Source organism: Amia ocellicauda, chromosome 17 (assembly GCF_036373705.1).
Source record: "Amia ocellicauda isolate fAmiCal2 chromosome 17, fAmiCal2.hap1, whole genome shotgun sequence".
Taxonomy (NCBI): Eukaryota; Metazoa; Chordata; class Actinopteri; order Amiiformes; family Amiidae; genus Amia; species Amia ocellicauda.
The window spans coordinates 27,150,318-27,222,406 of NC_089866.1; the positions used below are offsets into that span (position 1 = coordinate 27,150,318).

Genomic DNA, 72,089 nt, shown 5'->3' on the forward strand with positions numbered 1-72,089 from the left:
TGTCTATGATTAGTCTCAACGACTTTTTTTTCTCGGTGAGTCTGATGGCTCACCGAGTTCTTTAACTACAGTTCGCTGAACGACAGCTGGTGACTTTAATTACAGTTCGGTGAGCCCAGAGCTTGTATAGGCGTGTCTAATGTAGTGATTCTAAACCTATGGAATACACCAACAAGCTACTAGCTCGGCATTGTTTGTAATATGTACATCTGACCAATGATAACACAATTTTTATTTTTATTTTTTTTGTTCCTGGGTAGTAAGTGTTATTTCCTAATTGCTTATGGCTCAGAAGTATAGAAAATGGCTATTATTCCCCACAGACGTTGCTTTAGTGACCAGGACAGTTATATTTTGAAATGTACCTATTTCCAATAAGAAAACGGGCGAATTTAGAAGGGAGTAGTTTTTCGAGATGTACGATTATATTGTATTTACAGTATAATCATAAATCTCGAAAAACTACTCACTTCTAAATTGAGTTACATAGTGTAATCATTTTAGGAATTGATCATTCAGTACGAATATGCACGTGTGTCCAGATATGGAAAAGTCCTGGCAGGAGAAACTCGTGGCGCCTTTGTCACTATAGCCACATTCGAACCTGGACGGGTTTAATGCGAAGTTGGTGCAGATTTTGTGTCTAGTCTTCATGTCGTGTTTTGACTTTGATGGTGTTGTCCTCGCTTGTGCGGGGACTTCTCGGGTATAGACAGTTACGGAGACGAGTTGTTCCCTATCTACAGAATGTATTAGCTGCTGATTGACTCATGACTTCATATTTCAACAAGATTCAATCTGATTCACAGAGTGCCATTGCTTCTGACACGATGATTGTTTTCTGATTCAGCAGAACTGGCTAACCAACCCATGAAAGAAGTGGAAAGCACTTCAAAAGCAGGCAGCTAGATGCAAGAGCGTAACTTTCTTTTGAACATTGAGGGGGACAATTCTTGAAAAGCTAGCCTTCATCGTGGGGGAAAGATTCACCTGGTAATACTTTTCCAGACGCATAATATTACAGGTAGAGTTATGTTATAAGAAACAAAGTATACAAACGAGAAGAGGCCATTAGACACAAATATGTTAGTTGTTTCAGACAAGATCAATATGCTTTTCAACGCACAGCTCATCTACATTTTTGTTAAAAAGTACAGTACTACCCAGCTAACACACAACGTTGCTACAACGTTGTTGCAAAATTGTGTGTTAGCAGGGTAAAAGTATATTTGTGTCAAAGCAGTTTATTCATAGTATACTATTTTGTGCACTAGTTTGACCCAGTATACTTTTAGTACACCACTTTTTCACAAAGGGGTGTTCAATGTTACATCAGCTTGTTTGTGCTATCAAACTAGCCTTGCCTATAGATAAGAACATAAGAAAGTTTACAAATGAGAGGCCATTCGACCTATCGTGCTCGTTTGGTGTCCATTAGTAACTGAGTGATCCAATGATCCTATCCAGTCTATTTTTAAATGTTTCCAAATTTTCAGCTTCAACCACATCGCTGGGGAGTTTGTTCCAGATTGTGACAACTCTGTGTGAAGAAGTGTCTCCTGTTTTCCGTTTTGATAAATTCTATTGTTTAAAAAAAATGTTAATATAGGAAGTGTAACATTCAAGATCATCGTAATTCTACGAACCCGTCTGATTGTAAAAATAATATGCTACTTTATAAGCAGTTTCTTATCTCCTGATTAACAATCTCAAAACTACTCGCTATCAATTTATTATTATTATTATTATTATTATTATTATTATTATTATGATATACATTTACGCCAAGTCTTCGATAGTGAACACACTCCCGAGACACCCTAGTTTCATTCTCTTCGTTTTTTCTCCCGCCTTACTTTCATAAATGAAGAAGGCGATTGGCCGCTTAAGAAAAGATTAACAAGTGTTTTCTGCAGGTGCTTGGTTTCATAAACAAATGATTGACATTTACTCCTCCCACATTCCCTGGTCTCGGGTCTGCAGCTATACATACTTGTGCTGTTGTCGAGAAAACAGTCATGTGATGAAAGAGCAAGGAGTCTGTTAGTGATACACTACAATCCAAAGTTGAAGCAAACTTTCTATACAATTCGCTATTTTATTCTTCCTGTTGCACTGTATTCAACAGAGCAGTAAATACGTCGGTAAGTGGCTTGGTACAACCAAACCTCCAATTACACTTTAAAACGTTTGTATTTGTGTATACTTTACGTTTGTTTTAAACGAAATTACTTTAAAAAAGGGAACACTCCAATGAGAGATCTGAGAGAATGGGACACATTATTTAGACCGGACAATCGATTTTACTCCAACATAATTTCCCCCCCTTCTCAACAGGTTACTGAAAAATGGATTTTTCCTTCTTTATTTTCTTTGTGATATTCACCTTCGTGTCCAGCAAGCCATGTGGTAAGACTGATTTTGTTTGTTTTATTTCAGTAAGGTATGTCCTCATTGTGATTACCTGTTATGTGACTGCCAATAAAACTGACAATGTTTATTTGTTATTCTGTATATTATTGTGATATCAAAATACCCAAGAAAATAAGTGTACGAAAGATCCATGGTAGGATTGCATTAAAATTATTTCGTATGAAGAACAATTAAGAAATCTAAGATCTAGAATAGGAAATGTGAACTGCTTCTATGCTGTTATACAAAACACCATTTTAATTTTGGTAAAACTTATTTAAAAATACTAATAAGTTCTGCTTATTACAACCTTTATTCTTATCTAGCAGATATGGTGTGCTCATCTCGTGTTATCAGTGATCAGCTGACAACTATAAAGTTGTTCTGATGCTCCACTGGGTCACTCTGACATTCAGTGTCCCTGTACTTTGTACAGGGTTGCAAAAAAAGAAACTCTGACTTAATGACAGGTCTGCCTCAGCAAGCATTTCTTAAAACTCACTGAACCCTGTTTTCCACATTGTAACTTCTAACATGATGGTTTTATTGCAAGTGAGGCATGCTAAAGTAGCATTAATGTAAACTAATTAACCTGCATTTCAGTCCTGTAGCACCAGGAGGGTGATGTAGCCTCCTCTTATTGTGCAATCTTTCACAACCATCCCATAATCATTTTAATTTTTAAATAAATTACTGATAATTATGTTCATTAGCACAAAGATTAACAAAGCATCACTGTGATAAAAAACTATAATCACAAGTACGTGCATTCATGAACAAATGTAATAAATGCAGGGATAATTTCTACAGCAGGTCAACTGAGAATGGAATATTTACCCCAAATGATGAAATTGTACAGCTGGTAAATGTCTAATAGTGTATCTGAGTCTTCACATGCAATACAATCTGTAGGTTTTGCAAATTGTGTGTTTGTTCTCCAAGGACTATTGAATACTTGTCAAGTTGTAAATTGCTTTTTCTCCCTTTTTTTTTCCTCTATTTCACTGGTGTTATCCACAGCCTTTCATTTTGTGTGTTTGTATGCTAGTAAGATAATTTAACCTGGAGTTGCTACAGTGACACCTGGAGGATAACAATTGAAATAGATGTTACACAGGAACCTACTTACAAACCACACCAACATTTAAATGTAGGATGAATAACACAAGGTCAGTGAGCTGATCAAGATTTCAAAGAGGGATGTCAAAATCCTCTCCTCAAATAATACAATTCCACTGGTTTCTATGTTACCATGTAATTACTAAAAATATACTTTTAATGAGAATCTGTAGTCCTTGATGACTGCATCAGGACATCCATTTTGAGAGAAAGTGGTTACCACTCTACTGTAACTTCAAAATAGTATTAAATCCATGTGTGAAAAATAATTTATTTTTGGATTTACCACCACTGTCACAAGAAGCCTATGAGGATGCTTTTGAATGCTGATGTTAATATTTCTGTCTGTAATATTTTTAGGCAGGATAGATCTTCTAAAGGTGGTGTAGTGGCAATCTTTGCCAAGGACCACCTTCAGTAGTCTGTACACCTCCATAAATTGGCAATCACTATATTGTCAACGCAAAATCCATGGGTTTAAGATTATTTACAAAGCCCTCTTGGGTCTTACTCCCCCCTATCTGCGATGTCTTTTGCACCCTTCTTCCTCCATTTATAACACCTGCTCTGCTAGTCATATCCAGTTAAAATTCCTTAAAGCAAACACATTTTTGGGTCGCTCTTCCGTTCAGTTCGTCACACCTACCGAGTTGAATCAACTACCAAAATTTATAAAATAATCTATTTTAGTTACCATTGTCATTTTTAAAGACACAATCACTAACATATTTACTGACACATCAATTGAAGAAATCGCAAGTGCTGGTTTACTGTAGTTTGACTGGGCTATTGTTGTCTCTATAATGTTTGTGTCCTGCTATATTGTTTTAATGTCTGCTGCTAGGTCTATTATTTAATCCCAATACCCATTCCCTACACGAGACACTTTTTGCCTCCTGCCAGGCTTATTGTAAGATTTTGTTCTTAGTTTACTTCCCTGGAAAAATAATTAAAAAAAAAAAAAGCTTTTAAGGACTTAAAAGTCAGCCTGCTTCTGAACACTGTCAGCCTTGAAACATCCAGCACAGTAATGTATGGGACAATTCCTGATTTAATTTCAACCTGAGACTTTGACTTTGTTTGCACAGAGATTTCCAGTGGAAATGAAGAGCAAATTCTGTCCCTGAACAAGAAGCTGCTACGCTCTGTAAAGGAGGCATCAGAGGGACCCAATCCCAGCCTGCATCTTGGTCTACGACTCTCTCAACATCATAGCCTAGCCTCGGAGAAAGACTACTTGCTCAAGCTAAAGAAAGAGCTTGATGGCATCATCGATAGGTAACAGCCTGTCCCCACTACACTTTTACAATATTGAAAGTGACTTGTTTATTCCCTTTTTCTTTTTGAACTGAGAAGGTATGCCAAAGTATATTTGTATTACATTGTAACCCCTATTTACATCTGAGATGAGATCTCTTTTCAAGTAGTTATTTTTGTTCTTCTACACCTCCTTTGATTTGCATTATAATAATTTGATAAAACTGACTAAAATAAGTAAAATAGATGGCAGCTTGTAAATTGATTAGCTTGTAAACTAAAAGACATTACATTACATTCCTCTACAATTACTTGGATCCTAGATTCTTTATACAGTGGCTCTCAAAAGTATCCACCCCCCTTGGACTTTTCCACATTTAATTGCGTTACAACATGAAATCAGAATGGATTTAATCATAATGTCTATAATGTCAAAGTGAAAAATATAATAGGCAAATTGTTTTACATTAATTACAATTACAAATACAAAACCAATAATAATTGGATACGTAAGTAATCATCCCCTTCAGTCAATATTTGGTAGAGGGACCTTTGGCAGCAATTACAGCCATGAGTCTATGTCTCTACCACCTTTGCACATCTGGACACAGACAGAATCTTCTCCATGTTCCAGGTCGCTTGCAGACTTCAGCTGGTTTTCTTCCAGTATTTTTCTACTTTGCTGCATCTATTTTGACGTCTATCTTTACAAGTTACATCCCTATAGGATGATGCTTGCACCACCATGTTTCATGGTAGGGATGATGTTCTCAGAATGATGTTCGGTGTTAGGCTGGCGCCAAAAGTATTGCTTAACTTTGAGACCCAAAAGCTCGATTTTGGTCTCGTCAGACCATAGAATCTTCCGCCACTTGGTCTCAAAGTCTCCCATATGCCTTTTGGAAAACTCTAGCTGAGATTTGATGTGTGTTCTTTTTAACAATTGCTTTTGTTTTCCACAGTTTAATATCTCTATGTACTCTGAAATTAAAGCATAGAACATATAAACAATTGAAGCTAAAAAATAAATCATGGAATTTGTTTTAACAAAATTTAACCCCGTAGGCTGATGAACCCCTCTGGTACCCTTATAACGGCACCAAATCCATGTGCTTCTCTTTAATCCCACGTGTACTCTTCACTGTTGTGTTGTTTGCCAAGTGTTTGATATACCATGAAAGCTGAGACTTTCAGCTTTCTAACGATGTGAAGCATTCTCTGATGTGAAAAATTTGTTTTTATACCCCCTCCCCCTCCGCATTCTGAAATGGTGGGGTGGGGTGGGGGGATACTTGGTCTGAGTAGGAATACAAAATCTCTGAAAATAATGACAATTATGACATATTCTCTAACCAGTCTACTGAACAGTCTCCACGTTTTGGTAGAAGCAACACACACCCATAGAGAGCTCCAAATGTCAAGATGGAAAACTCTGTTACAGTGTACTAATATACAACGATTTTACATAATTGGATCTGAACTTCTCTGTGTTGCATAGAACATCAAATAATTAATCGTTAGGTTGTCCTGAACAAAACAAGCCTAGTTTCAAAGAAATTGAAACTGATCTGTGACCGTCTGAATGAGATCCCCTGGAACAGACTGTGCATTTACCCCCCGGACTCTGAATGACGGCGGGCGACACCGAAACTGTAAATCCAATGTGTTTGAGAATGAAATGCACTTGGTAGCCAAGAGAGCAAGCTTTCAAATTATGTGCGCATTGTAGGAATACAGTGTAAGTTCTATGCATAGGAGCTCCACGTAACACTGCCAAATAATGCTTAACAGGGTGTAGTAACACAGTATATAACTGTGAAATGTATGTTATTTTTCAGTTTTTGGTAACCTAAACTTTTTTTTTTAAGCTCTGGCAGTTTACCACTTAGCTTTGTACCATTTCTGGTTATTCACTGGACTTGAACTGCACTTATGTAATTTTTAACTAATTTAAAAGTTTTGGTCTGTATTGCACTTTTATAATGCTGTTATGTTTTGTAAGTCACCCTGGGTAAGGGCGTCTGCTGGGAAATAACAGCAATAATAATAATAATAATAATAATAATAATAATAATAATAATAATAAATATAGCTGCAAGCAGCAATGCTGGGGGCCAAGTACACATCTACACAGTACCATTTATTCATTTAGACACCTTATGCAATTTAAACATTCCTCAAATTTGATTGGCTCATGGCAACCATCTCGTTTCATCAATCATATTGCCTTTAACAAATCTGATGAGGGATCTAGCCAAGGGCATGTATAAAAAATTCCACGTCAATCGTACCTGTGGTTTCAGAGAAGAAGACGTTTGAAAATTGTCCAAAATGAGTCACTTAAACCAAACTGGCCACCAGCCCATCTGACATATGGATTCCATATTGCATATGGCATCACTCTACACAGCTGTGTATCACTGTATCAAGTGTATTGTTTGTATAAGCTCTTGAAAATAAAAGTAGAGAAATTATAATAATGAGGCTTCCAGGTGATTCCAGTCAAGAAATGTATGGTTTCAGACTCCTAATCATATAAAGGAGATTAAGGCACATTTTGACAAAATCGTTTTTCACGGTCAAGTTCCTCCTCTTGTGGTCAAATATGTTAAAGTACAAGCCAGTATTAATCTCAAAAAATCAACTACCCTGATTTGATTTCAATGTATCATTTTTAATTAAATGAGTTATAATATAAATAGCTCTGGTATCATAATAAATTAGTAAACACTTTATTCTACAAGTCTCTTTTGTGTACATCAATATAAAAACGTATATAGCTTAGAACTGCTGCAGCTTTTCAATTCACAGTTACCATCTAAACCTCATTTAGTTGCTTACTTTCTGTTTCATTTGGTTGTCACATTGATTACCAATGTACACGTTATATATAATTCCAGCTTGTAAAAGCAATGTTTTTCATAAAAGGGGAAATATCTCCAATTATTAATATTAAGTGCCTCATTGAGTAGGTCAGTTTTTTTGGGTGTAGTTCACACAGTAAATGTTCACCCTTTCAATTCTACAGTGTAGAGCCAGAAATTGTGCACAGTTGAGTATATAACATGTCACCATTAGTTACAATTTCACTGAGAGAGAAGGCAAATTCGTGCCCCCCGTGTTGCATCGGTAACATTATATAAACAGGAAGTAATGCACTCGTTGTGATCTCAGTTTGAAATGACTTGAAATAATTTGAAAGCAATAACCCACTACTACAGATTCAGCAACGTCATTGCTGTTGTACCACTGTTCAATTTCATGTATTTACTTTAATACCTTGCATTACAGTGTGTTGAGAATCACATTTAAGAATATGTTTTACTTTCACTTTCGGTTTCTCACTCGCTTTCCTTCACGGTCTCACTACAAACAAATCTCAGTTTACACTATTTCTATTTGCATGCAGAAGTGTCTCTGTTTAAAACAATAGTTTCCACTCTAATACTGTTGCAAGTGACTGATACTGCTTTGTTGTTACGATGTACATGCCCAAGATGGCGCTTCGTTTCTTTTTCTCAGTGCTCTATGTGGTATATGCTGCTACCAGTGGTGACAGTGTGTCATTGCAGGCTTAAAATTGAACAAAATTTACAGTAAGTCAAAATCTTTTGTTCATGCCATGTTTTTTTTATGTAGGAACTTTTCTTTAAGATTATGTATAGAACACAGTCCAAAGATACTGTATGCCAAAGCACATGTTTTCAGCATAATCCAAGATGGTTGCCATACTTATAATTTTTTGGAAATAGCCAAATCAAGTATTAACATAATCGCAGTATGTACTATAAGTATCATATCTCAACTCTTTACCGTTCCTGAGTAAATGATGTTTGAAAACTGAATTTTTTGTTTGGACTACAATCAAGATGGCTGCCAAACCGTGTTACGTGATGGCGCCATTTTGTGGTCGAGTGACCATGCCATAGACTCCTACATCCATACCAAGTTTGGTGACTTTTTAGAGATCGGTTCAAAAATTATAGGCATTTGAACATATTCTGGTGGAAGAGAAGAAAATATAAGTATAATAATAATAATAATAATAATAATGACCAGTGACCACCACATTGCTTATGGGATGAACCCTGTCAAGTAACAATCTGTCCAATACATTCTAACATAGTTCCATACTGCACCATATGCATTTATTTGCAACTTGACCATCTCTGAAAATTGATTGGCTTGTGGCGGCCATCTTGTTTTCTCAATCAACTTGCCTTGAACAAATCTGATAGAGGAGCTAGCCAAGGTCACTTGTAGAAAATTTCGTATCAATTGGACCAACCGTTTCTGAGAAGAAGATCTTTGAAGATTCTTGGCCAATCCAATATGGCTGCCAAACCATGTGACTTATCGACTTGTCCTGAACAAATCTGAATATAGGCCATAAGATAACTTCACACACCAAGTTTCCCCAAGAAGATTTTTGTAGATGTTCCAAAATGTGTCACTTAAGCCACTATGGCCACCAGACCATGTGACATATGGCCTCCATATTGCATATGGCATAGCACTACATAGCCATCTATCACTGTATGAAGTTTCATGAGTTTTCGTCAAGCGGTTTGGTTTTTATAGGCTTTTTAAAAAAAACGGCGCAAAAATAATAACTAGAAGTTGCATGCAACTTTTAAGGCTTCCATGTTGTATCAGTAGGTTTCAGATTTGAGCAGGCATTTGTAGTTTAAATGCATGTGTTATTAAATGTGTAATTGTCAATTTCAATGAAATGTATTAAACATTGGAGGTTTTCAATCTTTTGTCATTTGTAGTGCACATTTCTGTGTCACTGGACTATAATATTAATTTCTTGCTTGCATGCATCAATTCTGTAAGGTTCCATTGCATTTCTACTTAATTCTAGCATATATGTGAAGTTTTCATTATTGTGTCATTTAAAATGCTGAATGCAATTCTCAAGTTTGGCCAGATGGAATGGAATGTCATGATGTGCCTGATATGTGAAGCAGTCATTTTGGTTTGTGTACAGCAGCCAGGTTTTGTTTCCTATCAACTTGGCTTCATCAACTTTGACAGATCATTATACTAGTTTAATAACTGTCAGTTTAAGTACATTAGGCTATAGTTCTGAAGATATTTGCTGTCATAAGTGACTAATGTAACAATTTGGTGAGTTTTTGAATTTTGCTGATAGGTTTTTCTGGGATCAATTTCATGCTATTATAAATATGCGTATTTTGCATATGTGCACAGTCATTTTCTTGTGGCTGCAATGTTGTTGCACACAGTCACTTGTCTCTTGCAGACATGATAAATAGCAGTGTCTATGTAATACATGCACAGTTTCAAGGCACTGGGCTTTACCGTTCCGGAGTAGTAGCCATTTTCATATTCGCACGCGGATTCATGTTAAATCCAACATTACGGCTAAACCGTGTACCCCACAAACTTCATTCTTTGGTTTTCTCTTCAAGGCAGAGGCATACACACATGTGCAGAGTTTCATGTGTGTACTGCATTCCAGTGTCCATGAAATGTGTAACTTGTATGAAGTGGCGCGTACGTTTTTTTTCATTGACCCACAGCACCCATGTTTTTTACTGGGGCTACTCACCTTTATCAACCTTGGTAGTACTCTGTAGTACTGTCATGGATACCAATTTGTAGCACAGTGGGTATAAGTCTCTTGGAGTAGAATGCACCAAAGCTTGAATCAGCCTGGCGGACATAGCGTGCGCCCGGGGAACTTCTGATGAACAAGCGTAATAGTGGGGCTTAAGGTATGCATGTGTGTGAAGTGGCATATGCATGTGCCATTAGGTTTTGGAGAAGAAGATTTTTGTTGCATTTCACAATTTAGATTCCTATCACAATATTTAGCAACACCTTGACACCAGCATGTGAAGTTTTCACTGCATTTGTAGGTATAAGTGGTTTCTACAACACTTGTGAGTTTTGTGAGTTTTCATGCATGTATAACCATTTTATGGACATTTGAAAGTTTCAAGTTTTCTGCATTGAATATACAGAATGCAATTTCCAAGTTTGTCCTCATGATGGAGGTAGAGGTCTACATAACGAATGTCAGTATATGGTTGAGGCTGTCATTTTCATTGGTGTATAGCAGTCATGTTTTTTGTCCAATCAACTTGGCTTTTTCAACTTTGACAGATGTTTGTACTAGTGTTAATCACTGAAAATTTAAGCACCGTAGGCTTAACTATGCTGTAGATATTCAATGCTGCATGTGACATGGCCTTCAGTATCGGTACCAGCGTGCCGTGTCACCTTTGGTGACAAAACTCACTACAATCAAGCATAACATTGTAATTGATTTGTGTACCAAGTTTGGTGAGTTTTTGAATATGGCTCATGAGTTTTTTCTGGGGTCAAAGTTCATGCTTTTATAAATATGCGTATTTTGCATACATGCTCAGTCATTTGCTTGTGGCTGCCATGTTTTTGCACACAGTTACTTGCCTTTTGCACATTTCATAGATTGCAGTATCTATGTAATACATGCACAGTTTCAGGGCACTGGGATTTATCATTCTGGAGTAGTAGCCATTTTCATATTCGCACGCAGATTCATGTTAAATCCAACATTACGGCTAAACCGTGTACCCCACAAACTTCATTCTCTGGTTTTCTCTTCAAGCCAGAGGCATACACACATGTGCAGAGTTTCATGTGTGTACTGCATTCCAGTGTCCAGGAAATGTGTTGCTTGTCTGAAGCGACGTGTACGTTTTTTTTCATTGGCCCACAGCACCCATGTTTTTCACTGGGGCAACTCACCTTTAACAACCTTGTTAGTACTCTGTACTAGTGTCATGCATACCAATTTGTGGCACAGTGGGTATAAGTGGCATGGAGTAGAAGGCTCCAAAGCTTGAATCAGGAAACACAGCCTTGCGGACAAATTGTGAGACCGAGCAACTTCTGATGAACAAGCGTAATAGTAGGGCATAAGGTATGCATGTGTATCAAGTGGCATATGCATGTGTCCGTTGGTTTTGGAGAAGATTTTTGTAGCATTTCACAATTTCGACACTCATCGCAACATGGCGGCAGCACCATGTGACCGACACGTGTAGTTTTCACTGCATTTGTAGGTATAAGATGTGTCTACAACACTTGTGAGTTTCGTGAGTTTTCATTCATGTATGAGCGTTTTAGGGGCATTAGAATTTTGGCGGAAGGAAAAAAATAAAATAAATAAATAACTTTGTGCATGGAAGCCTAATAATAATAAAAATCCTAACAGAAACAATAGGCTTCCAGCAACTTCGTTGCTTGGCCCCCTAATAATGATTATTATTTGGACAGTAATGTTGCACTGTACACCTGGCGAAAGCAACCCCGACACAGGCGAAGATACTGCAGGGTGACCGAGCACACACACATGCAATTCGCTCCCTCGTTCTCCACATGAGTGCATTCACTTATCATAGAGCCATACACCATACATGTATACATTCAAACACACACACATTTGTTCTAATTTCTTTTTATTTCAAAATGTATTTGTGCCTAATTTCAATAGTGCAGTCATATACAACTAATTAAGACATTTATGTGTAGCGGCTGTAGGCTACTTAAAACAGGTTTCTCGGTCTAATGGTAATCTCCGTTGGTACAATAGTTAAGCAACAGTGCTATGAACCAGGCGTAGCAGGTTCGAATACTGAAGTGGGCTGCAGTTCATTTGATTTTTTTTATTTGATTCTTTTTAAAATTGTGTATATATATATATGACAAATTAACAATTATAGGGCGATTAATAAGGCTTTTATACAGCTTCTCTTCATTAGAATTGCATTTCAATAACACGGTACAGGGAACGTTAACTCCTAGTAAGACAATGGAAGGAAAATGAACTCATTGATACAGTTAGAATGGATCATTAATCAATTTCAGCCAAAATAAATGTAAGAAATCTAATAATAGGACATTAAAATATGCACTGAATTTAATAACACTTAAGTAAAATAAATATCACCCCTTTGTACAGTGTAAGTAATATATTTTCAAAAGATAAAAAGAAGCTTACTGATGGAAATCAAAAGGATATGGTGGCTACACAGCACTAGGTGCTACACACCTGTTTTGCACAAACTAATAAACTATGGAGGGCCAAACAGGACATAATACATTGGATTGTGTGCATATTGGTTCACAACTTCGCATTCACATGTGTGCGTACTGTATTGGTTTGTGTACGTACTATATTGGTTTGTGTGTGTACTAGATCGGTTTGCGTGCACACTACACTCACCTAAAGGATTATTAGGAACACCTGTTCAATTTCTCATTAATGCAATTATCTAACCAACCAATCACATGGCAGTTGCTTCAATGCATTTAGGGGTGTGGTCCTGGTCAAGACAATCTCCTGAACTCCAAACTGAATGTCTGAATGGGAAAGAAAGGTGATTTAAGCAATTTTGAGCGTGGCATGGTTGTTGGTGCCAGACGGGCCGGTCTGAGTATTTCACAATCTGCTCAGTTACTGGGATTTTCACGCACAACCATTTCTAGGGTTTACAAAGAATGGTGTGAAAAGGGAAAAACATCCAGTATGCGGCAGTCCTGTGGGCGAAAATGCCTTGTTGATGCTAGAGGTCAGAGGAGAATGGGCCGACTGATTCAAGCTGATAGAAGAGCAACTTTGACTGAAATAACCACTCGTTACAACCGAGGTATGCAGCAAAGCATTTGTGAAGCCGCAACACGTACAACCTTGAGGCGGATGGGCTACAACAGCAGAAGACCCCACCGGGTACCACTCATCTCCACTACAAATAGGAACAAGAGGCTACAATTTGCACAAGCTCACCAAAATTGGACAGTTGAAGACTGGAAAAATGTTGCCTGGTCTGATGAGTCTCGATTTCTGTTGAGACATTCAGATGGTAGAGTCAGAATTTGGCGTAAACAGAATGAGAACATGGATCCATCATGCCTTGTTACCACTGTGCAGGCTGGTGGTGGTGGTGTAATGGTGTGGGGGATGTTTTCTTGGCACACTTTAGGCCCCTTAGTGCCAATTGGGCATCGTTTAAATGCCACGGCCTACCTGAGCATTGTTTCTGACCATGTCCATCCCTTTATGACCACCATGTACCCATCCTCTGATGGCTACTTCCAGCAGGATAATGCACCATGTCACAAAGGTCCAATCATTTCAAATTGGTTTCTTGAACATGACAATGAGTTCACTGTACTAAACTGCCCCCCACAGTCACCAGATCTCAACCCAATAGAGCATCTTTGGGATTTGGAGGAACGGGAGCTTCGTGCCCTGGATGTGCATCCCACAAATCTCCATCAACTGCAAGATGCTATCCTATCAATATGGGCCAACATTTCTAAAGAATGCTTTCAGCACCTTGTTGAATCAATGCCACGTAGAATTAAGGCAGTTCTGAAGGCGAAAGGGGGTCAAACACAGTATTAGTATGGTGTTCCTAATAATCCTTTAGGTGAGTGTATATTGGTTTGTGTGTGTACCATATCGGTTGTTCAAGTGGCCGGGGCAGGACTAGGGACAAAGGGAAATCAAGGCGGAAGCAGAAGTGCGAGCTTTGTCCTCAAGCAGTTCTGTAGTTAATCACCCATCTGTCTGCGCTCTCTTCAGCTGTTTGTTGTTCAAATTGCTAGGCAGCGAATGTGTGTATTTCAAAGCCATGTTGGTTTTGGTTGTAGTATACACTAAAACACAAAATGAAATGATTCCTCAGTTTGCTTTATAAAACACTGTATAAGTCAGGTATTTAACCATAACAAATTTTATTTGCTAACATCCACAAATAAACACAACTTTACTGTATCGCATACATTAGGTGGTATTGGCAGAATTTGTCTCTTAATTCACCAGTTATTTCTGCCACTGTAGTTATATTTTATAGTAACCACCTTACATTAAAAATGATATAATTATAAGGTGAATATGCATTAATAAAACAGTAATTACCCAAAAAAAATTTAGTCATTCTACTGGCAAAGGAGTGTATAGGCCTACACAAATCTTGACTCTTATCACAATATCAGCCTGCGGTGGAGTCGACGTGAATTCCTCTGTTCGCTAAAAACTCACCCAAATAATAATCACTATTTCCATAGCTTCATTCCAATAAATCCACAAGATATATGTGGGATTTAAATATGAGAGCTGTTGTGGGTTTTTTTTGTTTTTTTGTCACCCCTCACAACAGTTTTTCAAATATTTAAACAAGTGAACTTATATTCAAGGTTTGCTTTTCTTCAAATGTTTTACTGGTTTACATTTTTTTCAGCAAGTGGTGGCATTAAAAAACCAAAACAAAAAAATGCCTGTTGAATCAATCTTCTAATTTCAAAATAAAAAATAAAACAAGATAAATGCACACACTTAAAAATACAATACATGTGCAATCCACCATGACTTAACCTCCTTGTCAATTTAAATTCATACTTAAATGCACACCTTCTCAAGATGAGGTAAAAATACTATTAAATGCACTAGGTCAGCAGTCTATTACTGTTACATTTCCTGTGACAGAAGTATTAATCTGTAAAACAGTCTTTTATTACAGTTACACTATCATTCAAAAGTTTGGGATCACTAAATGTCCTTGTTTTTGAAAGAAAAGCAAAATTTGTGTCCATTAAAATAACATCAAATTGATCAGAAATACAGTGTAGACATTGTTAATGTTGTAAATGACCATTGTAGCTGGAAATGGCTTATTTGTAATGGAATATCTACATAGGCATACAGAGGCCCATTATCACTACATTTTGCAACGCTATGCCATACCCTGTAGAGGGTGCTTGATTGGAGCCAATTTCCTCCTACAACAGGACAATGACTCAAAGCACAACTCCAAATTATGCAAGAACTATTTAGGGAAGAAGCAGTCAGCTGGTATTCTGTCTATAATGGAGTGGCCAGCACAGTCACCAGATCTCAACCCTATTGAGCTGTTGTGGGAGCAGCTTGACCGTATGGTACGTAAGAAGTGCCCATCAAGCCAATCCAACTTGTGGGAGGTGCTTCGGGAAGCATGGGGTGAAATCTCTTCAGATTATCTCAACAAATTGACAACTAGAATGCCAAAGGTCTGCAATTGCTGCAAATGGAGGATTCATTGACGATAGCAAAGCTTGAAGGACACAATTATTATTTCAATTAAAAATAATTATTTCTAACCTTGTCAGTGACTATATTTCATATTCATTTTAGTATATTTCATATTCAAACTCATTTCATGAATGTGTGTGCCTTCATTCATCCACCTACGGAGTCCTGTTCCTTTAATGCCATGGCTTATTAACATATGGTAATGACTCGGTAATTGGAAACATGATATGCAAATGTATTCTGGGCTGACATTAAATATGCACATAGAGCAATCAAATTTGAAGTGCGTGAAAACCTTAATTAGACTGAATATACCAGTTTTTTTGTGATATTAACACAGCACATTCATCCAATAACTGCACAAAACTGTGTGTTCAAACAGTGGGGATAATAGCGTACTGTGGAGTGATGCAGGCAGGTTTGTGCAACACAGGGAAACAATGTTATAATCCAATGTACCACAAAGATCTGTGCCATGTTTGAATATCTAAAGGGCAAAAATTGAAGTATCTTGGAAAACGAACAAGATGTGGCAATGTTCTAAATGAGTATTTCACAGAGGTTTTTACAAAAGAAAAAATGGATAACATGCCACAGATTAACAACCAGTCCAGTCAAACCCTAAGAGAGATCAGGATAAATGAGGAGGAGGTACTAAAGGGATTCACAGAATTAAAAACAAACAAAACACCTGGGGCAGATGGTATATTTCCAACAGTACTTAAAGAAATGAGGGACATTATTTTTAGGCCGCTAACTGAAATATTCCAAAAGACACTTGGAACAGGGGATGTGCCTGGAAGACCGCAAATGTCATGCCTGTCCACAAGAAAGGGGACAAAACTGAGCCAGGAAATTACAGACCAATCAGTCTCACTTGCATCACCTGTAAAAGGTTGAAAAAATGATTAGACAGAAAATGGAGGAGCATCTTAATGAAAACCATATTCTTGGAGATAGTCAACATGGGTTGAGTTTTTTGAACATGCAGCCTGCAGCTGTAGATCACATGAAAGCATATGATATGATGTACTTAGATTTTCAAAAAGCTTTTGATAAGGTTCCACACCAAAGATGTAATGTAAGTAGATGGATTATGAACTGGTTGATGTAGGAAGAGTCGATTAGAGGAGTTGCTTCTAACTGGAGTGAGGATGTTGGTGGAGTTCCACAGGGATCAGTACTAGGGCTGTGGGGGTGATCTTCATTGCTGTAGTCAAGCAGGCAGGCACACTGTTTTTAGCAAAAGTAACAAAAGTTTATTTGAACAAACTCAAAACAAGGTATCAATGTGCAAACACATGCAGGCAGAATCTCTCCTAACCTATCTCTTTCTGAGGTCTCCTACTGGGGACTTATATAGCCTAGCCTCAATAGAACCTCCTCCTGGCTAAACCATTAATTAAAACCAAAGTCTCTTTAAATACCCACAATTTACATGTCCAATAATAAATACAATGTTAATCACATTAAAACATTCATTACACATAAATATCTTAAAGTACACAGACCCCATGAACCCGGCAGGTAATCTTTTATTAGCTTATATTGGTTTCCCCTATGTAAGAGGTGAGCGCGCCTCCGCTAAACAGAATACATTAGTGTCACGTCACTCGTGCGCGCACCCCCACCTCAATTAAAATGACCTGCTCCAGAGAAGTCACCTCCCAGTTCAGTAAGTATTTCCCCAAACCATTTATACTTTTATTTACCCAGCCGAATACTTGTAGATGGAAGATAAAATATCAGGTAGGTAATCTTATTACATACCCCCCCGATCGTTCCCCCTTCATTAAGGTCTCTGAATACATACACCATCAGTGCGTACAGTGCTTATTTTCTGGACATGCCTTCATAAATCCTCAATACAACACATCCGCTAAAGTGCATATTTAATAATTTATTTTAACTTTTAAAAGTCCCCCTGTGCAACAATCATTATAAATGCAAATCGCATTCTAAATAGGTGAGGGAGAAAATATACATAGTAGCAGGGAGCTCACCATGCTTCTCCCTCACAAGGGCCTTTGCTGTTTCTAATCTATATTAATGATCTGGACTCTGGGATAGTTAGCAAACTTGTCAAATTTGCAGATGATACTAAAATAGGTGACTCGGCAGATACAATCTCGGCAGCACAGGCTATTCAAAGGGATATTCAGTTATGGGCCGACACCTGGCAGATGAAATTCAACATAGACAAGTGCAAGGTATTACATGCAGGTAACAAAAATGTCCACTTAAAGTATACTATGGGAGGAATAGAACTAGATGAAGTAATACATGAGAAAGATCTAGGAGTCTATGTGGACTCCTCACTTTCTCCATCCAAACAATGTGGGGAAACAATAAAAAAGGCAAACAGAATGTTAGGGTATATTGTCAAAAGTGTAGAATTTAAAACAAGGGAAGTAATGTTAAGACTGTACAATGCGCTAGTTAGAGCTCATCTGGAATACTGTGTATAGTTCTGGGCTCCACACTTCAAGAAGGATATCGCTGCTCTAGAGGGCAGTTCACAAGATAGCAACCAGACTTTTTCCAGGTCTGAAGGGAATGTCCTACTTGGAGAGACTGAGGGAACTGAACCTTTTCACCCTGGAACAGAGGAGACTACGTGGGGACTTGATCCAAGTCTTCAAAATCATCGACTACATCAAACCAGAGGAGCTTTTCCAGATCAGCAGGGACACACGCACCCGGGAACACAAATGGAAATTGGGCTTCAAGGCATTCAATACAGAAAACAGGAGACACTTCTTTACACAGAGAGTTGTCACAATCTGCAACAAACTCCCCAGTGATGTGGTTGAAGCTGAAAATTTGGGAACATTTTAAAATAGACGGGATAGGATCCTTGGATCAGTTAGTTATTAATGGACACCAAACGAGAACGATGGGTCGTATGGCCTCCTCTCATTTGTAAACTTTCTTATGTTCTTATGTTTTTAGGATTGCTGTTTCAAGCTATTTCAGTTTTTATTTTTAATTAATTCTCTACTGATTTCTAGAATATTTTTTCACATGGAAGTTGTAGGGTTCCATATCAGTTCCATATGGCATCAAAGGATGAACAGGGGTGTAGATTTCCTATAGGCAATGTAGTTATAATTATTCTTCATGTATTGCTTTAATGCATCTTTTTTTAACATCTACAACACAATGATATGAAGTTTAATCCTATTATGATTATTTGTGTGTTTTGTTCTACTGTTATTTATATTATTACTTATTAATGTTTATTATTATAATAATTATGTTTTGTGTGCTGTTATTGTTGTCAAAAACAGTATATGGTAATTGTTAATTCAATTGAAATATTGAAGAGCAACAGGTTTATACTTATTCTTCTTTTATTTTGTGCAGGTCCCAGTCTAAACTGCAGCCTATTACAGGTCTCCTGGCCCTGTATACCCTAGCCCTGCGTGCTTCCTGTGAGGACCTGAACAGTATCTCTGTTCACGGCATGACCCTTCTTCAGCACCTCAAACATCAGCTGCATGCAGAGAAGGAGCATATTGCCTGTCAGTCCCAATGTCTGAAAATATCCTTATCAAAGAACACTTTGTTTAAATTCATATTCGAAAGCCGATAGTGTACGTTTTTTGACAATATCAGGGGAAAACGATAGTTGACTGATTATATTGGTGCATCCCTATTCACTTCCAATATAAATATGATTAAAATACTGTTTATCTTTTTTATAGTTTTTATTGGACAACTGCTCAAAAAGTGTTTCGAAATCACAAAAAATTATGAATTATATTTTCAAAGAACTAAAATTAGCTAGACATTGATTTACAGTTATACAAATAAAAACAATTACAATTCAAAGAAAACTACATTAGGCTTTCTAACTACACTGTAAGATAGAATTTATTAATGGAATATAAATATTACCCATACCCTTTTCACAGGTGGATTTTCCAGGTAAGGCTGGTTACCCAACTCAAACAATCTGCAAGCTCTCAAAATGTAGCAGACTTTCGATTGGCTTTTTAGCTGAGTAGCAGTGGGAGTGGGAGCAAATAAAATGAAAAGAAACCTAACTATATCTTAAGTCCACCCTTTTGTGACAGTAACTCCAATTATTGGTTTAATGTATCTAAGCTACCATTATGCAGCCTTGAGTGCAAAAAAGTTTGCTATGAAATGCAGAAAGAGGCAGGGCCGTTCCTAGCCTTTTGGGGGTCCTAAGCAGGATTAGATGTGGAGGCCTCCCACACCAGTGACATTTCCAGATAATTTTCAATGGGGTGGCTGAGTGGGGGCACATGGCTATTTTAGGGGAAGAGTGTGCTGACTGTGTTTCTTTCATGCAAGCGGCAGGGTTCTGACGGTGTTTCTTACATGCAAGCATGAGGGGTTGCTGACAGTGTTTCTTTCATGCTAGCCGGGGGGCGGGGGGGGTTCTGGGGGGCCCCTTGAGTCTTGGGGGCCCCATGCAGTTGCCTGCCTTGCCTGTCCTTATGCTGTGCCTCTGGAAAGAGGTATGAAGATGCAGCTTATGGTTTAAGAATAAAATACAATTATATAAAAGAATAAAGGTATTCAATTCAAAGGGTTAACATACACTTGTAGGTGCCTGTTAAAATCCACAAATGATTATGCAGTGCCATGTGCATGATACAGGGTGTCTGAAATATCACACCTTATTTAAAAAATGAATAAAAAAAGTAAAAAATGTATTAACTGAAATTTAAGCTTATTAATAAGCATTTACGTTATTACAAATAAGGAAAAAACTGGAAAATATAATTGCTAAAGTATCCTGAAATGTTATATTTTTTGTGTCAATTTACTCACTGCCCCCCATGTTTTCTTTCTGTATTTTACAGCCAGCAGCCGGCCGTTGACCAATTACTACCAGTATGGACTGGGAGTGTTGGCACTGTGTGTAGGTGGAGTGCGCATCAGTTCCCACGTTGTTCACAAGCTCATACAGGCACAGAGTAATGGTGGCTTCATGCACAAGGACATTCTCAGCATTGGTGAGTGCTGCACAGGACCCACAAGATATGTCCACTAGATTTTTACACAACACTAACATTCTGAATAGTGGGATTGTTGTTCTAAGATTTGTAAACTATTTTTTTGTATACACATTTTTACCCTCTGTCATATATATATATATATATATATATATATATATATATATATATATGTTTGATGTATTAAGTAGCTCTGGTTTGTGTACAACTTTTTATCAGCTCAACATTAAAATTTGCATAAATTGTAGTTGCAGTAGAATTGCAGGTTCTGTCAGGCAGTCTTCTTTGTTAGATTACATGCCCGACAGGGCAAGTGATAATGTTACCTTATGTCATCGCTGATTTGTTTTACATTGGAAACAGATAGGGATGCACCAATAAGAAAATTATTGGCCGATACCGATAGCCGATGTTCAAATAACATAATTGGCCGATGCCGATACCGATACTGATGTTTTAACATTTCTGTCATAAATTAAATAAAAATGTTGCTTCTGATGAGGCTTCTAATTTCAGGTCATTTTAATTATACAAGTTATTTTTCCATATATTTGAATAAGAAAAGACTTATACCCCATTCAGACAAAGGCCACCCGTTTGACATATGGTGTATTTTTTAGAAATGAAAGGTACGCAAAGGGAAACCCGTCTACAAAGCTGATACATTTCTTTCCTGCAACGGAGGTCGTCTATTTTACCTCAGATTTGTATGAATGTGGTACGAGCGTTGGTGGCATTTTGTAATTAATACTGTGGTAATAGTTTCAATAAGAACACATGATCTGTGATTTCTTTACAGATTAGTGTGTTTAATAACGCACAATATAGGCTAACACAGTAGGTTAATTAAATATGCATGTAAGTGGACATCTTATTCAAATTCTTAAGATTATTATTCACTACTATAGTAGCAGGCTTCATGCATTATGCATATGTTATCTGAAATGAGCGGGCAAGGAACATTTATATATATATATATATATATATATATATATATATATATATATATATATATATATGTAGAGTTATGTTGGGTGTATTTTGATAAGAGCATTTGGGCTCTGAGCTGAAGCACTGATCTAAAGAAGACCTCTCCCCCCCCAAAGTTATCAGTTTTCCTTAGCTCATCAGCTCGGAACTGGTTTGCATCAAAGTGACAGTTTTGGGGAGGATGGCACCGAGAAGAGGCCAAATAGGTTGGAATCCTGCTATGAAATGTCTGGAGAAAGGGGCCTGTAGGTCATAAAAACTCTTTGAAGTGGACGAGAGCCGAAATCCCGACATAGAGCTACGAACCCGGGCCAACCGGCATTTCCAAAAGATGGCATGGATTGACATCAGTCATAAATCAAGCCCCCCTCCAATAGGACACTGGGGGCTGAAACCGAAATCCAATCTCAAAATTTCAAGAACCAATCATCTATTGATCTGACAGACTATAAGGAACAGCGCACAGGTTCTCTTTCTCTCTCTCTCACCTGAACCAGAAACTCGCTGCCACAGCTCAACCTGTAGCTCTGTTGCCAGAACCGGAACCAGAAACCAACCAAGTCTTTGCCAGCAACAGAAGAGTTAACCTGGGAGAAGGAGATTGAGCCGTACGAAGAATTCTTTTAAAGGACTTTATTAAATAAAGAACTTTAAAGACTGCGCTGCCCACTTGTGCCCACCTGATCAGTGGAGTTTTACAGCTGGACAATTGACTAAGTCGATTGTATACGAAAGTGTTCAGTCATTTAAATAGCTATTGAGTCTTAAGAAACTTGACCCTTGGAACAAACAGGGCCCTGCTTTCCTGAAAGACTTTGTCTTCAAGTAACTACGGTGGAACCCTGCTTACAAAGAAGATTTTGTGCACAACCTTGGAACCTTCAAACCAGTGGAAAATCTGTTTGGAAAAGACTCTACATTCGCGAAACCCCAACTTCCAGGTGCATCGACTGAGTGGAAGTTCTTGGACAAAGCCGAACCGGACTGCCTTTGTTCCAAACCACACGGACCTCGTGCCGTGTGCCGTTATCTGAGCCCGAAGACAGAGAGGCCTCTCTGCGACGAAGTTCAGATAAGTTTAACAGTTTGGAGTTCATGATTCATGACATTTGAGAAATCAATTAGAAATGTTAATCTGTGATTCATAACTCTAGAATGTGTAATATCATTTAGTTTTCTTAAATATAAATGTGTGTTGCATTAAACTGTTGTGTTGATAATTTTAGAAATAAAATCTGTCAACGCCGAGAAATATCTTCTCATTCCTGTTTAACTGTTTAGTCTGAAATTGACACAAGTTAATAGACGTTAGATTATTGGTGGCCCTGCCTATCCTTAATCATTGAATAATAATCAGTTAAGGGAAATTGTGGTAACAAGTAATGATAGGATCTTTCTCGGCACTTAAACGTAAATGAGACTGATATATATATAACGAGAAGTTACCTGACATAAATACTAACCTGCGTAGTTATTGAATGTCTGACTAACATTACTAACGAGAGACTCACCTTCATCTAACTAACCGGTATTGTAGTCAATGTGTTTATAACCTTTTTTGTTTAACGATTTGTGTGTTATCATATGCGATCCCATGGTCTTTGATTTGGTCACGGAAGTGATTTGTCTTTGATTTGTTGATCTAGAGTTGAATTTTAATTAGTTTTTCCCTTTTGTATAACTAGTGTAGTGCTACATTTAGTCTTTGTTTTTGAATAAATTTGACAATTTATATCTTTGGAATTGGTGTCTGCGTCCAATTATTACAGAAATTGAGTTCTACAAGATTCCAGGATTCGTGATAAGGTGATACTATAAATTCACTTCTTAAATTGAAATTTATAAGTGTACCTTACGCTACATAATTGGTGCCCCGTGTGAGGAATCTTAGACTGAAAAGAACTAATTTCTGTAATAGTTATTGGATAGCTTTGTCCAGAAATCCAGATTCCAAAGTTTTGAAACAAAAAAACTTTTGTAGGCACGATACACTGTTTGTACTCTAGAGGACGCTCTAGAATTGCCCACGTGGTATGTGTATGGTTTCCAAAGTCACAAAAGGTTAAGTCTGTTTTAGTTACTTGTGATAAATTGTTGATATCCTAAGCGTTGGCATTAGAGTCATTAGGTGATTAATCTAGTACTGTTCTGTTGGGTTGTTACTGAATAGCCAAAACAATGATTACCCAAATGTCCCCATGTGAAGCACTGATTGTAAAGGTACCAGGAACAGAGATTCCTGAATTCCTTGGACGCCTATGCAGTTTGGACTTTGAAGTATAGTTACGTCGAGCTCAGTTGTTAAACGACACTACGACGCAACTCGAAAAAGAGTCGATAGAGGTGGTGAAAGTTATGGCTAGCTTAGCACTTGCGAGCTCAAGGTTAGTGAACTGGAGCATAAGCAAGTTTGAAAAACTGAAAAAGCTATGAGAAAAGTATGCAAAAGCGAAAGAAGAAAGAGCCAAACGGCATGGAATGGTTTTAGAATTTGAAGGAAAGCTAGATACTTGTGGAAAACAAGTCAGTGTTGAATGCTGAAAAAGAGGACTTAATTGAACAGAGAGAGCAATTAGGAAATGATTTAAGACAATGTCAAGTTGAATTGGAAACAACTCTGATCCAAGTAAAAGGTCTGCAAAATGACAGATGTAAAGCGGTTCAAAATGAAAGGATAGTTTTGAAGGACCGGGATGTTTTGGAAATGCGTCTTTGCAAAACAGTCAGGGAGAAAGATTTGGGCACTGTAAAAATGGAGATACTTGAAGGCGAGGTCATACATTTAAAAAGGGACAGTGAAGAAATGAGGAGAGTAAATCAGGTGCTTAGGGGAGAACTCAAATCAACTGAAGTTGAAAATGAGCGTCTCAAGCAACAAATAGGGGTCCTGCAAGCTGCCTCTCGGTGGGCTGCAAAGCTGACACCTGACAGCAAAAAGGAACAGCCGGAACCGGCCAATGCACGGAGTCGCACACCGTCTCCACATTTAGGCCCCGGGTTGCCTCGTCCTGATCGTACCCCTCCCTGTAGTCTTTCTCCACCCAGGGTAAGAAGCTCGTCGCACAAACGAACTTCCTCTCCCGAGAGTCCTGACCGAAAGGTTAACATGCGCCAGTTGAGAGAACTGGCTAAAGATTGTGAAAACTTTAACCCAGCAGACAAGGAAGGAAATGTGGAAGCGTATATTAAGGACATTAAGTATGCTTTGCGTTTCTATCCTGAGGCTACGGAGAAGGAAAAGGTTCTCCTAATCCGCAAAACTACCTCTCGCCAAGTCCATTCTTGGATGGAGAGGCAAGGGTCCATGGTCTGCGATAGTTTTCAACGCTTGTGCAGAGCATTAGTTAGGGACTATTCCAGGTTCATTGATCCAGTGGCAGCAGTGACTGCCGCACACCAGATCAAACAGGGTAAGCATGAGTCCCCCCGTGATTACTATGAAAAGCTTAGGAAAACCTATTTTGCGGGTCAAGATCGACACGGGGCCGAGGAAGAGGTGAGCTTTAAAGGGTTGTTTGTTGCTAATTTGTTCCCAACGATTAAGGAAATGATCATATTACATGCAGACGCAACGTATATGAACATAGCTGAAATTCGTAAAATGGCACAGAAAGCTTGGGAAAGCAAGTACAATAGCACCTCTGATCGTAAAGATTCAAGCACCCAAGTACTGGCAAGGTGTTCTGAGAGACCTAGTTCTCCACTGGAGTTAGAGGGGACAGAGATTCAAAGAAGGAAAGAACCTCCCAAGGATGGAACCCAAGACACCCAGGCTTACAATAAAAAAAGAAAGAAAATCCTAAGTGGAGTAAGAGTAAAACAAGGTACAAGAAAAAGTATAAAGGAAAGAAATCTGCTCCTAGCCCAGATGGGTTAACTCAGTCTCTGAGCAATGTTGCAGTTTCTGAGCTACTGCTACGCTTAGCTCTGCTCCCTTTGCCCCCTCTTCCCAAACTGGAAGTTAGTAGCCAGGGTAAAGGGCTGGACTCGCCACCTGAGGCATGACTAGCTCTGGAACCACCCCCTGTCCCCGCCTCCGTGTTTTTGATTGGATGTGAGGAACAGCTGGGGGGTTTCTCTGACACATCAGCCCACTGGGACCTCCCAGTGGGGGAAGTTGCCTGCAGGCAAGCTGAACCTTTGGTGATGTTACTGGGTGATCTGACACAGAGAGGCAGAGCCAAGCAAGTTTACATAGAAGTGACCATTGAGAATGTGTGGGAGTGTGAAGCCTTGTTGGACACTGGGGCTGAAATTTGTTTAATGTCTGCCACCACATTTGGCAACCTGAAACAAATTATGGAAACCTCAGACCAACGACTGAAAGTGGAAGCTTGTAGTGTGAACATTACAAGTTACACAGAGACTAAGGCACAGCTCACTCGAAAGGCGTTGTTAGAGTTCACCTTTGGGAAGATTAAGTTGGTTCATCCAGTTTATATTTCCAAATTTGAAACAGAGAAGTTGATCATTGGTCAGGATCTATTGAACAGGTTGTGGGCTCAAGTTGAATCACCAAAGCAGGTGGAATTGAATGACAGATATGATACAGCCACCAAGGTACAACTTCCCAATGAGACCATTTTTGTGCATGTCCCTAAAGGGGGCACCGGCTTACCATGTAAGCCAACCATTTGAACCCAGGTCCCTACCAACTATTATAGATATAGTGAAGGTCAGGTGCCTGAATAACACTTGAATTCCCTGTCACCTCCCTCTGTTAATCAACTTCCCCCTATTGGTTACCGTCAGTAACCATACTCAGTATACTGAGTAATACTAATACCAATTGTTTTCTTTTGTTTTTTGTTTTAATGTACTTGTGTTATAATATGTAACCTGTATATGTGCTAGTATAGGATTGTCAATTTGATTGGAATACATTCTGCTTAAATAATGAACTATTAGTTTGTTTTCTTTGATTTCTCGGGGTCATGAATGGTGAAGTCCACTGTTGAATTCTGTTACATAACTTTGAGATAAATGCTTAACGTCTTATTTTGTCTTGAAGGGGATAACGTCCTAGTCGACCTCAGTCCCATTCAAGAAAGGGGGTATGTAGCGTTATGTTGGGTGTATTTTGATAAGAGCATTTGGGCTCTGAGCTGAAGCACTGATCTAAAGAAGACCTCTCCCCCCCCAAAGTTATCAGATTTACTTAGCTCATCAGCTTGGAACTGGTTTGCATCAAAGTGACAGTTTTGGGGAGGATGGCACCGAGAAGAGGCCAAATAGGTTGGAATCCTGCTATGAAATGTCTGGAGAAAGGGGCCTGTAGGTCATAAAAACTCTTTGAAGTGGACGAGAGCCGAAATCCCGACATAGAGCTACGAACCCGGGCCAACCGGCTTTTCCAAAAGATGGCATGGATTGACATCAGTCATAAATCAAGCCCCCCTCCAATAGGACACTGGGGGCTGAAACCGAAATCCAATCTCAAAATTTAAAGAACCAATCATCTATTGATCTGACAGACTATAAGGAACAGCGCACAGGCTCTCTTTCTCTCTCTCTCTCTCAACTGAACCAGAAACTCGCTGCCACAGCTCAACCTGTAGCTCTGTTGCCAGAACCGGAACCAGAAACCAACCAAGTCTTTGCCGGCAACAGAAGAGTTAACCTGGGAGAAGGAGATTGAGCCGTACGAAGAATTCTTTTAAAGGACTTTATTAAATAAAGAACTTTACAGACTGCGCTGCCCGCTTGTGCCCACCTGATCAGTGGAGTTTTACAGCTGGACAATTGACTAAGTCGACTGTATACGAAAGTGTTCAGTCATTTAAATAGCTATTTTGTCTTAAGAAACTTGACCCTTGGAACAAACAGGGCCCTGCTTTCCTGAAAGACTTTGTCTTCAAGTAACTACGGTGGAACCCTGCTTACAAAGAAGATTTTGTGCACAACCTTGGAGCCTTCAAACCAGTGGAAAATCTGTTTGGAAAAGACTCTACATTCGCGAAACCCCAACTTCCAGGTGCATCGACTGAGTGGAAGTTCTTGGACAAAGCCGAACCGGACTGCCTTTGTTCCAAACCACAGGGACCTCGTGCTGTGTGCCGTTATCTGAGCCCGAAGACAGAGAGGCCTCTCTGCGACGAAGTTCAGATAAGTTTAACAGTTTGGAGTTCATGATTCATGACATTTGAGAAATCAATTAGAAATGTTAATCTGTGATTCATAACTCTAGAATGTGTAATATCATTTAGTTTTCTTAAATATAAATGTGTGTTGCATTAAACTGTTGTGTTGATAATTTTAGAAATAAAATCTGTCAACGCCGAGAAATATCTTCTCATTCCTGTTTAACTGTTTAGTCTGAAATTGACACAAGTTAATAGACGTTAGATTATTGGTGGCCCTGCCTATCCTTAATCATTGAATAATAATCAGTTAAGGGAAATTGTGGTAACAAGTAATGATAGGATCTTTCTCGGCACTTAAACGTAAATGAGACTGATATATATATAACGAGAAGTTACCTGACATAAATACTAACCTGCGTAGTTATTTAATGTCTGACTAACAATACTAACGAGAGACTCACCTTCGTCTTACTAACCGGTATTGTAGTCAATGTGTTTATAACCTTTTTTGTTTAACGATTTGTGTGTTATCATATGCGATCCCATGGTCTTTGATTTGGTCACGGAAGTGATTTGTCTTTGATTTGTTGATCTAGAGTTGAATTTTTAATTAGTTTTTCCCTTTTGTATAATTAGTGTAGTGCTACATTTAGTCTTTGTTTTTGAATAAATTTGACAATTTATATCTTTGGAATTGGTGTCTGCGTCCAATTATTACAGAAATTGAGTTCTACAAGATTCCAGGATTCGTGATAAGGTGATACTATAAATTCACTTCTTAAATTGAAATTTATAAGTGTACCTTACGCTACATATATATATACACTCACCTAAAGGATTATTAGGAACACCATACTAATACTGTGTTTGACCCCCTTTCGCCTTCAGAACTGCCTTAATTCTACGTGGCATTGATTCAACAAGGTGCTGAAAGCATTCTTTAGAAATGTTGGCCCATATTGATAGGATAGCATCTTGCAGTTGATGGAGATTTGTGGGATGCACATCCAGGGCACGAAGCTCCCGTTCCACCACATCCCAAAGATGCTCTATTGGGTTGAGATCTGGTGACTGTGGGGGCCAGTTTAGTACAGTGAACTCATTGTCATGTTCAAGAAACCAATTTGAAATGATTGGACCTTTGTGACATGGTGCATTATCCTGCTGGAAGTAGCCATCAGAGGATGGGTACATGGTGGTCATAAAGGGATGGACATGGTCAGAAACAATGCTCAGGTAGGCCGTGGCATTTAAACGATGCCCAATTGGCACTAAGGGGCTTAAAGTGTGCCAAGAAAACATCCCCCACACCATTACACCACCACCACCAGCCTGCACAGTGGTAACAAGGCATGATGGATCCATGTTCTCATTCTGTTTACGCCAAATTCTGACTCTACCATCTGAATGTCTCAACAGAAATCGAGACTCATCAGACCAGGCAACATTTTTCCAGTCTTCAACTGTCCAATTTTGGTGAGCTTGTGCAAATTGTAGCCTCTTTTTCCTATTTGTAGTGGAGATGAGTGGTACCCGGTGGGGTCTTCTGCTGTTGTAGCCCATCCGCCTCAAGGTTGTACGTGTTGTGGCTTCACAAATGCTTTGCTGCATACCTCGGTTGTAACGAGTGGTTATTTCAGTCAAAGTTGCTCTTCTATCAGCTTGAATCAGTCGGCCCATTCTCCTCTGACCTCTAGCATCAACAAGGCATTTTCGCCCACAGGACTGCCGCATACTGGATGTTTTTCCCTTTTCACACCATTCTTTGTAAACCCTAGAAATGGTTGTGCGTGAAAATCCCAGTAACTGAGCAGATTGTGAAATACTCAGACCGGCCCGTCTGGCACCAACAACCATGCCACGCTCAAAATAGCTTAAATCACCTTTCTTTCCCATTCAGACATTCAGTTTGGAGTTCAGGAGATTGTCTTGACCAGGACCACACCCCTAAATGCATTGAAGCAACTGCCATGTGATTGGTTGGTTAGATAATTGCATTAATGAGAAATTGAACAGGTGTTCCTAATAATCCTTTAGGTGAGTGTATATATATATATATATATATATATATATATATATTATTTTTTCAGACAGACGAGTTCATAACGTAGTTTATTACAGTAAGTTGTAAAAAGAACGAACTTTAAAACATTTACTTTTAAACATCCGTTTATTAACACTGTCTGTATTTTAAAGATTAAAAAACGTCAATGTTTCGTTTTAAAAACAAAGACCGAAAACAACACTACGAGCGATAGAGCCTGGTGTGGAAATGACTTTTGTGTCTATTTTATTCTTTGTGCTTTACGTGATTGGAGACAGCCTAATAAATACTTTTCTGTTAAAAGATATTAAGAAGAGCTAAACGTACGTATAGACAACATTATAGTCAGACAAGTATTACATTAACGTAAGACAACGTTTCCATGTACAATAATAAAATAAATATTTGCTATTTATTATTATTTTTTATTATTGTAAACATCATCAAGATATGTGCAAGTAGATATGCATATTAAATAGCACAACTTGACTCCCTTAACTTATTACTCTTACTACAGATTTGTAACTGCAAACAACACTTTTTGCCCTATTATTTATATTATTTTTATTAAGTTACAGTTGAAACAAAATACACAAGTTTCACGATTAAACATCCAGCTACAATATAGCAGGTTATAATTTAACCCAGATCTGCTGTATTTATTCATTAATTTAACTTGTAAATGGGCACATGTTAACTTAATTGTGTTTGCCTTCCTACTGATTGTCTCAGATTGTCCCTGCACAGCATTCACAAAACCACAGCCTGAAACACCATCCATTTGTTCATAAAATATTAATAAAATCAGCTGCTATGATCCGATTATTATCCTTCAGTTTATTTTTAACTAGTCAGGCACTGCACCGGTCCTGTGAAATCCAAGTTTATAATACACTCAGATATTAACTGTAAGCAGTCATTGTTTCTGTATGTGATCTTCGTGATCCCACACAGCACTTGAGATTATATCTTCTGACATAATGTATCTGATCTCTTCCCTGTCTGTCTACAAGTCAAGCACACATGTCCGCTTTCAGAAGCGGACATATTTCCTTGGTGGGTGTGATGGATGCTTACGGCCACGTCTGACAGCAGATAAGTTAACCTTCCACAAAACACGGATGCGTCTGGATGCGTCTGAACGCGTCCACCAGTGGAAACGGGGCATTAGTGTCCTAAGTTTTTATAACTGACCTTAATTGCCTACCATCTGTAAGCTGTTAGTGTCTTAACGACCATTCCACAGGTGCATGTTCATTAATTGTTTATGGTTCATTGAACAAGCATGGAAAACATTGTTTAAACCCTTTACAATAAAGATCTGTAAAGTTATTTGGATTTTACAAAATTATCTTTAAAATACAGTGTCCTGAAAAAGGGGTGTTTCATTTTTTGCTGAGTATATATATATCAATATTAATAAGTTGTAATATTTATAAATACATCGCATACACCTGTAAGCAGACCTAATGTCATGCGTAACTGGTTTGTTTGAGAAGATTTGATTAATTCACGCCATGCATTTCCTTTAAGGTCTCCTTTTCGCCTGCATATGTGAACGCACTTAGGCCTCCTAAAACCACAAATGTGAATGATTAAGTACCTTATCAAAATTTCAGCCCTTGAGCCCACATGTAGTCAGCGCCTATGCCTAGACCTAAGTATGTTTTTATTTAAGAAAGAAAGATATGTACCTTTATGCATCTTCCTTTGTTCAGGGAATTATGGCCAATTAGCCACTGTTTACAAGTTTATAACTTCATAATAAATAAAAATAAATGTTATGTTTTGCATGTTTTTTTTTCCACTGTACCGAAATCATACCGAACCGTGACTTAAAATCTGAGGTACGTACTGAACCATGACTTTTGCAAACCGTTACACCCCTACTATACAGCTAATACATGGTTAATCTGAACTTGATATTGTGTGATTACTTTATTGCATTACAAAATGCCCTCCTGTCAATTTGAGACTCTTGTGAACGTAAAGAGAATGCAATTCTATCAGTGAAATTTATAAATTAATTTCGGTAGTGAACAACTCCGATGTCATCACAATCACTTCCAGTCAAAGCGCATAAATACCCCCAGCGCTTCATTCTCTTGCATCATTCAAGCGCACCGCCCACACCCGGTAGCCCATCGCTCTGCTCACCTGCGTCACTTCTTTCGCTCTCCTGCCTTTCATCCGGATGATTGCTTACGTCAATGCATTCTTCACCATGGATTCGTCGCCTGTCTCTTCCAGGAACCTGCGTTCCTCCATCGCCTTCTCGCCTTGCCGTGCTCCCGATCCTCTGCATATCTCTGCATCCGGATCCTTTGGCACCACGATCCTCATTTCCTGGTTCTTCCCCGCTGTCCAAAACTCATTTCCCTCCCGCGGTGGCTCCTGCCCACTGTCCCCCACCGCCGCTGTTTATATGTTTTAGCATTCTTTGTTCCTGTCTAGCATCCTTGACTTCCCCCCCTCGCTCCTCCTCCACCTTTCCCCTCCTCTTCCCCCTCCACTACCCCGGGCCCAGCACCATCCTCCACGTCTACTCTACGTCCTCTTCCTCTATCCTCCCTGCTCCCTCCTGTCTCTATCCATTTTAGCTTCCGCTGTCTACCTACCCTCCTGCAGCCCTGCTTGGTGCTCCCCCCCCACTTTGCGTTTCCCGCCATCATACATGGCCCTCGTGTGGCCCACATCACCAGCAGCACCCACATCACGTGCGGCCCCTTTCCACCAGTGACCCTCGCGGACCTCCCTGCCCATGGCCCTGATAGCCACGACCCTCTGCGCCATTGGCCCCCATGTGGCCCTCCCTCTCTTCCCCTCACCTACAGCCCCGTTTTTCATAGCCCTACTTGGTGCTCTAACCCCCCCGCCCCACCTGCCAACATCACACGGCCCTCGTGCGGCTCCCATCGCCAGCGGCACTTATTGCCATGGGACCTCGTGCGACCCCCATCGTGTGCGGCACTTTTTCCACCTGTGGCCCTCATAGCCAAGACCCTCTGCGCCGTTGGCCCCATGCGGCCCATTCTCTCTCCTGGCGGCAGCACCATTTGGCTTTCTCGGTTCCCTAACATCCCCCGCAGCCCCCTCCTCGCAGGTGCTCGAGCAACAAAACGTCCGCACTGGTGGTCTTGAACCGTGTGACCACGCAACATGAGACTTGTTTTCATGCTGATTTCCTTCTCCTTTTTGCCCTTCCTCTGAGATGCCGATCTCTACCGCTTCCCTTGTAGGACCTCTGAGCAGCCACCAGTGCATTCCTACACACCCATCTAACCCTTTCCTCCAACAGGTGTCCCTCTGCTGTGCGTTGCTGCCTACCGGTCTCCTGTGATCTTCTAGGCAACCCCGTAGTACAGGACCTCTTCGCAACCAGCAGCGTGTTTTCTGCAGACCCGTTCTAACCCTTCCTCCAACCGGTGTCCCCCTGCTGTGCGCCACTGCCAATGCGGTCTCGGAAATTATTTCAAACCTACTCGCCCATTCCCATGAACTCTCGCCCTGTCACACAACTCTGTTACTCCAGGAGTCACACCTATGGATACTCCGTTCAATGATAAATCAGACACATTATAACACGACACTCATTCGTCTAATCAAATATCCATCTTCTTCCGCGGCACACATATCGGATCACTCAATTAAGTCTCACAGTCGTCGGTCATCCGAAGCTTACAAAATCGCATTCCATCCGACATTCAGGAGATTCAACTAGCCAAGCTAGACCTTGCTCTTAAAAATCTGCGTAGGTGGTACAGGGAGCCGTATTACTTTTTGGGGTTTGACAGTCCGGACCGGCTCTGGACCATCATTCCCGTGGCCAAGAGAATAAGCCAAAATAAGAAACAATCGCATTTGCCCGCCCCCACGCAAATCGGTGTTGTGAAATTACTGAACTATTGGATACAACCTTACTCCCCCACTGTGCTTTGATTTGCTGCGCTATGTACACGCTATTTGATGTTCATTTCCCAAGGTGAAACTTGAGGTCATGTTCGGTAAACGCAGATCTACATAATTCTGCACAGAATCTACACAAATATTGTGAATTGGCAGAATGGTCAGAATCGGTGCAGATCTGTTCAGAACTATGAAAATGTACATTACCAGAATGCAACCCAATTTCTAAATCATTTTCATGCACTTCAAGAACTAATACACAACTTTGTGTTAAAATGTAATACATTACTACTGTAGCGTAAGGTACACTTATACATTTCAATTAAAGAATTGAATTTATAGTATCACCTTATAACGAATCCTGGAATCTTGTAGAACTCAATTTCTGTAATAATTGGACAGACACCAATTCCAAAGATATAAATTATAAAATTTATTCAAAAACAAAGACTAAATGTAGCACTACACTAATCATACAAAAGGGAAAAACTAATTAAAATTCAACTCTAGATCAACAAATCAAAGACAAATCACTTCTGTGACCAAATCAAAGACCATGGGATCGCATATGATAACACACAAATCGTTAAACAAAAAAGGTTATAAACACATTAACTACAATACCGTAAGACGAAGGTGAGTCTCTCATTAGTATTGTTAGTCAGACATTAAATAACTACGCAGGTTAGTATTTATGTCAGGTAACTTCTCGTTATATATATATCAGTCTCATTTATGTTTAGGTGCCGAGAAAGATCCTATCATTACTTGTTACCACAATTTCCCTTAACTGATTATTATTCAATGATTAAGGATAGGCAGGGCCACCTATAATCTGGTGTTTATTAACTTGTGTCAATTTCAGACTAAACAGTTAAACAGGAATGAGAAGATATTTCTCGGCGTTGACAGATTTTATTTCTAAAATTATTACAAGAACTTCCACTCAGTCGATGCACCTGGAAGTTGGGGTTTCGCGAATGTAGAGTCTTTTCAAACAGATTTTCCACTGGTTTGAAGGCTCCAAGGTTGTGCACAAAATCTTCTTTGTAAGCAGGGTTTCCACCGTAGTTACTTGAAGACAAAGTCTTTGAGGAAAGCAGGGCCCTGTTCGGTTCCAAGGGTCAAGTTTCTTAAGACTCAAATAGCTATTAAAATGACTGACACTTTCGTATTCAGTCAATTGTCCAGCTGTAAAACTCCACTGATCAGGTGGGCACAGGCGGGCAGGCGCAGTTTCTAAAGTTCTTTATTTAATAAAGTCCTTTAAAAGAATTCTTCGTACGGCTCAATCTCCTTCTCCCAGTTTAACTCTTCTGTTGCCGGCAAAGACTTAGTTGGTTTCTGGTTCCGGTTCGGGCAACAGAGCTACAGGTTGAGCTGTGGCAGCGAGTTACTGGTTCAGGTGTGAGAGAGAGAGAGTTTGAGAGACCGTGCGCTACCATTTATACGCCTGTCAGATCAATAGATGATTGGTTCTTGAGTTTTTGATATTGGATTTCGGTTTCAGCCCCCAGTGTCCTATTGGAGGGGGGCTTGATTTATGACTGATGTCAATCCATGCCATCTTTTGGAAATGCCGGTTGGCCCAGGTTCGTAGCTCTGTGTCGGGATTTCGGCTCTCGTCCATTCAAAGAGTTTTTATTACCTACAGGCCCCCTTCCCCAGACATCTCACAGCAGGATTCCAAACTATTTGGCCTATTCTCGTTGCCATCCTCCCAAAACTGTTACTTTGATGTAAACCAGTTCCACACTTTAAGGAAATCTGATAACTTTGGGGGGAGAGGTCTTCTTTAGATCAGTGCTTCAGCTCAGAGTTAAAATGCTCTTATCAAAATACACCCATCATAATGCTACACTGCCTTAAACTGCCTTAAATCTATAATACTTAGGCACAAATATCTATGTAATGTAATTATGTAATTGCCTGATCAAATTGTTGTTCTGCCACTTAATTTATTTGTCTTCTACTGACTCAATCTTATTAGGATTGTAGTTATTGAGTATTATCAATAATCATACTTGATCTTCTTTATAGCTTACTGTATTGTAATTATGTATGTAGAACTATAAATTATAATAACTGCACCTTGGCATGGATAACGGCATCTGCTAATAAACAAATACATAGATTTTGAGCTCTGGAAATTCTGGAAAGAGAAATTGCTTTTTTATTCCTTGCTGTGTTTGGAAAATATTTGGAATTGAAGAATTGTTTTCATTGGTCATTGTTAATTCAGTGTACTACTTCAAATATAAATATCCCTTATAGAACTAGATGCAGTGCAAAACAATATAGAATTATTTGTTGAATTGCTTAAGACCCTTTATAGAAAGGAACACAATTTCTTCAATTCCTTCCTTTTGCTGCATATTTGTCAAAGTGTCAGAAATTGGGGACCTCTTTGGGCTTGGTCAACTTTTCCTTTTGAGTCGTATAATCATAGTATACTTGGGTACTGTCATGGTTCCAGGGGTTTCCCAATGCAGATATTTAAAAGCATGTGCCTGATGAGGGATTATATAATACTTGTATAATACTCACTTTTATTTTAAAAATGCTAGTGAGAAGTGTGAACGTATGATGCATAAATTATTAATGTGTTTTTTCCTAGGAGTGTTTTGGCAGACTGTCCAACAATCAAGTGTCTTGATTCATATAATCCCATCACCATTTCCCATCGGATAGTACTAGAAGCATTTTATAACTGTACTTCATCAGGTTGTAATTTAGCAGAATATCGTAGATTTAAAATGCATAATGTACTTTTTCATCAAGTAGGTACACAAGAGCAAAATATGCATTGCAGTTTCATGATCGATTTGCATTCATTACTGCTGTTGCTCAAGTCCATATTCCAAAAAAAGAGTTGTTGTTATCCTAAAGCTATTATAGGTTATATTATATTAAATATAAGAACATTTAGTGTGAAATAGCAATATTACTTCAAAAAACATTACTTAATTACTGGGAAGATTTCATCTGTGAATGTTGTCAGCATGTTGAGGTTCTAGAGATCAAAGTCCATGATCTTGAAGCTCAGCTTGCTGATTAGCACTGTATTAGTGATCTGGAAGAATTGGTCAACCAGCCCATTAGAGAGATGATGTGCACTCCAAAACAAATGAAGGCTGAGCCCTTAGAGCAGTAAAGTGTAGACAACTGCTGGGTTGCAGTAAGTTGTAACTGCAGAAAAGGGTGAGCACACCCATTAGACAACCCAAGAGCTAGAAATGCCCAACAGGTTCCAACTGCTGGACACTGAGTTGGACAGTGACAGCACAGAGGGTGATGGGAGGGCAGTTGAGCACCAGAGCACCATGGTGCCCACTCCCCCCCGGAAGATGGAGGTAGTTATAGTAGGAGACTCGATTCATAGAGGCATAGATCACACAGTGTGTTCTAGTAATAAGGAGACCCACATGGTATCTTGCCTGCCGGGAGCTCAGGTTGCAGATCTCCCTAAACTAGTAGACGGGCTACTGGCCAAAGCCGGGGGGGATCCACTGGTCATTTAATAACACATGCATTTAAACTACAAATGCCTGCTAAAATCTGAAACCTACTGATACAACATGGAAGCCTTAAAAGTTGCATGCAACTTCTAGTTTTACTTTTATTCTTGTTTTAAAAACAATTACTATAGGCTAGTCTATTGATTATGAATGTGGTTGTTTTGGGGGTATTTGTGGCGCAGTCGTGGCCAAATCAATTAACTGTTGGGAAATCTCAGGTGATGTTAATGGTTTGATGGGAAATTCTGCTTATTGATGAAGTCTGTGATGATGGTCCCAAATCACTGTTGCATTGTCCCTGTTGCCAGACACCGCAACAATGCTCTTATGTTTTGAAAGTCTCCCTGGATAAGGGTGTCTGCTAACAAATACATAATAATATTAATAATAATAATAACTAGAAGTTACATACAACTTTTAAGGCTTCCATGTTGTATCAGTAGGTTTCAGATTTGAGCAGGCATTTGTAGTTTAATTGCATGTGTTATTAAATGTGTAATTTTCAATTTCAATCCACTGTAGTATAGATTTGTGATTTTCATTTTTTTCATTTGAAGTATGTATTCTAATTCAGTGGACTTTAATTTCAGTTTCCTCATTGCTTGCTTCAGTGATGTAAGGTACCATTGTATTTTTCACTTAATTCTAGCATATATGTGAAGTTTTCATTCTTGTGTTATTCAAAATGCAGAATGCAATTCCCAAGTTTGGCCACAAGATGGAGGTAGAGGTCTACATAAGGAATGTCATGATGTGGCTGACATTTGAAGCTGTCATTCTGGTTGGTGTACAGCAGCCAGTTTTTGTGTCCTATCAACTTGGCTTCATCAACTTTGACAGATCTTTGTACTAGTTTAATCACTGACAATTTAAGTACATTAGGCTATAGTTCTGAAGATATTTGCTGTCATAAGTGACATATTGTAACAGAATTTGGTGAGTTTTTGAATTTTGCATAAGTTTATCATGCTTTAATAAATACGCTTATTTTGCATTCGTGCACAGTAATTTTTTGTAGCTGCCATGTTTTTGAATGCAGTCACTTGCCTCTTGCAGATGTGATAGATAGCAGTGTCTATGCAAGATATGCAAAGTTTCAGGGCACTGGAGCAGTAGCCATTTTCATATTCGCATGCGGACACATGTTAAATCCAACATTGCGGCTTAACCGTATACCCCACAAACTTAATTCTCTGGTTTTGTGTTCAATGCAGAGGCATAGACATAGGTGCCGAGTTTCATGTGTGTAGTGCATTCTGTACCCCGCCCCCCGGCCCCCTGACATCACTGGTTCTTTGGTTCCAGACCAGCAAGTTTTTGGTGCCAGAAAAAGCGTCTCCGTGTCGGCCGGGAGCCAGTTCTTTTGTGGTGGAAAAGCGTGTAACGGTTCCAGATTAGGCACCGGCTCCGAACTGGCACCGGCTCCTTGTCGGTGGAAAAGTGCTACTCTAGAGCCTCAGGAGAAATTTGTATCAAAACTTAGGACCAAAAAACATTTGCCAAAATGGTTTAATAGAAGTATGCAAAAAAATATAAAAAATGTAATGTTGTATAGTGCATACAAAAAGAGACAAAACAAAATACATAGAATATATAGAACTGCAAGGAGATCGTAAGATAGGGATCAGGAAAGCAAAAAGGGAAATAGGAAGAAACATAGCTCTTGGTGCTAAAACTAATGGAGAGCTTTTTTCAATACTATTACAGTAAGAGGTCAATCAAGGAGGATGTGAAACAGCTAAAAGGTATCAATGGAAGTATCTTAGAAAACAAACGAGAAGTGGCAAATGTTCTAAATGAATATTTCACAGAGGTTTTTACAAAGGAAAAAACAGATAACATGCCACAGGTTAACAATCAGACCAGTCAAACTCAGGATAAATGAGGAGGAGGTACTAAAGGGACTAGCAGAATTAAAAACAACCAGATGGAATATTTCCAACAGTACTGCTAACTAAAATATTCCAAATGACACTTAGAACAGGGGATGTACCAACTGATTGGAAAACTGAAAATGTCATGCCACAAAAAAGGGGACAAAACTGAGCCAGGAAATTACAGACCAATCAATCTCACCTGCATTACCTGTAAAATTTTGGAAACATTATTAGACAGAAAACAGAAGAGCATCTCAATGAAAACCATATGCTTTGTTATAGTCAACTTGGGTTTAGATGTGGCAGATCATGTCTTACTAATTTGAGTTTTTTGAACATGCAACTGCAGCTGTAGATCACGTGATTTTCAGAAACCTTTTGACAAGGTTCCACACCAAAGACTGATCCTAAAATTGGAAGCTGTAGGTATTCAGGGTAATATAAATTGACAGATTATTATTATTTATTTATTAGCAGACACCCTTACAAAATACAAGAGCAATATAAAGTGCAATAATACAGTGCAGTTCAAGGCATAATACATTTTACAAATTCCAATTTACAACACTGTATACGAGATATACAGTAAACAATATATAAGGTCTTATGAACCAGATATTATGAACGGGTTGATGAACTTGGATCACTTGGTTATTAATGGACAGCAAACGAGCTGGATGGGTTGAATTGCCTCCTCTCATTTGTAAACTTTATGTTCCTAAATTGTGAAATGTCTGAAATATTTTTTTTCTTATAAGCTTGTTAATTTTTTTATGAATTGTTATACAATTTTCCCTGTATAGCAGTGATTATGTGTCAGTTTGATAACTAGTACTAAGATATGGTGGTCTGCAAACATGCAGTTCTACAGGCGTGCTGTCTCATTCGTCGACACTTTGGATTTCCACCTCCCTATTTCACAGAGGGAATTATGTTCTTCTCAACATAAGGTAATTTTTTTTCAGTGCTAAAGCTAATGAGCATGGCAGTAAAGCTCTATACATCTTTTATTGGACCATAAAACAAAGTCCCAAATTGAAATGCAGGTCGGGAAATTCTTTTTGTGTTGTGCTGTCAGAAGAGGCTATTTTGTTGTATCTCTGCTATTAACATTGGATTCATGCAGCTGATGTTGCATTGGTTCATTTTGTGACAGTGTATCCTCATGATGCCAAACTCTTGGAAACCTCCAATCATTACCCTTGGGTTATGAACCAGTTATCTCAGAGCACAGAATTGTTTTGATTGTTCCAGTAGTCTTGAACTTCTTTATGATGGACATTATTTTGGTAAATTTTTGTGAATGTTGTAAGAACAACTTACAAGGCTTAGAGGTCAATGATCCTTTGCCTGCAATTTTCCGACAGTTCTCTGATTTGCCATTGTTTGCAACCTCGTTTTCTATAAAGTAGAACATTCTATACAATTTCCAAAAGTTTAACTTATAGAGATCAGAAAGCAGAAAGAGTTAAAAAAAAAATGCCATAATTTTTTTTTTTTTAATGATGTTGCTCCATGTAAGAACATAAGAAAGTTTAAAACAAGAGGAGGCCATTCAACCCATTGTGCTCGTTTGGTGTCTGTTTTTAAATGTTCCCAAATTTTCAGCTACAACCACATCGCTGGGGAGTTTGTTACAGATTGTGACTAATCTCTGTGTGAAGACGTGTCTCCTGTTTTCCATTTTGAATGCCTTTCCATTTGTGTCCCCGGGTGCGTGTATCCCTGCTGATCTAAAAAAGCTCCTCTGGTTTGAGGTGGTCAATGCCTTTCATGATTTTGAAGACTTGGATCAAGTCCCCATGTAGTCTCCTCTGTTCCAGTGTGGAAAGGTTCAGTTCCCTCAGTCTCTCTGAGTAGGACATTCCCTTCAAACCTGGAATATGTCTGGTTGCTGAACTGCCTCTAGAGCAGCGATATCCTTCTTGAAGTGTGGAGCCCAGAACTGTACACAGTATTCCAGATGAACTCTAACTAGCGCATTGTACAGTCTTAACATTACTTCTACTTCTAATTCTACACTTTTGACAATAGCATTCTGTTTGCCTTTTTTATTGTTTCCCCACATTGTTTGGATGGAGAAAGAGAGGAGTCCACATAGACTCCTAGATCTTTCTCATGCATTACTTCATCTAGTTCTATTCCTCCCATAGTGTAATTATAGTGGACATTTGTGTTACCTGCATGTAATACCTTGCACTTGTCCACATTGAATTTCATTTGCCAGGTGTCGGCCCACAACTGAATATTATCTAAATCCCTTTGAATAACCTGTGTTGCCGAGATTGTATCTGCTGAGCCACCTATTTCAGTATCATCTGCAAATTTGACAAGTTCGATTCCAATGATTTTTACATACATTACAAAAGACACGTGGATTGGTGCACTTTGTATCCTCTGGAAAAGCTTATCATCTGTGTATTACCACACAGAACTATACAACAAAACAAATAGACTACAATTTAGGCAATATATGACAAGCTATCATGGAGGAATGGTATCTATTGATGTAGCTAGAATTCTCCTACAGTCTGCTTAAGCACACATAAACAACGCAAAAGTGGCCAACATTATATAAAAAGATTTGCACTTTCAAATAGTTTACGCAGGACCATGCACTCTGCGGTGCAAGGTGTAGTTGTTTTTTTTTAAATCTGATTGTAGTTGAGAAGGTAAAGAAACCGTTGCATAGCTTGGGAGATGCATATCAGCACAAAAAATGGAAATGTGGTGTACCTGGTGCAGTTTTAACAAATGCAATCTGCAAAATCCTTGACGGACAATTTTTCGGATGACAGACTACAAATGACATATCAGATCCAGTGTGCAACAGCCTTTGGGCTTTTCTAGTGCCACCTGTTTCACCACAGCAAAATGGTCTCTAACTGCTAGATGGGACTCGGAACATTTGTTACTGTATAATGTTATTTTTTCCAGACACAGTGGCCATGGCAGCACTGGCTTTTCAGTGCCTGAAGGAATCGGATGAACAATACGACGGCAGTCAGATTGAGAAGGCTCTCAGTGCAACACAGCAAGACATCCTGAATTCACAGAGTGACACAGGGTTGTTTGGGAATGTCTTTAGCACACCATTAGCAGTGCAGGTAAAGGAAAAGCTTGATTTTAATATTAGTTTTTGCATATTCTTTAGCCACTAGAATGGCACAACCGTTTCGTTTAAAATCCTATGCACAGGTGCATGTTTTCAGAAGTGGCACTTTCTTTCAATCACCTCTGCAACATTAGGTAGTGTTATAGCCAGGGAAGTAAATGTTGTATAGGCATTATCTGGACCTGCCCTTAACTTGGTCCACTGTGTGACCCTCTTTCCTGTAGAACAGACATTCTTAAACCAAAATGATTGGTATGATCAGGGGAAATCATGGTGTAGGAAAAGTAAAACTGACATGATGATCAATTGATTTTGTTTCAAAGAGAAGAATTAACCCCAGTGTCTTGGGTAAATTAAAATGATCTGAATGCTATAACTTACTGTATGTGCACTGTAATTGACTTTCTAGTGCAAAATTACGGCTCCATAGAATGTTTTCTGCAGAGAATGATGCTTTTGTGTTGTGTGTCAGGCTCTGCAGGCTGTGGGTTCAGAAGGAGCTCTATGTTCTTCTGCCATGCAAGTACTGACGACTGAGATCGGCCGGGGGACTTTCCACAATCCCATGGCCATGTCCCAGCTACTTCCCATCCTGCACTACAAAACCTACTTGGATGTTAGGAGCATGGAGTGCAACGGCGAGGATGGTGAGACTTTTAAATGTGGTTCCCATTTCAGACCAATTCTAATGTCAAACTAAGCCTGCATTTTAACATATCTGCCTACCTGTAAAACCACTGAAACTGAAGCGTTCAGGCAAAATCAATTGCATACACATACATGGAAACTAACGACTCATTAGTAAAGGTGTATTCACATCCAGAATGCCAAAATAAGTTTAGATCATTCAGTCTTGATAATTTGTATAATTTATTGGTGACATAATTGTAACTTTTTATATATATATAAAATATAATATATATATATAAATATAATATAATATATACACCGATCAGCCATAACATTATGACCACCTGCCTAATATTGTGTAGGTCCCCCTTTTGCCGCCAAAACAGCCCTGACCCTTCGAGGCATGGACTCCACTAGACCTCTGAAGGTGTGCTGTGCTATCTGGCACCAAGACGTTAGCAGCAGATCCTTTAAATCCTGTAAGTTGCGAGGTGGGGCCTCCATGGATCGGACTTGTTTGTCCAGCACATTCCGCAGATGCTGGATTGGATTGAGATCTGGGGAATTTGGAGCCCAAGTCAACATCTTGAACTCATGATTCATCAGACCAGGCCACCTTCTTCCATTGCTCCATGGTCCAGTTCTGATGCTCACGTGCCCATTGTAGGCGCTTTCAACAGTGGACAGGGGTCGGCATGGGCATCCTGACTGTTCTGCGGCTACGCAGCCCCATACGCAACAAACTGCAATGCACTGTGTGTTCTGACACCTTTCAAGCAGAACCAGCATGAACTTTTTCAGCAATTTGAGCTACAGTAGCTCGTCTGTTGGATCCGACCACACGGGCCAGCCTTCGCTCCCCACATGCATCAATGATCCTTGGCCGCCCATGACCCTGTCACCGGTTCACCGCTTTTCCTTCCTTGGACCACTTTTGATAGGTACTGACCACTGCAGACCGGGAACATCCCACAAGAGCTGCAGTTTTGGAGATGCTCTGACCCAGTCATCTAGCCATCACAATTTGGCCCTTGTCAAAGTCGCTCAGATCCTTACGGGTGCACATTTTTCCTGCTTCAAACACATTAACTTTGAGGACTAAATGTTCACTTGCTGCCTAATATATGCCACCCACTGACAGGTGCCATGATAACGAGATTATCAGTGTTATTCACTTCACCTGTCAGTGGTCATAATGTTATGGCTGATCGGTGTATATATAGTGTATGTGTGTGTGTGTGTGTGTGTGTGTATGTATGTATGTATGTATGTATATATATATATATATATATATATATATATATATACGTATGTATGTATATATATATATAATGTGTGTGTGTATATATATATTATATAATTATAGTTAATTGAGTTTCATATACAGTTAGGTCCATAATTTGGACAGTGACACAATTGTTATCATTTTATGTCATCTTTAATTTGAGGGTACTTACATCCAAATTGGGTGAACAGTGTAGGATTTACACCCATTTTTATAGATGATACGTTTTAGGGGCTCAGACGTATTTGGACAAACTAACATTATCATGAATTAAATTGTGAGTTTCAATACTTGGTTGCAAATCCTTTGCAGTCAATGACTGCCTGAAGTCTTGAACCCATAGACACCAGCAGATGGTATCAGAGAGATAGCAAAACATTAGATGTGGCCAAATCAACTATTTTGTACATTCTTAAAAGAAAGAATGCACTGGTGAGCTCAGGAACACCAAAAGACCCGGAAGACCATGTAAAACAACTGTGGTGGATGACAGAATTCTTTGCCTGTTGAAGAAAAACCCCTTCACAACAGTTGGCCAGATCAAGAACACCCTCCAGGAGGTATATGTGGCATATCTGTGTCAAAGTCAACAATCAAGAGAAGACTTCACCAGAGTAAATACAGAGGGTTTACCACAAGATGTAAACAGGAAACGGGAAGACCAGAATAGTTTGCCAAAAAACATCTAAAGAACCCTGTGCAGTTCTGGAACAGCATGAGATAAGACAAAGATCAACTTGGGAATGATGGGAAGAGAAGAGTATGGAGAAGGGAAGGAACTGCTCATGATCCGAAGCATACCACCTAATTTGTGAAACATGTTATGGCATGGGCATGTATGGCTGCCAAGGGAACTGGTTCCCTTGAATTTATTGATGATGTGACTGCTGACAAAAGGCAAATGCTTCAAAACTCTTTGGATGGCACTTCACAGTGCAGATGGACAATGACTCAAAGCATACGGGGAAAGTAACCCAATGTTCTACAATGACCAAGTCAGTCACCTGACCTGAATCCAATTGAGCATGCATTTCACTTACTGAAGGCAAAACTGAAGGTAAAACGCCCAAAGAACAAGCAGGAACTGAAGACAGCTGCAGTACAGGCCTGGCAGAGCATCACCAGGAAAGAAACCCAGCATCTCGTGATGTCTATGGGTTCCAGACTTCAGGCAGTCATTGACTGCAAAGGATGTGCAACCAAGTAACTCATAATTTAATTCATGATTTATGGTAGTTTGTCCAATTACTTTTGAGGAACTCAAATTGTGGGGACCACCTATACAAATGGGTGTAATTCCTACACTGGTCACCCAATTTGGATGTAACTACCCTCAAATTAAAGATGAAAGTCTACACTTCAAGCACATAATGATTGTTTCCTTTCAAATCCATTGTGGTGGCATACACAGCCAAAATGTTAATTGTTTCACTGTCCAAATATTCATGGTACTAACTGTATATTATATACATTATATTTCATATATATTATATTTTATTTTACCTTCAATAATATTTTCCAGGTTAAATAAAAAAATGCATAAATATATAGTCCATTTATAGAAAGTATATAGTAGTCGTGTGTGTTATATTATTCATCTAACACATTATACTTATCCCCATTGTTTTCAACCCAGAGATATATCTATTTATAACTCTGGCATTGTTATAGTCAGAAACATTGTTTTATATATCACTGGAAACTAGATCTGCTGTGAGGAGATCCTGACTGTGCAAAGTAGGGAATTATGCTCGAACCCAAGTCAGTTTTAAATAACTGATCATAACTCTTTCAACTGGTATCCAATTTTCAGCCAGTTTGTCTTAAAAGTTGTATTTTGACTAATACCTTAACACTAGAAGCGCTGACATTTCGAACTAGCTACAAGCGCCAAAGCCGGTCATTCAAACTCAGAAGTTTTATTCATGAACTTCAAATCCAACATTTACATAGCACAAATATAGTATTTAAATTGAAATATGATCATAAAACATTAATATTATTGCTATAAATAACAACACACTTTTTTCTAAACGCACACACTGCAGTCTAAACATGAATAACTATATAGCCTACAATAAGCAGAAAGCTCAAAAATGGCATACAATAAGATAATGAAACAAGTGTAAATGTAAATATTGGAATAATGCTCAAAAGCAGTATTTTATAGTTCAAAAATAACTAGTGCGTTTATCAAAACATAACTGTACACTAAAGTAAACATTTTCAACATCGTGTAAACTTTGTTTTCAACATACACGGCTTTTATTCACTGTAGTTTTGTATTTCAATAAACGATTTACTATATATTTAGCCTGCATACCTGACAGCTCGGGACAGTCCACACAGGACATGTTTCTGCACTTTCCCTGCAGGAGCTCGTACCTTACACTGCATTTTGACAGCGCTCTCCAGGTCAACTATTTTTCTCCACTAATATATAGCATTGCAATAAATGCTCCTCCGCTGATAATGTCCATGAATTATTATTTTGTGTGCGATGTGCCTGCGCTATTGCACTCTGTACTACGTGCAGTAGCAATCACGTATTGATCAGTAGAGTAAAAGCACTCGGTGCCATTTGGACCTGGCTTTTCACTCACAATGTTTTCACAGCACTGGCACAAACCCACGAATGATCTGTCATTACCAGTATCACTGATGCCCCTGAATCAGTCATGTTCATATACACGGCATGTCCAAAACGAGCTCTCTTCAGTCTCCGTTTCCAATCCATGTTTATTTGCGGGTAATCACTGTATCCACTCAATCTGAATACAGTTGTAAGAAGACACTTACCTGCAATGCTGTACAATGCGTGTGTTTTTCAAGCACATGAAAAACTGTAGACAGGTAGAGATCGACACTTGAGCGCCAGACTGACTGTATTGTAAAGGGAAGGCAGGATTATGCGTTATATTTGATTTATTATGTATTTAAATGACCGGTCAAAATAACCGGATTTTGGCTATTCTAGGTAAATGTGTTTATAACTTATTTATTTTCGCGTTTATGCAGATAAAACGCTGTAGGCATGTTTAATACATATATTTAGGAAAAGTCACGAACGGGTATGCGCAGTGTATTTAGGAACGCAGAGTAATTCAAATTTTAATAACCAAATCGGCTCGGCGCTTCTAGCTTTTTGGAAATTGTAAATAAAATAAGTTTACATTGATTTTGTTTTTCTTCATAAATTCCAAAAATGTCATTCATAATTAAGCTATTATTTATCTTGGAAAAAAGGTGGTATTTTTGCAGTATAGTGTGTCTAAATGATCAACAATGCAGAAACTAATTCTGTAGTTTGTATGCTTTCATTTGAGTGGTCCCACATGCTTGTGGCCCTTATAATGCAGAAATGGCCCTTTGCACATATTTAGTGGTACAAATGTTCTCTAAACTTTTCCACATAGGCTAGGTTCTTTCAAATGCACATTATTCCGTAATTTCTTAATCTATTTTCATCCAACAACTTCTACAAATTAAAATTTCAACATAACATCAAGATATCAATATCAATATCAATATCAAGATTTCCCATAGAAAAAGGCCACAAAAATTTCAAAAAATGCATTTTTGTTTTTGTGAAATAACTTGGTAATACTGTAATATAGTTTGTGTTACAGCTATGAGCTGTTGTGTAGTTCTGTTCGTAAGGAACGCTGTTGTGTTGTTTCTGTTGCTAAGTGACAACTGCGGTCGCAAGCTGCTTGCTGCAAACTGTTTTGTGCTGCTTTACAGAAAAGGTGTGTGTGTACAAATAAAGAGAGGAGAGACACGTTAAAATGCTGGTCTGTCTAAGTTTATTAAAACATAACATTTGGTGAACGAGGATGTCTACCCGCAATCCCAGTCTGAGTCCCGAGCTTGCACAGCCTGTGGTTTCATTGCCATCGATCTCTCTGCCTCCTCCCGAGCCTTTTTTACCGCACGCCGGTGACCCGACAGTGCCATGAGACCGGTGGATACTGTCGTTTTGGATGTACCTCCTAGCCACAGGTATAGATGCTGTAGGCGATGACAGGAAGTGGGCTATCCTCTTGCATTGCCTCGGCAGGGAAGAACTTCGCATATTCCAATCACTGGATGTTGCACCAATGTTCGATGAAGCAATCGGAGCATTGCAAAGACATTTTCTCGAACCCTGCAATTTAAACAAAGGAGCCAGCGATCGAGTGAGTCCGCTAATCAGTTTGTGGCTGATTTACATTGCCTAGCACAAGCGTGCAATTTCAGAGCCCTGCAGGATGAACTAATTAGAGACCAGCTTGTCAAGAATACAAACATTTCACGTGTGAGAGAGAGACTCTTGCTTGAGGAGGACAATTTGACTTTGACTAAAGCTCACACTTTAGTGTTGCAGGTCGAGGCAGCTACACACTGTGCTGCTAAAATAGCGGAGACAAATATTAGCAACACAGCTGGCAGCCTACCTGTACAGCCAAGTCATTTCCACGTTGGAGCCATCTGAGCAGGAAACTCTTATCCAGCAAGCCCGACCTCAGGCTGGACAGTAGAGGCGGTGCTGTGGAAATTGTGGGTCAACTCGCCATACCAACAGGTCCCCTGATTGTCCAGCCAATTGTCAGAAATGCAGACATTGTGGGAAGTTAAATCAAGTGGTGTTGCTCAGCCCCAGCACAGGCAGCTCTCAGCCATCTCAGGCAGTCATACACACAGTGGGGCCACACCCAGTCAATTTCTCCATGTGCACTGTCCAGCTGGGGGAAAGCTGTGTTCCCCTTCTCCTAGACACAGGGGCAAAGGTGTCATTAATCAACTTGGACACCTACAGTTCATTCTTCTCCCACCTGCCACTGGGTCCACCATCGACCAGCTTGTGTGGTTATGGTCAAGCCAAGATTGACGTACTTAAAACTCCTGGTGCAGTATGGCGCCAAGTCCCTCCCATTGTTCCCGTTCCATGTTACCCAGACCAGGTCAAACATCCTGGGGTTGGATCTTTTCGTCAGCCTGGGTTTCTCACTGCGTAACAGCAACGGCATAGCAATTCTCAACATTGACTCACCATAGCGGCAACAGTGGCTGGCTCTCTTCAATCACCCACAAGCCGATACTAAACCTAGACGTGCCCCCAGTTATTCAACCACTGCGCAGAATACCCCTGTCCATTCGTGATGATGTCACAACGGAACTACAATGCCTCCTAGAGTCTGAGATCATTGAGGCCATTGCCGCCTCGCCATGGGTGTCCAACATGGTGATTGCCAGAAAGAAATCTGGTGACATCCGCCTCTTGTGTTGACCTGCGGGCTGTAAACAAAGCCATGGTGCCAGACAAATATCCCCTGCCCACAACTGAGGAACTTACTTCCCTGTTCCATGGCGCCACAGTGTTCACAAAGCTGGATCTTCGACAGGGCTACCTGCAGGTTCCCCTGCACCCAGATGCCAGGAACCTCACGGCATTCGTGACGCATATTGGGGTGTTCCGGTACACTCGGATGCCTTTTGGGCTGAGTTTGCCAACGAATTGTTTCCAGAAAATCATGGCTACCGTCCTCGCTGGTTGTGCTGGCGTCGTCGTCTACCTGGATGACAATGTGGTACATGGAGCGGACACAGACATGCATAACGAGCGCCAGCGGAAGGTGTTCACGGCCTTAAATCAGCACAATCTGACCTTGAACAAGAAATGCGTTTTCGCAGCCTCGGTCATTGACTTTGTGGGATTCCGGGTGTCTGCTTCTGGAATCTCACCCCTACACTCGAAGTGGAGAAGCACCAGCGGACCATGAAAGACAGGTATGACAAACATCACCAGGCCAAACCAACTCCTATAAAGGTGTCTGACTGGGTGCGGGCTCGCCGTCCCCAATGCAGCAATAAACTCGTCTCTTTCTGGTCCTCGCCCCTCCAAGTCTCCCGTCAGCTGGGACCGGCTACCTTCCAGTTGGCAAATGGTTCTCGTTGGCATGCCCGCTGCCTTCGCAGAGTGCCTGCTCCTACTGCCACGGTGGTGGGTGATGCTTGTTCCACAGTCCCAGAGGTTCCACCCACTCGGCAGGCCCTGCTGCTGTAGCGGCACAGAATGAGGAGCTCACCATTCCGGCCAATCAGGCTCCTGCTCCAGTTCTGCCACAGGCCTCCCCTCGGCCTGTCAGGGCCAGGTCTCGTCCCATATATCTCAGAGACTTTGAGACCACCTTTCATACTTAACAAGGGGGAAAAGGGGGGAGAAATGTTACAGCTACAAGCTGTTGTGTAGTTCTGTTTGTAAGGAATGCTGTTGTGTTGGTTCTGTTGAAAACTGCCGTATTAAGCACTGCGGTCGCAAGCTGCTTGCTGCGAACTGTTTCGTGCTGCTTTACAGAAACGGTGTAAAGAGGAGAGACGTGTTAAAATGCTGGTCTGTCTAAGTTTATTAAAACATAACAGTTTGTCTAATCATGATTATATTTGTACAGGTTGTCTAGTTTCATTTGATAGGTGTCACACGCCTGTACTGCTAATAATGTCCATATTAAACACTTGTGTGTCTAAGAAGTTCTGAGTTTAAAGTATTGAAAAATGCATGTTTAAGTACACGTTAGATACTACTTATACTTGTGTATATAAGATAAACATACAATGTAAGAGCACAGTATTACAACCAATTGATAAACGTGTAATTTAAATATTGCTCTTTAAACAAATTAAAGTATTAGTTTAATGTGTGTTACATGTAATTATGTGATTTACTATTCAATCTTTAAGAAACTGGTTCTGTATAAGAGAAAATAAATATACGAATATGTTGACGAACCTTCAAAGGATCAGAACCATCTTTGAAGACCTGGCTTGTAATTGAACCTTCAGGACAACTCTAGTATACACAATACATTTTGTAATTTTTCATTATTTTGTATCCATCCATGATATGCCAATGCTAGTCAAATATCAGCACAGTTCAATAGTTACATAGTGGTTGAAAATGTGCATCACAAATAATGAAAGCATTACAACATAAAATAAGATTTAATTTTGCTATTGTTGCTACTGGTATAGATAGCCTGATTCTGGAGTCAAGGACCTCTGTTGTTGAGCTGAGCCAAGAGAGTGTAACTGTTCGGCTGGTGGTGGAGATCACTGATGCCAGCCCTAACATCTACAAAGTGATAGTGCCCTTGGGCTCATCACTGCTTGATGTGCTGAAGGAACTACACAAACAGAAGCCCCAGGAGTTTTCGTAAGAGAACCTTTTTTCCTTTTAATATGTACTATTGCAAATTATTGACATTTAATGCAGTATGTGATTCCAGTTTAAATCTGTTTTCTTTTTGCCATCCAGAAAACAAAGGCTTGCAGTGTACAGTGTGAGATCTGTTATTAGGTTACTTTTACGTATAAATAGGGCCCTGTGTTTTCTGCAACCTGCTTTCTAAAGCTGGGCATACACTACACGACTTTTACAATCCAATACAATTTTGAGAACAGTGGGTAGCGACGGTCTTTCACTGAATGTGTCTTTTGTGTCATGAAGGAGTGCACACTACACAATCATTTAAGAAGTGGGGGTTACACACTTAATGATTGATTTAAAATCCTTTGTCGGGATCTCTGACACAGCCTCGAAACTCCCCAGATCATGCAAAAAACGCATGATTCATCCAGAGAAAAAGTAAATAAACATGGACTTGGACACTCACAAGATCACTGGTGTTGCTGTTTGTGTTCATCTGTGCGGACACCAAAAAAAACATGGCTGGGGAGGCGAGGGCAATATGGCTTGTATACTGGTGAGCAATAGTGAAAGGCTATATCCATGTATGATCAGTGAATTGTAGGTATCAATATTTTTTGCGTAGACCTGGTGCAATTATTTGAAAATTTAACTTGTTCATTGTTGATTTGTTGGGAGTGCCAAATCAGGCTAAAATTGGGCTAAAATCCCTGTAGTGTGAGCTTAAGACTGCATGCTTGGGCAAGGTGGTCATGTCATCATCTTAATTAAATCGCATTCATTTAATAATCTCATGATTAAGGGCAGCGGCTACAAAGATGTTTTGAAAGAGACAATGCATCCCTTTGTGGCTAATTCAACTTCTTATTCAATATGTATTTTTTAGAATGTGTAAATAAATAATTAAAATGTTTTATTTACATAATACATATTTTTTTACCAAAAGAGTAGAACAAAAAATCTATGAAAAATTAATATAAAATTCTGAATTTATAACATCAATCCTGTAACATATTGGCCTGTCACATGTTTGACTGTGTGAAGTGACTGGGATTTTGCATTTGCCTGAATTTAACTTTCGAGATGCTGATCATGAACTACTCTTGACATGTGGACCTGATTCTTCCTGTACCATCTGCAGGTTTGAGACAGAGACAAGTCTGTGGGGACCCTACCTGAGTGTGGTAAATGGACTTCGGGCTCGCCAGGCAGATAGAACCTTCTGGCAGCTGCTCCAGTCTCCTGACTCACCTCTTATAGAAGGTAAGAAATTATAAATTAATATTTATGCAAGATACACAGTCAAGATTCAATTAACCACTGTTAAATTGCTCCACAGTAACACCCACACTTCAGTATTACAGATTAAGGGATACATACTGGAGGTATAAATACTATATACACATTGTTTTGTAATTTTGTAAAAAAAAGTTTTTATAAATTACAGATACTTGTGGCAACCTCTTTGTTCTGTTATCTTATTGTTGATATTTTGAAGTTTTATAGAACATTTGTGAATTGCACTGAAAAACAGTGCATTTAAATTGGCCAGCTATGGATTTCTTTAAAAACATTATGGGAGCTATAGAATTGCCCAGTGTGATTTAACCTTTTTCTAAAGATGGATGATCTTCATCTGAAAGATTACAATTGGATAAACTCATTATATATTCTGTTAAACAGTAGGTTGGTTGTTTATTGTGTTTAGTCATACAGTTTTGTTTTTAAATACACATTATATTAAACTGTATATTTGCTTTTGTTGTAGGGATCAGTGACTATAAAATAAAAAATGGAGACAGCATCACCCTAAGAAGAACCACATGGTAGTTTGGACTGCTTACATTTTGCTGTTAGAAGATGATTATTCAGCACAGTTTGTGGATACATAAATGGCTACATAATAATAGTAATAATAATAATAATTTTATAATGCATTCTTGAAATGATTGTGTTCATATTCACTGTCCAAGCACAAAATAAATCAACATGTATGATTCCATATGAAACTGACATATGCACATTCAAGCCCAAAGTGTAAGATTTTGTCCCATAGGAGTTTTTGTTTTTCTCTCCTCCATGCCTAATGGTTTATTTAATGTTACTTTTAGTTAATTGAAACTGTTAAAGTTCTAATATTATTATTATTTTTTTTTTTTTTTACTGTGCTGTATGTTTCTTTAATTAGGTTTATCACTCTCTAAAGCGCTCTGTGGCTACCCTGTGAAGAGTGATATACAAATAAAAATTGATTTGAATCAATTGATTCTTACAAGCAATACAAAAAATCTGCATATAATTATTGAATAAATTAGTGCAATGGAAATCACTCATTAAATAATACATACATGACTAAAATGACAATAACATTTCATGTAAGTTGACAAGCGGGTAAATATTACAATTACAAGAAACAACTTATCAGTATTACAATTAATATTTATGCTGTAGTATGATATTATGTGGACAATTTGACCTCGATGTGACCTTCCTTGTATTCTATAATTAAATAAGCAAATACAAACTCCATAGTCTAAAATGACAAGCCCAGGTATTGCTGCTGCTGCTGCTGCTATCAATTTCTTCATACAAACACTCTATACAGTCGAATCTCTACTAATAGTTTTTTTTTAGTTAGCTTGAGGAAACTCCCCTCAACTAAGTCCCACCCATATGTTTATATAAAGAGAATTCTAGCTTTTGCTATGCACAAGTCAATGGAAGTAAAGCCAAAACCACTTGCTGAATATGTATCAGCTTTGGAAGTATGCATTATCAATTGTAATAGAAAACCCATAGACAAAACTACTAAAGAACACTATGTCTAGAACATTCTAAAATATATTTTAAGACAATGCAATTAATCTTAATACTAATTTTTAGAACTTTTTAATAGCAAAAACTATCAATGTACATAAACCCCAGTATCAGTTTACCTGTTAGGCTGATACTGACCACACCAGTTAGTGTTTTTCTTCATCCTCCCTAAGTTACAGTTAATATTAATTATATTTCAATATTGATATACTTGCTGTACTTTTTGTTGTGCTACATCTCCAGCTCTCATATATTACTTTTTAACAGTTATTATTTTAATCAAACAAATCTATTAACATTGAGATGTATTCAAATCTTTGAAGTTGTCTAAAAGCCTCTTGTGGTTATGCCAAAATGTAAAAAAAAAGCCAGCATAGGTTTGAATAGGTGTTACATAGGTTTGTTCACACACTCTTTCTGTACAATGGAAATAAATAATGCTTACAATAACTGCAATAAGAAAATAAGAAAGTTTACATACAAAAGGAGGACATTCGACCCATCGTGCTCTTTTGTTGTCCATTAATAACTAAGTGATCCAAGGATCCTATCCAGTCTATTTTTCAATATCCGTGTGTCCCTGCAGCTGGAAAAGCTCCTCTGGTTTGATGTGGTCAATGCCCTTCATGATATTGAAGACTTGAATCAAATCCCCACGTAGGATTCTCTGTTCCAGGGTGAAAAGGTTAAGTTCTCTCAGTCTCTCCGAGTAGGACATTCCCTTCATTTAGTCCCTTATTTTGACAATATACACTAGCATTTTGTTTGCCTTTTTTATTGCTTCCCCACATTGTTTGGATGGTGAAAATGAGGAGTCCACATAAACCCCTAGGTCTTTCTCATGTGTTACTTCTTCCAGTTCTATTCCTCCCATGGTGGGTATAGTGGACATTTTTATTACCTGCATGTAATACCTTGCACTTGTCCACATTGAATTTCATCTGCCAGGTGTCATCCCACACCTTAATATTATCTAAATCTCTTTGAATAACCTGTGCTGCCGAGATTATATCTGCTGAGCCACCTATTTTAGTATCATCTACAAATTTGACAAGTTTGCTAACTATCCCACAGTCCAGATCATTAATATAGAATAGAAAAAGCACAGGCCCAAATACCGATCCCTGGAGAACCCCACTAACAACGTCATTACAGTTAGAAGCAACTCCTCTTATTGACACCCTCTGTTTCCTATACCTGAACCATAATCCATCTACTTACATACCCTGAATGCCTACAGCTTCCAATTTGAGGATCAGTCTTTGGTGTGGAACCTTATCAAAATCTTTCTGAAAATCTAAGAATATCATATAATATGCTTTCACATGACCTACAGCTGCAATTGCATGTTCAAAAACTCTAATAAATTAGTAAGACATGATCTGCCTCGTCTAAACCCATGTTGACTATCGCCAAGAATATGGTTTTCTTCAAGATGCTCCTCAATTTTCTGTCTAATCATTTTTTCCAACATTTTACATGTAATACAGATGAGACTGATTGGTCTGTAATTTTCTGGCTCAGTTTTGTCCCTTTTCTCATGGATATGTATTACATTTGCAGTTTTCCAATCAGTTGGCACATCCCCTGCTCTAAGTGTCATTTGAAATATTTTAGTTAGTGGCCTATAGTGGAAAATAATTTCCCTAATTTATTTAAGTACATTTATTTTTTGAAAGTATGCCTCAAAGCTAACCATGTTGTGATCACAGTTTGCCATTGGTTCTGTAACTAGTGTCCCTCTGACTCTATCTTGGTAATTTCAATATATCAAATCAATGCATGCTCTCTCTCTGGTTCCCTGACAAATTGAGTTAGAAAGCAGTAATTTACCATCTCAATTTCTGTAATCCCAACTGGGCTTTCCCAGTCTATGTTTGGGAAAATGTAATCCCCCATCCACAGCCTTGCTATATGCAAGGTCTGTAACACACTCCTGCCACTAATCCTCCAGATCAGTGGATCCCCCCTGGCTTTGGCCTCCTCCCATCTACTAGTTTAGGCACACAAGATACCATGTGGGTCTCCTTATCACTAGAAAACACTGCATGATCTACACCTCTAAGGATCAAGTCTCTTACTATAACTACTTCCTTCCATTATTATTATTTTTGTCATTTAGCTGACACTCTTATCCAGCTGGGCATTTTATTGGAGCAATCTAAGTGAAGTACCTTGCTCAGGGGTACAACAGTACTGCCCCACCCATGATTTGAACCCACAACCTTCCAGTCCAGAGCCCTAACCACTACTCAGACTACTGTCTGTCACAGCACCATGGTGCTCTGGTGCTCAACTGCCCTCCTATCACCCTCTGAGCTGTCACTGTCCAACTCGGTGTCCAGCAGTTCGAACCTGTTAGGCATTTCTAGCTCTTGGGTTATCTCTCCTAAGGGGTGTAGTCGCCCTTTTCTACGGTTACGACCTACTGTAACCTAGCAGTTCTTTACACTTTGCTGCTCTAAGGGCTCAACCTTCTTAGAGAGAGAGATCTATACAACACAATATTTTACATGTTCAGAACAAAGAAATGTATACATTATTTTTTTTATTTCTTGGCAGACGCCCTTATCCAGGGCGACTTACAACATAAGTGCAAAAATACAGAGAAGTACAAGGCATCAATCATTAAAAATTCAACTTAGCTAAAATATAGCAATTCAAAATAATACAATTTACAAATTACAATTACAATTTACACAAGTACAGTAAGAGACTTCCTACATCCTGGATGGTGAAAGCTAAGTACTGTCAAGATGTAGGGTTAAGGACTAGGGCTACGGGAAAGGGAGCAAGGAGGAAAACAATCAAGAACGCGAGGAGCATAATAAGCTGAAGTGCTATCTAGTAGGGATAGAGGACTAATATTACAAGTGCTGTCGGAAGAGATGCGTCTTGAGTAAGTGCCGGAATGAGGTCAAGGACTCTGCTGTTTTGACTTCGGTGGGCAGGTCGTTCCACCACTTAGGGGCCAGGGATGAGAAGGAGTGGGCTCTGGAGGAAGGAGAGTGGAGAGGAGGCAGAGTTAGCCTTTTGGCACTGGAGAAGCGGAGTGGTCTGGTGGGGATGTATGGAGAGACGAGTGACTGAAGGTAGCTTGGTGCAGTGTGGTCAAGACAGCGGTAGGTGAGGGTCAAAGTCTTGAACTGAATGCATGCCGCTATCGGGAGCCAGTGGAGGGAGCGGAGCAGTGGAGTAGCGTGTGCGAATCGTGGCAGAGAGAATACCAGACGAGCCGCAGAGTTCTGGATGAGCTGGAGTGGGCGGGTAGTGGATGCAGGCAGGCCGGCCAGGAGGGAGTTGCAGTAGTCCAGGCGGGAGAGGACCAGTGACTGGACAAGTAGCTGAGTTGAGTAGTCAGTGAGGAAGGGACGGATCCGGCGTATGTTGCTCAGGAAGAATCTGCAGGTGCGCGTACATAAATATTCAAATATATATATATATATATATATTTGAATATTAATGCAGAGTTGCTGTGTCTTTTATTGTATTTACCTCAGGTCTTTCAAAATCTTCCTGGATGAGTTCATCCAGAAAGGCAATCATCCTGCAAACCTGACACTGTAGTGGCTACATATTTCTAAATGTTAGTTTTTCAGTCTCTTGGTTGCTGTTCCCTGCTCAACTCCTTAGCTTTTTGTCACCAAGAAATCTTTCTCAACAGCAGCTATAAGTACCTTTTGTCTACCAATTCACACCTAACTGGCTCCTGGTACCACCTGGTTTTACAACATATCACATTATTTTTACCCATTTATACAGCTGGGCATTTACTGGAGCAATCTAGGTAAAGTACCTTGCTCAAGGGTACAACAGCAGTGCCCCCCACCTGGGGATTGAACCCACAGCCCCCCACTCCAGAGTCCTAACCATTACTCCACACTGCCATCCATCTTCAATTAAGGCAACTACAGACAAGATTAACTTCAATTAAGGCAAATTTAAAACAAAATGAGGAATGCCTGTTGTAAAACTTGTAACTACTTTTAATATCACCCATCGTGTGTCAGTCTTATTTGGCATCAAGCATCATGCTTATTTTATGTCCAGTTCTCGTGTATCATGCAAATTTAATATAAGGTGGCACTCAAATTTAATGTGAGGTATCAGATGTCATTTTAATTCAATATCAGGTATCACTCAAATTTTGTGTCAGGTATAACAGTGTGGTTTTTCTGGGTCTTAAATTAATAGCCAAGCAAATGGCTGAACCGTCTTTACTGTTATTTCATTGGTTAAATGGAATGCCAATAATTTGTATTACTTTTTATTCACTCAGAGCTGATTTTATGGTTGTTATTAGTGTTATAATGCAAATATTTGTGGTAATACTATGTTTAAATTTTCCATATATATCTTTTATTATTATACCTTTTATTATACATTATACCTTTACTACATTCTGTAGATAAATGTAATGCCTGCCTCAGTTCCTCTGTCTGGTTCTTTGGATTGATTGACTATATATTGAAATACTAGTAAATCCGAGTGACTCCTGACATTAAATTCCACTGACACCTGATACGTGATATTGGTGGAAAGGATTATCATCTGCACCATACAACATAGCAAATAAATGTAGACACACAAGAAGGAGCTGGGCATGAATGGTACCTACCAGCTAGAAATCTAGAAACCCAGCTAAAACACAACGTTGTACAAAGTTGTGACAATGTAAATTACGTTGCTACAATGTTGTGGCAACAGTGTGTGTTAGCAGGGAAGTGGTTAACCACAGATAAACAACAATTATGTGACCAGAGGTGGGTAGAGTAGCCAAAACATTTATGCCGGGGTGTTTCCACTGGCTAAGCGTCTGGTGTTTTGTGGACGGTTAACTTGCTGGTGCTAGACGTGTCCGTAAGCGTCCGTCCCGCCCACTGAGGACATGATTCGCTATCAGAATTGGAGGTGTGTGTTTGATTTGCAGACACATGGATGAGATCAGATGCATTGTATCGGAAGATATAATCTCAAGTGCCGTGTGCGATCACGAAGAAATTACAAGTTTATTAGCAGCATGGAGTGAAATCCACGTACAGAAACAATGACTGTTTACAGTTAATATCCGAGTGCATTAAAAACTTGGATTTAACAGGACCGGTGCAGTGCCGTGACTAGTTAAAATAAACTGAAGGATAATAATCGGAGCGGTAAATAAAATAATATTTTATGAATAACTGGCCGGTGTTTCAGGCTGTGTTTTGCGAATGGTGTGCAGGACAATCCGCAGACAATCAGTGTGAAGGCGAACAAGATTTAGTTTACGTGTGTCCATTTACAAGTTAAATTAATGAATACATTAATACAGCAGATGTGGGGTTCCCTCTAAAACATTAAGGGCTGGTAAAATAAATGCGTCCATAAACGCCATGACTGAAACGTCCACACTTATTATAACCTGCTATATTGTAGCTGGATGATTAATCGTGAAACGTGTGTATTTTGTTTCAAATGTAACTTGCCCTGGTTAAGGACGTCTGATAAGTAAATTATAAATAATACGGCAAAAAGTATTGATGGTAGTTACAAATCTGTAGTAAGAGTAATACATTAAGGGAGTCATGCTGTACCGTTTAAAATACATATATACTCGCACAAATGATGACGATAATAATAACAATACATATTTGATATTTATTATTATTGTTGCACATGGAACCGTATTCTTATGTGAACATGCTTGTCTGAATATAATGTTGTCTACACGTTTAGCTCTTCCTAATATCTCTGAACAGAAACGTGTATTTATTACGCTGTTTACAATCATGTAAAGCACAAATAATAAAACAGACACAAAAGTCCTCTCACGTCAGGCAAACCAAACCCACAGTCGCTGCTCCTCCCATCAGAGGGACGGACTTCACAACAGCCTGGTTTTGCAAAAAAAGCTCTGGGACTCGTCTGAGGAGGGACGCGTCCAGCACGGCATGGCACGGCACGGACGCTTAAGCCAGTGGAACCGAGGCATGATTGGTCTGTAATTTCCTGGCTCAGTTTTGTCCCGTTTATTGTGTATTGCTGTCTTCCAGTCAGTTGGCACATCCCCTGTTCTAAGTGTAATTTTGAATATTTGAGTTAACAGCCTATAAATAATCTCCCTAATTTCTTTAAGTACTGTTGGAAATATCCCATCTGGCCCATGTGATTTGTTTGTTTTTAATTCATTTAGTCCCTTTAGTACCTCCTCCTCATTTATCCTGATCTCTCTTAGGATTTGACTGTACTGATTGTTAACCTATTAATACTCATTTAGAACATTTGCCACATCTTGTTCGTTTTCCAAGATACTTCAATTTTTGCCCTTTATCCGTTTCACATGATTGACTCGCAGTGTCTCCTCCCCGTTTGCAGGTCCTGATCTCTTAGGTTTAATACAACCAGAAGCTGTATTACCTACTGCAACTTTTCGCATTCACAGCTTGTAAACATTTATTTAATCGGGCCACAAGTTTAATCATAAGACACAACAGTTTTTGTCAGCTAACATTTGGTAAATTATGGATGTAATTATCAGGACAAAGTGTAAAAATGTTTGTATGTTTTTTTCCCTATGAAGTCTGATATCTCCTAACATAGCCACAACAGAAAGCTTAAGCTTTTATTAGGAAAGTATATGTGACCTGGAATGTTTTTGTGCATTTGTGAAATGACAGAATAAAATTATGATTTTTTAAAGATGTAGCCCTGTATTTTTTATGTATGATAAAGCATGGATCTTAAAAGCTATTTTTGTAATGTTAGAATGAAAATAGAGTGCACAAATGCAGTGCAGTATTTTATTTTATATTTTATAACTAAAAATGCAGTTATAGTTAAACCAGTTATATGTGTAATGGGCACAAAAAGGCACTTATCTAAACTGAAATGTTTTGAAAATAATTCAGGCATATTCCACAATACAAATACTTTTATAAAGTTAGTCATGTTTAAACGAAGCCTATTTTAAACCTATTTTAAATATACCTGGTCTAATTAAGATCACAAAAACATTTTCAAACTGAATAACTATTTAAAAAGCAGATGTTTGCTTTTTAGTAATTTGGAACTTGTTTGACAGCTGTATTTCACATGGGATCAATTGTTTTGAAATGTAATATACGCTTAGGGAGTTTTTTGGCAATTGTAAATGAGAATGTAGTTTATAATATCATTATTTTTATTAAGAACAACGGCAATTCATATTTAATATTTTTATAAAACAAGTCTTACACACCAATATCCTCCAGTACATGCACAAGGATTGTGAGCTCTTTAACTGTACAAACATCAACAGTGTTTTAAGTGGAGTAATTGTCACATAAAAAGTGACACCCAGAGTTTCCGCAGCACAGCATCGTGGATGTATATATCTGACCAACGCATGCAGCTATCATATGTTTTTCGCGCTAGCCCAGGAAGCATATGGTTGCTCTTCGTTAAACTGCATTAGGTCACCTTGTTTGCATGTATGTATGTATGAATGAAATGCTCTAAATTTGGTTAGTGACGTTTGTCGCATTAGTGATCTACCCTAAGACGAAGAAGTCTGTGCGCTTGGGATTCACTGCATGACAGTCAACGTCTAAGACGTTAATACATTTTCCGAGAGAGGTAATGTATTTGTCAATAGAATATGTAAAACTGGTTAGTATTGTTTTAGGTGTGGCAAACTGTCAGTAGGACTATAAGCTTTAGGCACGGATATGTTCATAATGTATAATAACAGTTCTCCGTGCTGTGCGATGTGTGCAGTCATTTTATTCCGTGTAAACAAAACATCGGGGAAATACGTTTTAAATGACAACGTAAGCATACAATAAATTGTCATGTGTAAGCACTGTAATTACCTAACCAGGAGAATGCATGTGTTAGTAAATGCAATTGGGTAATTCGCTGTTATTCGAATGAGGATGTGTAAAGCCATTTTTTAATCCAGAGAAAACCCGAAATAGAAGCTTGAGAGAACAGCGCAAGAAACGTGAGTATATCATTTAGTTTTTTGTTGTTGTTGACTATATTAAAATGAAGCAGTTGTATTTCCTAGATTGAGCTATACATGTAAGGATTTATGTGCCCATAGCTATACATATTGGGACGTATGTTTTATTATATGTATCAACTATAGTGTACAGAGGTTAGGCCTATGGTTGTTTGGGGATGACTCGACCGGTTGAACAGACAGTAGAATCGATGTTTTCATCACATTGTTTAATAAAAGTACAGAAAGTCACAGGGTACAGTAGCGTAAAAGGAGACGAAATAACTTTTTGAGATTGTATTGAACTATTTAAGATTTTATTAATAACCATAATGATCTCGTAAGTCCCCGTGTTAGACTTGAAATTTCCAGTGATGTATTTACACTTCCCTATGCGCTGTAAAATACATAGCAAATGTCAGCGGCTTCTGGTTACGAAATCCAGACATCTGCATAATACATAACACGTGTTTGAAAGGGCGTGGAAAATATCCAAGTTTACATCTTAGCAACAGACCAAAACAGTCCAAAACCAAGGCGTCTACCTAGTTATACAGGATGAGACGCAGCGCCATTGACACAATAGCTAATCCTATAAACTATTTTATAATATGTAAAATAATATTTTTTATGGTTTTGTTTATGTATTCAAATTCTTGATACAGTCTAAATGTTTAAACATGTGTTTACCTCTTAGAAGAGAAGATGAAACGAACATGATATCTGTCGATGGCGTCACCAAGCGTGTCGGGAGCCCTGCTCTGAAACGGTCGATGGAAATGCTGCACCTCTTGTCAGCGATCGTCGTATGGCTTGTGACAGGAACCACTATATCCAGCTTGAACAAATGGATATTCGCCGTGTACAACTTCAGATATCCCCTCCTGCTCTCCGCACTACACATGTTAACAGCTATTGTAGTCGACTACGGACTGATGAAATTGAGATTGGTGCAGTACAAGGGCGGCGAACGGGATCTCACAGCAAATGCCAAATTCAAAGTGTTTATGCTTAGCTTGACATTTTGTGCCAGTATCGCCTTTGGCAACTTGGGTCTAAATTATGTCCAGCTTTCCTTTGCACAGATGATCTATACTACTACACCACTGTTTACACTAGCCATCTCCACACTGATCCTGGGCAAGCAACACCACATACTGAAATATACCGCTATGATGCCCATTTGCTTGGGGGCATCCTTCAGCATCATGGGGGAAGTCCAATTTGACCAGACAGGCTGCTGCTTTGTTCTTGCTGCTACAATGCTGAGAGGAATCAAGTCCATTCAACAAAGTGAGTGATGATTATCATTTCAACTACACCACAAACCTTGTGTTTCTGTCCCATTATTTATTTAGCTGTATATTTACAGAAAGTTAATTTGTCATACATGCTCATGTACCATTTATTTAAATATATCAAGATCTATACAATATCTGGGGTTCTGGTAAAGGAAAGAGAAAATATCCCCAGAACGTTCCCATTTGGGTTGTTTTGTGGTAAGAATATTAGGAAAGAAAGTACATAGAATGTTATTTTGTTGTGTTACCAAAACATTAACTGTAAACAAAAAACTGGATGTAACAAGTTTCAATTATCAACGGGTGATGTAATGTGGATTAACACAATAAAATGCATTAAAGACCAATTGCGGGTGCATGTGTGTGTAGTGTAGCAATACTGAAGCCTTGCTAAGGGGCCTTGGCCTTTTAGTGATGCAATAAGGTCACTGCACTGTGGCGCAGGAGATGGCTTCAAATCTCGCCATGGAAGAAACCCCCCAGGATGTTACTATATATTTAAATATTTGTATGTGTGTTTGTTTGAGAATATATATATCTGTTTATTTGTTTCTGGATTGTGTTATGTTAATGACAGACAGAAACAACAATACATGACCTACACAACATGTAGTGTTGTTTCTGTCTATCAGTTTCCTTCAAATTCTCACATCTAAGAATCTAAAGATGGTACTTTCTCTTTAACCACAAGTATCACTAAAGAAACAATTTCTAATTCAAGCACAGATCAACACTGGTTGCTTTTTGTCCACAAACAGAATGAAAATTATGTATAAGCCTGGTATAATATTGACTAAGACATTTCCTTAACAATTACCTAAACAACGACTCTTGGAAGTTAGCCTTATTTCCAAAGCTAAATAGCATGTGGTTATAAAACATTATAATAATCAGTGTTTTTGTCAAAGAAAGAAAGAATGGCTGCTCACCAAGCTTTCAGCAACTTGTTTTAATTGAAAATATTGTAACACATGATGTAAATAATCATAATAATAAACTGCAATAATAATAATATACACATTTTCTATCATTTGTAAAATAAATAATAGAGTACAGTAGTGCTACAATAGTTTCATGGGTGGGATCTATTTTTGGAACTGGGAATAGACATCCAAACTTGTGTCCCTGTTGTTTCATTTGGTCTGTTCATGAGAAATGTTAATTTCCCAAGGCTATATGGACAAAAGTATGTGGACACTTGCTTATCGAACATTTCATTCCAAAATCATGGGCATTAATATAGAGTTGGTCTCCCATTTGCTGCTATAACAGCTTCTACTCTTCTGAGAAGGCTTTTCACTAGATTTTGGAACATTGCTGCAGGGATTTGCTTCCATTCAGCCACAGGAGCATTAGTGAGGTCAGGCACTGATGTTGGTCAATTGGGCCTGGATCGCAGTTAGCTTTCCAAATCATCCCGAAGGTGTTTGATGGGGTTGAGGTCAGAGCTCTGTGCAGGCCAGTCAAGTTCTTCCACACCAATCTCGACAAACCATTTCTGTATGGACCTTGTTTTTGGCACAGGGACATTGCCATGCTGAAACGGGAATGTTTATGCTTTATGTCAACTAATATATAACAGAATGTAAAAAGAAACATTTGTCATTACACTGTTTGCAGTGTCCTTTTCACATGTCTTACATAGCCTATTTATTGGAATTGCACTTGTTTCACTTCATTTTCTATAATATAGTGGTTATTACAGATTATTACACTTGAACATTTCCAACAATTTTAATGACGTGAATTTAAAAAGCAAATGTGTGCATTTTTGCTTTTGATCCATGGATTCACTAAGTTACAAAGGATAAGTAGTACAATGCATGTCAAGATGCTTTAAGATTTGTTTTTTTTTCCAATGTGAGCTTTGGAACACAATTTGCTATTTGTAAAAGCGATGTGTGTTTTTATTCATTTATATTTTTTTAAATAATAATCTAAAATGTTTACTTTACTTATATACTTTACAAATCCAAACAATTGTTAATTCTTTATTAAATAAAATTAAACAAAGATATACTTACAGTAGGTTGTATGCCCTAAGTTGTAAACCTAATTAAAATACAGCTCAGAAGGCAGGTGCTTCTATGTTCTAGGTTTTTTACCCAATCAGATTTACATTTTCTTGTTTAAGAATTTTAACATTTCAATAACTTCAGGCAACAGATGATTTCATACAGATTGATTGATGATTGATGACAGTAACGGTCGAAAACACTCCGGAACAGAAATCGCAGTAATGCACAATTATGCCTTCATCCATGCTCTAAGTTTCTTGGAATGAATCCTCTAAATTAGATGCATATCAAGTGAAATTTTGTAATTCGCCAGTGTTTATTCTTCACATTCTATTAAGATATAATTATTCAAGAAAAGCAAGGAAATTATGATGTTAAGGCTTACAATGAGCTAAACTATTCATAGATGTTGCAAAGGATTTCAGGTATAATTTCAAAATAGGTCTGTTTGTATATAAGAACATGTTATAGTGACGTCAATATCCCTTGTTTTCCAGGATCATCATTTTTACATTTATCATATTTATAGATTAAATCACAACTATTTTTCTCAAAGATTAAATACTCTGCTGTTGAAATGCCTTGTTTTAAATTATTAGTTGACTGCAGAGTGACCCAGAAAACCAGTGATGTGTCATTTTACGTGACCTAAAATTATAAGGGGATCTAAAAATAGTCTCCTGTCTATAAATACATCCCAGGGAAAATACAGTAACTACATATTTCTTATAGTAATGGTTTACACGTAAGCAAGGTTTCCTACAGAAATTTGCATAGACAAGGCCTGATACCAATTTATCGAGGGGGTGGGGGGATTGTAAAACATATAATATCAATAATATCTTTAATTATAAGCACTGTCTGAAACTAACCTGAAAGCATGAGATTAATTAGACAGGTTGTATGGTCCTAGTAAAGTTCTACAAGAGGCCTAGAACAGTTCAAAACTTGACCTCTCAATAGATTACAAGCTACAAATGTGTACTCAACGTGTGCATGTACTCGTGTATTTATTGTCAAAAGGAACGTTCAACTACTGTTCATAAACATAAACATATTCATAATCATGTAAGTAGGTTAATATTTGATTTGGTTTAGTTCCAAGCCTGATTTTCAGCAATCAAAATCCTGCAGTTTTTGCTTAAAAACTAAAGGACAGAATTAATTAATATAATGCGTACTAATTAGTGTAGTTAGTGTACATAATAAGTGAAGGAGAAGGGATGTGTGAGCACACGTTTTTGTGTACTAAGGGAAATACATGGGGGAAGGAATGCAGTAATCACCACCTGCTATATGCAATAAAATGTTTTAATTTAAAGTCTGCAGGCGCAGAGGAAAGAAAAACAAGACCAGTGGGAAACAATACATCTCTGGGGGTCCCAGGCCTGAGGCTACTCCCCCTCCGACCCCTACAAAGTATTCCACCAGGGATGTCATATAAATGTTCATAGGTGGAAGAATTACATTGGATTTAGGATTTTGATGATGTTGTGTTGTGTAGTGTTCTGAAGCTTTTGTAGCAGCGCTGATTCAGAAAGAATGAGCTGTGTAGTTGAGAGGTGACAGATCACAGCTCTGTAGAAGGTGAATGAGATGAGCGGTAAACCTGGACATGAGGCGCTGTCTGAAAGAGGAATTCACTCAAAGTTATCTGTAGGCAGAATGTGGACAAAATTTGCTGACAGTGTTTTGTCCACGGTGCTAGCGGGGGAGGATGTTGACGGCGTTTTGTCCGCAGTGATAGTTAGGGGGGCCACAGGGGGACCAAGCTTGCTAATTAGCGATATAGATACTTAGAAGTGACTCTGTGAAGAAGACAAGACTTAGCAGTGACCAGGGTTGGGAGGGTTACTTTAAAAAAATATTCTGTTACAGAATACCGATTACCTTGTTTTGAAAATAATCTGTAACCTAATCCAATACATTACTCCAAGTCAGTAACGTAATCAGAATACTTTCAGATTACTTTTGGAATACTTTTTTCCCTTTATTAAAAAAACAAAAGCAGCTAAATTCAAGAAGTGAAACAAAATGTACTACACATTCTAATATGGATGATGTATTGAAATTGTTTTTTTTATCCACGGTACAGACAAGATTTGCATCTGTTTAATTTTCTTGCATATTGTACTTTGCATTTTGTAGTGTATGCATTTTTAAACAAATTTTGATACCCTTTACATTTTTACAAACCAACATAAATCAGACATATCAATAATGCGTTAATGTCAAAGGTATATCTCATTCACTGTCATTTTAATGCAAGGCAAAATTATTCTCTTGTGCTTGCCCTGTTCATTTGTGCTATCACTCTGATTTCGCCATGGCTTGCATCCGATAGTCTTTTAGAGGAATTCTGCTTGCTTTTCTCTTTGCTTTTCTTTTTGCCATGTGTTTACAGGGGAGGGGCCTAATTGATGGTTGTGTCAACATGTCCTTGCTTTTTTAATTTAAGAAATTATGAAGTTGATCAGCCAGATTGTATTGGCAAGTGTAAGGCTTTAGGCAAAAAGCATTGTTTATCCAAAATGGATTAAGTACAGACAACTTTCAAAGCGCTGATTCAGTTGTCTATAACTTATCAATAAAAGCATGTGGAAATGGAAATTGGGCTTCAAGGCATTCAAGACAGAGAACAGGAAACACTTCTTCACACAGAGAGTTGTCAGAATCTGGAACAAACTCCCCAGTGATGTGGTTGAAGCTGAAAATTTGGGAACATTTAAAAATAGACTAGATAGGATCCTTGGATCACTTAATTACTAATGGACTCATTTCTAAACTTTCTTATGTATAAAAACCCTGTTTGAGAATGGCTGTTGTGCTCTTTTCCTCATCTTGACTCAGTGTTGACTCAGTGCACAGGTCAAATGCATTGCTTCTTATGTCTTCCCTTGTTTCTAAGTTGTGTTTATCTTTAAGGCAGATATGAAACAGTAAACAAGATCAATGGCATGGCAAAATGGCTGGTCAGTGTTCAGTGTTAATTGCTTTAGCTTCTTTGTGAATGTTTGACCATTTGGTGACACAAGCAGATATAGCAGGCTATGCTTTATGTATTGCCCCAAAGGAAACATGGGAAGCACATTGTGTACCCGAAAGGTCAAATAGTCCTTCTGTTTTCATGAACTATGGATCCAGGAAAAGTGTTATAACACCTGAATTGTAGCAACAACAAAAAAGCAGTTTATACATAGCAAAAACAGTAAAACTAAGCTGAATCAATGAGCATACGAATTTAGGAGCACTCCCTTTAAGAGAGTGTTCCTAATCTCAGCTCGTTACCTGTATAAAAGACACCTGGGAGCCAGAAATCTTGCTGATTGATAGGGGATCAAATACTTATTTCCCTCATTAACATGCAAATCAATGTATAACTTTTTTGAAACTGTTTTTTGGGATTTTGTTGTTGATATTCTGTATCTCACTGTTAAAATACACCTACCATTAAAATTATAGCCTGATCATTTCTTTGTCAGTGGGCAAACATACAAAATCAGCAGGGGATTAAATACTTTTTTCCCTCACTGTAAGTTAAGGAACTATATGTAAGGGTGACATTCTGTGAATGCGATGTGTTTATGTTGGTGATTGGTAAAAAGATATTCCACGCAGGCTATATACACTTATATAGGAATACAAGAGGTAGAAGTGCGCAGTGAATACGAACAGTTAAGACAGAAAGAGGGGTGAAAATGGTTTAACTGAAACACAAGAACCTTTCTTGGAAAAGAAAAGTCAAAATCTCTTCAGCAAAGAAAACAAAATAAATGTAAGTTGTTTTTTCCTTGCCTAAGGCTGTTATCAGGCTTTAATGTGTTGAGGTCGATTAAGAGATCGGAGTCGGGGCACTTCACTGTTTTATTGGGTTTGGGGCAATTAGAGAAAAATCGTACAGGTCTCTGCTGTGTTTTCATTTTTATTATTTTTTTAATATCACAAATGTGGAATGGAAAATGGTTTTGAAATTAAAAATCCTGTAACTGGTATTACCACAACCTTATATTCAAATACAGTCGCACACCAAACTACTGTGTACTGTTATTATAGGAGAATTAAACGGTGAAGTGAAGTAGGGAAATTGGACTATACAAATAGTACACAGGACCGAGCTCCTGCATACCATCCCTAGCCGATCTAGAGGTATACACTCCAGGGAGATATTTTAAGAGCGACTGGGTTTTCTAACCTTATCTGACATAAGTACCAACATTAAATTCCCCTCGCTTATATATAGAAATTGTTGTAGTTTGGACACTTCCTCTTCTTTGATCATTCATATAAATATCACAGTGAAAGCAAACTGTTTGTCATATGTTTAACATATTGTAGTGACCCAGCAAACTTTACTATTGGGCGGGGGGAGTGCAGGGGTTCAGTGTATATACTTACGTTGTGCATTAATTGTCTAATTGTTATGTTACTGTATGCCTGTGCAGGTTATGACCTTTCTGGGTGCGAAACAACTGTTCCTTTGGCGGATGCCAATTGTGGGCATGCATGCATTGTTGTTTTGGCATGCATGTTCACGGTTGGCTGGCGCCGAGGGGACAGGGCAGGTTGTAAAATAAAGTTATAAGTACAGGTGCATTGCTAGGAGGGGCAAGCATTCCTGAACTTTGTTAATGGGAATCCTGTGTAAGTGAATATGGACTGCTGAACGTAACTAGTACAAAGCTAAAAAGGAAAGTGTGTTTTTTGTTCTTTTTGTTGTCCTGGCGTAGACTACGGCAAACATTAGTCTATGTAAAACCATTCTGAAAATAAACTGTGTATTCGAAAACAGTATACACGTCTCTGCTTATCGTTTTTTTTCTGAGAAGTGAGAGAAGGAAGCCACACAAGGACAAGTGAAAGAAGAAGAGGCAGAGGCAGATATTTTGTTTGCAGGGGAGAGGAAAGACTGCAAAGCAGAGAGACCGCAGAGTTTAATACGGGGTAAAATAAAAGGCTGGCTGCGGGAGAAGATGGTGGAGCTGAGAATGACAGGGGGGGTGAGTGCTGAGACATGGACTCAAGAGGCGATGATTTTGGAGAGCTACGACAGAGGATTTCTGCTATAGAATGTCAGCGAAGATGGTGGCACCCATGCAAATGTAAAGAAAAGTGCTGTCCATATTTAGATGTCTAAATATTCCAGTAAGCCGGATATGATGCTTTTCATGCTTTTGAAACTGTAAGCACAATCGGAGATGGACTGAAGAAGTAAGACTCGGTAAGAGGGAGGAGCACCCTGGCAATCTGGCTGGCGGGTCAGACATCGCCCTGTCTGGGTTGCAGTTATCTTTGGGCTCGACTTCCTGAAATATACTGGTTGCCAAACTGGATCTTCAAAACAACACCCACAATTTTAAAGTGGGGCATCACCGTGGCTATGACTCACCCAGCGGAACTAACCACCTCCCTGGGGAAGGCTAATCAGGGCCATGGCCCCTTCACCTGTTAGATACAGAAAGCGAGAGACAGGCTTCTTCCAATGACACCCGTCCAACTCCGGTGCAAAACATGGCATGCCAGACAACACAGCCGTTAACACCGCCCACCTCCTGTTTGGCTCAATCCCTGTATCTTCAGACCTAAGCACAGAAAGTACTGTATATTCTGTCCCCTACCTCAGCCCAGCAACCAGCTCAAAAGTATTCACCCTCTTGGACTTTTCCACATTTCATTGTGTTACAACACGAAATCAGAATGGATTTAATCAGAGTTTTTGCCACTGATCAACAAAGAAAATGTCCATAATGTCAAAGTGAAAAATATAATCTGCAAATTGTTCAAAATTTTGTACAAATACAAAACAGAAAATAATTGAATGCATAAGTAATAACCCCCTTTGCTATGACACACCTGAAATAAGCTGTGGTGTAAACAATTGTCTTCAGAAGTCATGTAATTAGTTGAATGGAGTCCAATTAAGGTATATCACATGATTTCAGGTTAAATACACCTGTCTCTGGGAGGTCCCACAGTTGGTTAGTACAATTCCTAACAAAAACTACATAGTACGAAGGAACATTCAATGCAAATCCGGAATAAGGTTCTTCAAAAGTAGGGTTCAAGTCCCAGCTCAGGGGGCCTGTCTGTGTGGAGTTGGGAGAACAATGAACAATGACCACAAACATACAGCCAAAGCCACACTGGAGTAGCTTAAAAACAAAACATAAGAACATAAGAAAGTTTACAAACAAATGATCCAAGGATCCTATCCAGACTAATTTTAAATGTTCCCAAACTTTCAACTTCTACCACATCGCTGGGTAGTTTATTCCAGATTGTGACTACTCTCTGTGTGAAGAAGTGTCTCCTGTTTTCCATTTTGAATGCCTTGAAGCCCAATTTCCATTTGTGTCCCCGAGTGCGTGTGTCCCTGCTGATCTGGAAAAGCTCCTCTGGTTTGATGTGGTCGATGCCTTTCATGATTTTGAAGACTTGAATCAAGACCCCACGTAGTCTCCTCTGTTCCAGGGTGAAAAGGTTCAGTTCCCCCA

General features: G+C 38.8%; 2 protein-coding genes across 5 annotated transcripts in view; both read left to right on the plus strand.

The window, feature by feature from the left end:
• Window positions 1-1,994: 1,994 nt before the first annotated feature.
• tcn2 (transcobalamin II) lies at window positions 1,995-53,766 on the plus strand. The gene is made up of 10 exons (XM_066689771.1): window positions 1,995-2,144; window positions 2,338-2,409; window positions 4,620-4,809; window positions 19,244-19,401; window positions 20,716-20,868; window positions 42,224-42,393; window positions 42,874-43,048; window positions 51,328-51,508; window positions 52,644-52,765; window positions 53,271-53,766. Exons 2-10 carry the CDS (start codon window positions 2,349-2,351, stop codon window positions 53,330-53,332), a joined length of 1,272 nt encoding a protein of 423 aa, XP_066545868.1. The 5' UTR covers window positions 1,995-2,144; window positions 2,338-2,348; the 3' UTR covers window positions 53,333-53,766.
• A 7,903-nt stretch (window positions 53,767-61,669) lies between these two features.
• slc35e4 (solute carrier family 35 member E4) overlaps window positions 61,670-72,089 on the plus strand; it is a 15,606-nt gene continuing 5,186 nt past the window's right edge. The window contains exons 1-3 of one of the 4 annotated variants that reach the window (XM_066689348.1): window positions 61,671-61,912; window positions 62,238-62,279; window positions 62,977-63,572. In XM_066689348.1, the coding sequence (XP_066545445.1) occupies window positions 62,996-63,572 (577 nt within the window). In that variant the 5' untranslated portion in view covers window positions 61,671-61,912; window positions 62,238-62,279; window positions 62,977-62,995. Of the gene's footprint in view, window positions 62,280-62,380; window positions 63,573-72,089 lie in introns of those variants that run through there. The other 3 variants (XM_066689349.1, XM_066689347.1, XM_066689346.1) reach the window with 3 other exon arrangements.

Excerpts from the sequence above, each read along its gene's own strand:
- tcn2 (XM_066689771.1), top strand. The coding sequence starts at position 2,349 with ATGGATTTTTCCTTCTTTATTTTCTTTGTGATATTCACCTTCGTGTCC. Across the intron at positions 4,810-19,243 it reads CTTGATGGCATCATCGATAG|GTCCCAGTCTAAACTGCAGC; the intron begins GTAACAGCCTGT and ends TATTTTGTGCAG. Across the intron at positions 42,394-42,873 it reads GCACACCATTAGCAGTGCAG|GCTCTGCAGGCTGTGGGTTC; the intron begins GTAAAGGAAAAG and ends GTTGTGTGTCAG.